This window comes from Melospiza melodia, chromosome 2 (genome assembly GCF_035770615.1).
Source record: "Melospiza melodia melodia isolate bMelMel2 chromosome 2, bMelMel2.pri, whole genome shotgun sequence".
Lineage (NCBI taxonomy): Eukaryota > Metazoa > Chordata > Aves > Passeriformes > Passerellidae > Melospiza > Melospiza melodia.
Window position 1 is genome coordinate 5797695 of NC_086195.1, and position 70895 is coordinate 5868589.

At 44.9% G+C, this 70895-nt stretch overlaps 2 protein-coding genes across 9 annotated transcripts; both read right to left on the reverse strand.

The window, feature by feature from the left end:
• Positions 1–3939: 3939 nt before the first annotated feature.
• Positions 3940–32556, reverse strand: LOC134432584 (cystathionine beta-synthase-like protein). Its single transcript, XM_063181434.1, has 17 exons — positions 32414–32556; positions 24973–25103; positions 23864–24075; positions 22945–23051; positions 21735–21869; positions 19123–19202; positions 18517–18651; positions 17955–18024; positions 15799–15890; positions 14868–14993; positions 13660–13744; positions 13386–13491; positions 12545–12619; positions 11703–11837; positions 10481–10589; positions 7950–8034; positions 3940–6670 (listed from the first exon to the last, which is right to left on the reverse strand). Exons 2-17 carry the CDS (start codon positions 25012–25014, stop codon positions 6561–6563), a joined length of 1704 nt encoding a protein of 567 aa, XP_063037504.1. The 5' UTR covers positions 25015–25103; positions 32414–32556; the 3' UTR covers positions 3940–6560.
• A 10379-nt stretch (positions 32557–42935) lies between these two features.
• On the reverse strand, positions 42936–60216 carry U2AF1 (U2 small nuclear RNA auxiliary factor 1). 8 transcript variants are annotated; one of them, XM_063181449.1, is made up of 9 exons: positions 60126–60216; positions 58753–59278; positions 57647–57734; positions 53906–53972; positions 50569–50618; positions 49892–49990; positions 48646–48779; positions 47551–47643; positions 42936–45883 (listed from the first exon to the last, which is right to left on the reverse strand). In XM_063181449.1, exons 2-9 carry the CDS (start codon positions 58920–58922, stop codon positions 45748–45750), a joined length of 837 nt encoding a protein of 278 aa, XP_063037519.1. In that variant the 5' UTR covers positions 58923–59278; positions 60126–60216; the 3' UTR covers positions 42936–45747. The 8 variants fall into 8 exon arrangements, with proteins under 8 accessions (XP_063037519.1, XP_063037528.1, XP_063037578.1 ...); XM_063181458.1 differs by lacking the exon at positions 53906–53972 and adding an exon at positions 54775–54841; XM_063181508.1 differs by lacking the exons at positions 53906–53972; positions 58753–59278; positions 60126–60216 and adding exons at positions 54775–54841; positions 55422–55452; positions 57379–57435.
• Between the last annotated feature and the right edge of the window lie 10679 nt (positions 60217–70895).

Below are 70895 nucleotides of genomic sequence, written 5' to 3' on the forward strand. Positions count from 1 at the left end.
CCAGACCTGCTCTGGGGCTGATCAGCTCCTTCCTGTGTCCTGCTGCACCCAGCAGGGTCTCACTGTGAATCCCCTGAAGCTCTGCAGCTTCCCCAGGGACGTGCAGGGTCTGGATGAAAGTTCATTATAAACTTCGAAATCCCCATCAGCCTAAAAATAGACTTCTACTCCCTTACCTTCTTCCCCATTGCACTATTTGTATCATGATCTATCCTACAATTTGCAACATGATATAAAGCCTCAGACCCCTACATTACAGGGAGTGCAGGCCCAGCTGGTGCCCTCAGAGCCCTGGCCCTGTTTTTTGGGCACACAAACCCAGCTGGCTGCCCCTGCACCAGGCAGGTACCTCCACAAGCAGCTGTGAAAGAAGCCATGGCACATTTTTAGCTCCTGAGAGGGCAGTGAAAGCTGCAGTGTGAGCAGCACCTGGCTGTTCCTCCAAGCAGAGGTGGATTTTTCCACAGGCCAGGGTGGTGCAGGTGAGCTGGCTGCTCTCCGTGCCCTGGAGCCAGGTCCTGTGGGCTCTGCCCTCACCCCCCATCCTCCAGCACGTGACAAAAGCCAGCAGCACTTCCATCAGCAACACCAGCCTGGCTTGGTGCTTGTGCTTTTTTTTTAAATTTATTTTTTTCTCCTCCCCCAAAGGGAATTTATTGCTTCCATAAGGCGCCTTCCTGGACTGAAGTCCTCCCTTTATCTGCAGAGCCAGCACAGCTGATTGTACCCAGTAATTTTCCTGCTGGTGACCCAGGAGGAGGGGCTAGGGGACAGCTGGGTCCCAGGGCTGTCACCAGGCTGTGACTCAGCTGTCAGCAGCTCTTGTTGCAAAAACGGGGTTTGGGCTGTGCCCTGCTCCCAGCTCTGGCCTGGGAGCTGCTGAGGGGCCCTGAGCCCTCAGGGCTGCAAGCAGAGCCAGCTGTGGCTCCCCAGGGATTTCTGAACCTGCTGCGAGGTGGAACTTGATCCCTCACACTTCCTGCAGCTCTCTGTGTGCCTGTGCAGCCTTTGGCCTTTTGCTGAAATGGGCTCCCCGCACACAGCAGGGATGCTGGCCTGTTGCCCTCAGGCTGGGACTGCAGGATCCCCTTTCCCCCTCTGAGAGAGTCTGTCTGAAATATCCCTCATCTGCCTCACTGTCACAGACATCTTTCATGAAAAATCTTTTCTTTAAGATTTTTCCTCTTGGGAAGCTGAGAAGCTTCAAGAACAAAATAGTTATCTGCTGCTGTGGAATGCAACAGGTAGATCTTTGGTTAGCTTATGTTGGTTGTTTCTAATTAATGGCTAATCACAGTGAGCTGGCTCGGACAGAGTGTCCAAGCCACCAGCCTTTGTTATTCATTCTTTCTTTTTCTGTTCTTAGCTAGCCTTCTGATGAAATCTTTTCTTCTATTCTTTTAGTATAGTTTTAATGTAATATATATCATAAAATAATAAATCAGCCTTCTGAAACATGGAGTCAGATCCTCGTCTCTTCCCTCATCCTAAGACCCCTGTGAACACTGTCACACCTCACAATCGTCATTGGGGGACTACTGAAGAAAAGACCCACTGTGTCTACAATCTCTGGCTCTGAAGGAGAAAGTTACACATGCTAACAAGGCCCTGAGGCCTAAGGGCATTGCTAAGCTATTGTTTTCACCAGTGTATTTACTATATGTTACAATGAGCTCAACAAGAAGAAAGAAGGACATTCCGACCTTTTGCAACAATAGCTCTGGGATTTTTCCCCGCCTCTAGGCCTGGCTGGACTTCTCCTGAATTTTTGGGTGGTCCCCCCACAGAAGACCCCTCTCACTCATTTGCAACCACCATGACAGACAGACTGAGATGTAAGAAGCCTCTCCATCAAGGACGGAGACATGAAACCCCCAAGTGAAAAGGCCCCTCTCCTCCTTCCAAGGACTGCAACTGAAACCCCCAGCCCAGGGGAGGTGTGTGGGGGAGGCAAGCTGACCAAAGCAAGATGTTTGCCTGCAGGTTGTGACCACTGGACCATGAAAACAACGGCTCTCACTGCTGAGAACATGGGCTACCTGTTACATCTATTCTTTATTGTATCTGTTTCCCCCTCCTCACAATTTCCAAGAGTTATTATAATAAAAACCTCTAGAGTTAGCTAGAGATTTTGAGATCTCCCCGGACGTGACCTGGTGAGCTCCATTGGCTGGACATCTGTCACAGACATCTTTTATGAAAAATCTTTTCTTTAGGATTTTTCCTCCTGAGAAGCTGAGAGGCTTCAGGAACAAATTGTAAACATTGATTATCTGCTGCTGTGGAATGCAACAGGTGCATCTGGGATTGGTCTCATGTGGTTGTTTTTAATTAATGGCCAATCACAGTGAGCTGGCTTGGACAAAGTGTCCAAGCCACAAGCCTTTATTATTCATTCTTTCTTTTTCTATTCTCAGCTAGCCTTCTGATGAAATCCTTTCTTCTATTCTTTTAGTATAGTTTTAATGTAATATATATCATAAAATAATAAATCAGCCTTCTGAAACATGGAGTCAGATCCTCATCTCTTCCCTCATCCTAAGACCCCTGTGAATACGGTCACAGACATCGAAGGACTTTGCCACTCTATGTTTGCCACTCTATCCCCTCTTTCTCTCTCCTTCTCTATCTTTTTCTCTCCCTTAATCCCTCTATCACATTTTGCTGTGGTCATTCAATAAAGGTGCATTTGTTTTGATTATTACTGCAAACCCCCTGTGCTGTGTTGGGTTTTGCACCCTCAGATCAATCCACAAACCATCACGAAACCCATTCATGACACCCTCTGAGGGGGCTGCCAAAAGGAAAAGCAGGGATCTGCCAGCAATAGCAGCATTTCAGGTACCACATGAGAAGGATGTGCAGGATGGAATCAGCCCATGCTGCTGGACTGGGGTAAGGAGAGGAAGAGGTGATGAGCACAGAGCACTGTGTGTGTGGGGAGGCACCTGAATACCCAGCATGAGAGCAGGGAGCTCATCCTGGCAGCCTGGAGACATGGAAAGAACTGCAGAGCCTCACACTGACAGCCAGGGGTCTTCTGCACAAATGTCTTACAGCCTAACACACCTACAAGCTTGAACAGGCATTAAAAAAACCCCCAGTCTTACAGTCTAACACACAAGCTTGAACTGGCATTAAGAAAAACAATCTTACAGTCTAACACCTACAAGCTTGAGTTGCTATTAAAAAAACAATCTTACAGCAACCTTACAGTATAAACACAAGTTTGAACTGGGATTAAAAACACAATCTTACAGCCTTAACACACTTACAAGCTTGAACTGGCATTAAAAAACAATCTTTCTTACAGTCTTCACACACAAGCTTGAACTGGCATTAAAAAAACAATCTTACAGCCTTAACATACTTATAAGCTTGAATTGGCATTAAAAAAACCCAATTTTACAGTCTTAATACAATTAGAAGCTTGAACTGGCATTAAAAAATGCAGTCTTACAGTCTTAACACACTTAGAAGCTTGAACTGGCATATAAAAACAATTCTACAGTCTTAACACACTTACAAGCTTGAACTAGCATTAAAAAAAGAAACCTTACAGTCTCAACACACAAGCTTGAATTGGCATTAAAAAACAATCTTTCTTACAGTCTTAACACACTTACAAGCTTGAATTGGTGTTAAAAAAAAGAAACCTTACAGTCTCAACACACTGACAAGCTTGAACTGGCATTAAAACAACAATCTTACAGCCTCCTTAATACACTTACAAGCTTGAACTGGCATTAAAAAAAAAAAAAAAAAAAACTTACAATCTTAACACACAAGCTTGAACTGGCATTAAAAAACAATCTCACAACAACCTTACAGTCTTAACACACTTACAAGCTTGAAATGGCATTAAGAAACAACCTTACAACAACCTTACAGTCTTAAAACACAAGCTTGAACTGGCATAAAAAAAACAACCCAGAGCCATTCTGCAATCAAACAGCCTTTATTGAACTCTTTGTATGGTACATTTGTGAACATCTGTGCAATAAATACAGCTCATAGTGGTGATTTTTCCCAGCTCCTTGAAGCATAAGGAGTCTTCCCTTTCCCTCAGTTGACACTGCACAGTAAGAAAAGCTGTTGGATGACAGGGGCAATGTCAGGAAACTTCTGACAGTGTAGATTTATAGCAAACAAGTTTTCAGAAATGGGCTTGGTGGGCAGATGAGATTGGTCTGGCTGCTCAGAGGAACCCCTGCTAGCCAGAGTTCTGGAGTCAGCCCCAGCTTGTGCAAGAAATGGGAAATAACATTGGACATGACAATGTGAAAATGAACCTTAAGTCATTGCCTGGTAACTGGTTGCAAAATATTGTACAGATTTTACTGAACAGCTGTCTTCAGGTGAGAAAATAAGAAATATTTTTGCAGAGCCAACATTAGCACTGATAATCTCTTACAGTGACAAACAAATACAGCATAAACTGCTGATAAAAATATTCATGTGCAAAATAGTTTTCAGGTTTAGTCAGTGCTTGCAAAAGCAGCAAAGGTAAACAGAAGATGCAGGCACTCACTTCAGGAAAAAAATACAGTTCTGTTCAGGCTCTGGCCTTCAATTTCAGGTAAAAGACTGAACAAACTGCAGTGTCTTTCTTGGTCTTCAGAGCACTTGAAACAAAGATAAGCCCAGTTTTAGTCAGCCCTACCACAACTAACCAGGACCAGGCCAGCAATGAGGTTCTCAGACATGCAAAAAAGCATCACATTCATAAACTTTAGCAGAGAAATTTCAGCCCTGCTGGATTCCCTGTCCCCTTCCCTTTGCTGCCTTCACCCCTGCCATGGGAAAGAGCTCTGGAAAGTTTTTCAGTTGTGCAGCAATTCCATTTATTTACCCAGTTCCTCTGGGAATAAGAAAAGCCTTCTCCTCCCTGTGCCAGTGCAGAGGAGACAGCTCCTGTTCTTAGCAAACCCCAGGGGAGAAGGTGAATTTCTCTGGATCCTTTGGCTTATTTGGGATGGTTTACACTCCCCTCCCCTGTTCTCCACCATTTCTAACCATCCCCTGTGCCTCACTCCACAATACTGCCAGTTTCCATGGCACTACAGGGATTTATGTATAAACAGTGAATCAGAAAAACAGATTCAAATCTTTGTATTTCTTTATAATTGACTATTTTGCTGCCTCACCTTAAACTCCCCTCTTGTGCTGCTCTGAAAAGCAGCTTTGGGAACCTCCTGCTACCACTTTCATATTTCTTGCTGAATTCAGTCAGGTCAGGTTTGACATGGGAAAAGGACAAACCTCAGCTACTCAAGCACCTCCCTCCCTGCTGCTGTCAGCAAAGGTCAGATGGAAAATGGGGGAAAAATCAGATAAAAGCCAGTAAAGTAAATATTCAAAGTAATGCCAAAATCTAGCAGCAGTGATAACTGCAATGGCAGAAAGAAATTCATCACTCTTTAGAAACTTTCAATTACTATTGAATTTCTACATTTTTAGATTTATAGTATTTTTCTTTCCCAGAGCCTTGGGAAAAACTGTTTTAAGTCTTAAAGAAGTGCAGGAATTTAATGGCAAACCACATTTTAAGTTTAGGATGGGTCACTTGCCTTCAGCAATAGCCCTAATCTGAGGGGGTAGCCAATGCAGGGCTTTTCTCCTGGAATGAGGCACTACAGGGTAGGAGCACCTAAACAAGACTTGGAAGAGTTCACAGCTCCTCAGAGATTATCTTTGGCTCTCCTGAAACAGGCACAGAAAAGGCACTCTGAGATAAATGGGGAGGGAGAAGAAGGTAACAGATGAAACAGCATGATTTTAAAAAATTTTCAGGCAAGATGCTTGATCTCACCTTTAAATCTTTCCTTACTTGTGCTTACTTATCAGGAAAAAACAACAGGAAAAAGAAAACAGGTCTGTGGCAGGGAAAGCTGGTGCACTGTGTAAAACAGAGTCACTGGCTGATGTTTGCCACTTCACTGCCATGATTCTACTCAAACCAGCTTTTCCTCAGAGCAGATGCTTGGAGGAAGTCTCAGCTTCAGCCCTGAGGAATTTCTTGTTTTACAATGATGCCACCAAAAGGGAAACCCTCGTTCCTTCTGCCCATGCCCCAGTCCCAGTTTTGTCTCAACACAGGTAATATCTAACTTAACACCCTTAAATGGAGGGGGGGGAATCCAGAACTTTCCAGAGCTCTCTTGGGCCTCTGCTTCAGTAACTCTTTATTTCAACACATTTTATGATTCTGAAACAACATTTTGGAAAGCCAGCCTTTAGACACAACGAGTAAGGAACAAACCACTTAATTTAGGCAATATTTTTTACACATACATATATATATATATAGGTAAAAAAATAAATTGTCTTGATAAGAAATACTGCTTAGCCTGATTAAGAAACAAGATCCCAGAAGCTGGGCAATGCAGCAGGACACACTGGCTGGAGAGCTGACAGCAGGATGGCTAACTACTTATTTTCAGAATTAAAAAAAAAAAAAGAGAAAAAATAAAAGGAAAAAAAAATTCTAGTTAAGACATGACCCTGATTCTTTGTTTGAGGCTGCAGGATGCTGAGCAGGCTCCAGGCTGCTGCTGGCTTTAGTTGGATTTCCTCTCCCGCTCGCGTGCGGTGACGAAGTTCAGGAGGTCGATGGCTGTCACGATGCCAAACACCATCTGCCGCTTGCTGGAGGAGCCATCCGTGTGATCTGCAGGGAGAAAAAAGGGAATTCAGGCTCCAGGAGGCACAAACACATCCCCTCCTGCCTGGTTCTAGTGTTTGTGAAATGGGGAGCTGAGCCATCCCAGCTCCATCATCCTGGAGGTGTTGGGTGGTCCTGGCACACAGAGGGGGAACACAAAAGGCACCTTTGGCCAAGAGTCACAGAGCAGTGACAAGGATTTTCAGCTCAGAAAGGCTCCTCAGCAAAAGGGACACTGGAACTTTATGGAAGGAAGGATAAGGATCCAGTGGATTTATTGTTCTTGACACAAGTGTATTTTCCATAAACATTAATTACTTGAAACAGCTGCAAGTGGCATTACCCCACTGAAACCAGGGGCCGCTTGAATGGCCCAATGGAACCACATTTTGAGGAGGAAATGTGACACAGCCTTCTTCCTGCATCCCTGCCAACCACAGAATCAGTATAAAAACCACAATACCCCATTTATATCCAAAAAATGTACTAACCATTTAATCTTTGCTGCATTGGCAGCACAGGCTCAAGTGACTTTCTCATTATCTTGGGACTTGACTTGGGAACCAAGTGGCCACACGACCTCTGGCCCTTTATCAATTGTCTAAATTCCAGTTCCTAAAGTCTGTCTGTACTGAGATGTTGAATCTACTTCTATTCTCAGTTTTTTCAGTCAGCTGGACTGTCCTGGGCTTTTTTTCACTCAATCTCTGTTTCACTGCAAGCTTCCATTGAGACTCCAGGTTTATAAATAGTCCGCTCAGAGCCAAGAGCACATCCTTATGGAGATTATCAAGAAAAACCCCAAATTTGATGGCTTTTCTTTTTCCAGTTACAATTGAGAAGCTAAAGATAAATTTATCTGGCATGACTTAATATTGTTTTCAGTCTCAGTGTCTCAGTGTTTGTAACTTTGCAAAGCTGTCTGCTATTAGGAAGATTAAACAGGACAAAATATTATTCACATATAAGAGTGATATTCCTGAGATTTGAAGATTTATTTAGTCTTACTAATCCCAGCATGGTTTGGGTTGGAAGGGACCTTAAAATCATCTTGTTCCACCCCTGCCACAGGCAGGGGCACCTTCCACTAGACCAGGTTGCTCCAAGCCCCATCCAGCCTGGCCTTGAACACCTCCAGGGATGGAAATTAGGCTCAGTAGCACAAATTTACATACAAAATTAGCATTTTGCTACATCAGAACTCACTTTATACATTCACACTCTCACTTGCTTCTTGTTGCTACTCAAAGATTTGCTCTCTCAAGGTGCAGCACTTTGTACTCACATTGAATTTGCTCATGAACCACCAGAGCAAAGTGGTCTATTTCCAGGATGTGAGAGAGTTTCCCCAAGTTGTCTTTCAGGTTAATCTGAGGAGAGAGTTACAGAGCTTGAGTAAAACAGTGCTTTCTATGTTTAGCAGTCAATAATCCCCATACACTTTGTACAGAACTAAAATCAACACATCAACATTTGTGCTCTGCTCCCACCTGAAGCACTAGAGAACACCAACAAATCAAGGCCAACTTTAAAGATCACTTTTCTTTGTTTCTGATTTCCAAAAAGCACAAAGCACTACATGAAGTTATTCCTTCTGGTTCTGTAAACATAATGAATAGAATGAAGATCTGAAAAATGCTAGCAATCAAAGAAGGTTAAGTGTTCCATGTGTCTCCACAACAAAAGAAGTGACCACAAAAGTCTTTATATTTGGTGATTTTATTCTAAAAAGATTGAAAAAGTGAATGAATCAGGCTGCCAATCATTGTGGAAGTGAATATGATCTGCAAAGGCAGAAAAGCCCAAACAAGCCAAAACCAAAACCAAGGGTGAAAGATTGCTCAGCTAACACAGGACTCGGGTACAAACCAAGGAACTGAGATTTAATAATTCATTTTCTTTGTGAAGCTCAACTTTGCTAAGACTGAACAAGAAACCATCCTGTGTCAACTCTGAAAAAATGCAGCTATTTCCAAAACACTTCAGCAATCTCCTGCTGCAATAATTTTAAAAAGTGCCTAAAACTGTTCAAACATGAGTTAAGAGTTGAAGCAGCAGCTCCAGGTGACTCTCCCCAGCACCCACCATCTGACATCCTTTTATTAAAGGAACTCACAGCAAGGAAGAGTCTTGCACTGCAGGTTCAAAAAAGCCTCTCTGTGTTAAATAAATGCCACAGCATGAACAGTTGGGCTGCACTGGAGCACAGAGTGGGAGTCAAAGTATTCCCAGCAGCCTGTGTTTAAGAGACCTGCTATAGGAACCAATATTTAAACCTGGGGGCCAGGAAAGGAAGGAGGTGGGAAATCTGCCACATGGAGTCACCCATCAGTCCCAAATCTGTCTTCAGGGACTGGGCAGGCTACAGAGAACCAGGACAAGCAGCCCCTTGGCAGCACTGGGACAGCCATGAAGGCATAAATATGCCTGGAGATGCTCAGTGGAAATTTAACAGAACCCCCACAGAGATTTCACCTGCTTGTTCAAGCTCCTTAAACGTTTTGCCCACGGGTTTTTCCACATTTAGGCTTTGCTTTTAAGCTTACTAGGTCTCTAGGCAGTGAGTACTATACTACACATGACTGAGAAGCCAAACCACTGGAACTAACATCTGACTCCACAAGGATGGCTCCTCCCTCCACTAGCACTTGTTTGGGTTGGCAAATTATCCTGTGACTGGTGTTTCAAATCCCCAGATTTGAAATTATACCAGGGACTTTCAAAAAAGCTCTAACCATTCTGTTTCCATTCTAAGAATTACCATAAAATAACTGTGGTGATCCTACCAAAGCTGGCTGCCCATGTTGTAAAATCACAGAATGGTTTGGGGTGGAAGGGACCTTTGGGATCATCCAGCTCCTCTGCCAGGGGCAGGGACACCTTCCACTATCTCAGGTGCTCAGAGCCCCATCCAGCCTGGTCTGGAACAGGGATGAGAAATCCTCAACCTCTCTGAGCAACCTAAAAAAGCCAAAAAACCCATCTTTCCAAAATGTACTTTTCCCCTGGTTTGCAGGCTAAGCCTCTCATTTGATGCAGCCATGTAGGATACCAGAAGTGATTTTGGTGACACAAAAGATTCATTTTCCCAGTTTCACCCATAAATAAACCAAATAAGCTTGATTAAAGTGGCAAGAGAAGCAATACCCACAATACTTCTGAGGTTATGTGCATTCCACCACGTTTCTCCATTAACCCATCAATTCAAGTGGAAAATAACCATTTTAGTTAACAGTCAGCAGTACCACAGCTTGTGTCACTCCCCTTCCAGCCTCCACCAAGAAAATACCAGAAATAAAGAAACAAGAAATGGTTCAGCTGTTCTTTGCTAAAGAAACCTTCAAGCTGCCCATGGCCAGAGCCACAACCTCAGAAGTGCAGAGAATTGGCTGATGCAGCCAGCACCAGAGCAGCCCCAGACACCACCCCACACCACCAGCCCCAGAAACTCCTGAGGCGTCCAAGGAAGGCAGAACATGAACCAGGCAGTTGTGTTACCCACCACAGGTCCCCATGATGCTGGATTATCTGTCTGGGGAGGAAAAAATAAATTCACATTTGTCCATAAAGAACCAGTAGCCTCGGGTGGCTCACAGGTTGAACAGAAGCATTAAACACACTTCCAGTCCACTTTGGGACAGTGCTGGAACTTAAATCCTGGTGGAAACTAAGTCAAGCATTCCATGGTTTTAAAAGGAAATTCTATGCTCAGTACCAGGTGCTGGCTTGGCCCCAGGTGAACCTCACCCAGCCTGTGCAGTGTTAGCACACCTACTCTAGTATTGCAACCAGGAGCTGCAGAGTACACCTGCCCACCTGCTGAAATTGCTTGTAGATGACTTTTCTGACTTCATCAGAAGGCTTAACTTTTCCAGCCAGCAGTGAGGAAAGCATGTTACCCAGGGTAACCATGCCCAGGATCACCCTGGGGAAGGAGACACAAGACAGGGATAAACAACACAAAAGCTTCAGCTGCTCCTGTAGAAAAAAGCATCCACTCCCAGCCAGCCTGGAGGAGTCAGTTCAGCTATTTCATGGTAATAATGCAGCATTATTGATGGCACACTTGGATTGTGTGTGTCTGCAGGAAACAGGGTGCAGCTCTCAGAGGTGCTGGAGACTCACACACAAGGCAGCAGATGCTGCAGGTCCTTCTGAACACCAGGACCTTTTCATCTCTGCTCCTTGCAGCTGGAGAGAGCTGCCTGCAATCTCAGAGAGCTTTTGGAAAGCACAAACCACTTCATTTTTTCACACTCCCATCTGTGCTTTTGAAAGGTGTGACAGCCAGAGACAAGCTCACCCCAGCTGGGGTCATTTCCCTTCTCCCTGTGAGGATCTACAAGAATTCATCCTTCAGGTCAGCACAATTGAGCAACTCCTCAATACTCAGCCTGTTTGCAGGAGGGCTGAAGGGTGATAAGGAACATTCCAGCTTGCTGGAAAACCCTGGTTTATGGGGGTCACTGCAGCCCTGCACTGTAACACAGTGTGCTGAAGAAAGCTCTGATAGATGTGGACACGTTTGGGGTTGGTTGTTTTTAACAGGAATTTTTGCTTTTTTTTTTAAGTTAAACTGGTATTATTAAAAGAAATTAAATTATCCTGCAGAGACACAATGACTGAGTAAAAACAATTCCTGTGAATTGTTTTTACTTAATGACAAATCACTCTGAGGAGTCAGTCACGAGTTTTTATCATTCATTCTTGTTAAACCTTCTGTCTGTAGCCTTCTCTTTCTTTAGTATACTTTTAGTACAGCATAATATAATATAAGATATGATATGATATGATATGATATGATGATTGATATGATATGATATGATCATTAGAATATTGTGAAGGGCAGGACAATCCTGGCATGAAAACACAAAGCCCAGCACTGGCGTGTTCAAGGCAACATTTCTGAACTGTGTTAATAAATGAAAAAGGATGGGTGAGAAGACATTTTATTTCCAGCAAGCATTTAAAAGACATCCCTGAGGACCTGCTGAGGGGAGTGGTAGAAATGGATGAAGAGTGATAGATGTGCACATACCCAGATTCATCAACAACTGGTACCTGGTCGAATCTCTTCTCCCGGAGGATTTCCACAGTCTTGGCACAGGTAACACTTGGAAGCACAGTCAGGGGGGCAGAGAGGCTCAGCTCCTGAATGCTGATGTTCCACCACCTGGGGATGGAGTGAAAAACAATCCCATGCAAGTTTTATGGAGAACACAGAACCAGCCCTTGGTGCACAGTGGCCTCCAGCAGCACAGGAAAGACAAAGGCTGCAGGGAGAGTCAGGATTCAGCCAGAGTCAATAAAGCTTCAGGGCTCTCAGGTGTTATTCCCTGCATCAGAAAGTCTCTGAAGTGTGAGATGGCTTGAAAATCAAACCCTTTCTCCTCATTTCATCTGCTTTCTACAATTACAGATAGTCAGTGGAGAGCACTGATCTCCCCAATTTCTTTATTTATCTCTCACACAGAAAATTTTGCACTCCTACTCAAAGACCTATCTGTATTTACAGTTATCATAGACAACATTTAGGGAAGAGTCCCTTCTAGCTACGTAGACCTGCAGTGCTTTGCACTCAAGAACTCTGATTTTGGAAGGATTCTTTGCTTATTTCCTTTTTGTTTAAATTCCAGATATAATGCTTTTCATTAAAAAAACCCCAATCATTAAGTACCAAATTTTCTGCTGCTGCAAAACAACTCAAGGAAGGATGTCAACTAATTAAAGCAAATTTGATTAATAGCTGCACAAGACAATAGCATGGAAGATCAGCTAAATCAAAGAAGAAGTGTAAATTGAAATGAGCTTTAAATTAGCAGCTGCCATGAACTCTATTGAATAGACTGATGGAAATCCAGATGGATCTGACTGGCTTACCAGGGTTTGTTGCCAAGGTCTTCTTCTTTCATGAACCCTTTCTGAATCATCCATTTGTCACTCAGGAACTTGGACCTGCAGAGCACCAGGGGGTGAAAAGCTCATTAGCAGGGCTTGAACATCTGACAGCAAACCGAGACAGCTGCTCACAGCTCACTGCCACCAACAGATAAAGTGGAATTGGAAATTCGACATCATTGGCCATCCAAGCTTGGGTGGCAGGGACATGGAGAAGAAATACTCATGGGGACAAAAAGGAATCCCACAGGAAACAAAGCTCCAACTCTATCAGCCCCTTGCAATATCACAGAGACACAGCCTGGAATGGGGATGTGTCTTGTCTGCAACTTCTGTCTGTCTAATATTGAGCTGGATGTAACATGGGTGAGGAAACTCAGCTAAAAATACCATGTTTTGGGGTATGTTTCAATGTGATTGGAGAAAAACTTCTCAGCACAGCTTAAAGCCCTGACATTTCCACCTGCAAACTCACCCTGAGTGTGGCTGCTGCTGCTGCAGGACTGCTGGATCCTGCTCAGGGCAGGAACCCAGCTCAAGGGCAAAGGAACCCTTCCAGGATTGGGATAACCAGTGATCCCCACAAATAACACAGTGAAAGCAAGGCCTTTGCTGTGAGAAATGCTAACCAGTGATGATTATCTACTGAAATCAGAGCTCAGATTTAAAGGGGAAAGGATCCTCCCTGCTCCATGTGCCAGGCCCCTTTTAGACAGCTCAGAACTTGTGCCCCAAGACATTCCTTGCTGGGATAACTGGGTGTTCCAAGGTCTGAGGGACTCCCTCACCCCTCCCCCAGAGAAGAAGAGCAGCAGATCCTCACATGTAGTTCCTGATGGAGTCAGGGCAGATGACAACACAGCGCTGGCCCTCCTTCAGCTCCTTGGCTGCCTTCACAGCCACAGACATGGCACTGCCCGAGCTGCCCCCTGCAGAATACACAGCAGGGGCAAAACCATCAAACCACCCCATGGAAGCCATCACAGGGGAGGAGCAGACAGAACAGAGGAGCCCAGAGCGAGGGGGACAAGATGTGGAGCGGAAGGAGGTCTCTGATGTGCATCAGAGGAGGGCAGGGGGCTCCTGCCTGCTCTTACCACACAGCAGCCCCTCCTCGCGGATCATCATCCGGGCCAGGGCAAAGGACTCCTCATCGTTGCTCTTGTACCACTGGTCCACTGTCTGGGCAGGGGCAGGAGATAGAAACAAGGCTCTGTTTAACTGGGGAGGGCCAGGGGAACTGCACAAGCAGTGTGGGTTCAGCCCTGGCTCTTTGAGGGAACAGCTGAGCCCCGGGTTTCCATCCTCCTCCAAATGCCAGGTGGGGATTTTTGCCAAGGTGAGATGATCACATCAGCACAAAAGGCTCCTTGCTGGAACCCTTCTGTGAGAGCAGCCTCAGACAGCATCAGCTTCCTCCCCCCCTGGAAGGCATCCCAGGGACACAGGCTCTGTTCAGGACAGTCTTAACCCCTTTGTCCAGGAGGGATGCTCTGCTGGAAGGTTTGGTTTGGTTGCTTTGTGGGGATTTTGTGATTGGTAAGTTGGTGTTCTTTGCTGTGTGTCTGTTTTATGTCACTGTCATATTTTCTGACTAATTCCTTTCCCAGGATTTCTTCTCCTGGGAAGTTGAGAAGCCTCAGAGAAAAATATAAATAATAAAAATTATCTCATTCCTTCTCCTGTTTTTTGCTGCTTTGGAATGTAGTTTGAACATTACTTACCAACAGGTGCATGTTTGATTGGTTTCATGTGAATTTTTTTTAATTAATGACCAATCACCATCAAACTCTGAAGAGTCAGTCATGAGTTTTTATTATTCATTCTGTTAAACCTTCTATCTGTATCCTTCTCTTTCTGTAGTATAGTTTTAGTATAGCATTCTTTAATATAATATCATAAAATAGTAAATCAGCCTTCTGAGAACATGGAGTCAGATTCTCAATTCCTCATCTCTCACCTTGTCCTGGGGACCCTCACAAACTCAACAGTTTTATTTTTATTGTCTGTGTTTCATGACTGTTTTTTTCCAGGTGTGTTTTGGGGTTGTTTTAAGCATGAATAAAGTGTGTGTTGTAGGAAAATGTTATCTACTTACAGCACTTTGACTTAGATTTGTAAAACTAATGTGGCCTTAAGCCTTTTAAGGGCTGTTTATGCTGACGGAAAGAACAGGAATAGTTCTGCCTGCTAACCCTTCTATTTCAGCTTGAAGAAATCCTCCCCCAAGTTTTCCCCTGCCTTTAACCTCAATCCTGCATCCCAGCAGAGGGCAAAGGGCAGTAAACCCAGCAATGTGACTTACAGATCTATCCAACACTGTGGGGACAAAATCATATCCAATTCCTTCCACTTCATACATTGTCTTGTCAGTCTTGTTCAGTTCTTCTGGTTCAGCAAGGATGGAGCCTTCAGGATCCACACCTACAATCTGGAGAAGATTTCCCCTCAGGCCACCAGGACACAGAGCTTTGGAGAGCACTGGCCTTGTCACAGCTGCTGGTGGCACACAGCCAGCCTGCTCTCCTGTTCATTTCCTCCTGGCAATATTCAAAGGTTTTGCTGCTTCTGGCCCCCTTGGAAACCCATCCCAGCTCCTCAGGGTGATGGCACCACTTATTCCACACATGGGTTTTGCTTGGTTTAAACAGAAAACAGAAACCAGGCTTTCCCTGAGACAAGGTTGTCCTCATCCACATGCCAGGCATCATCACAGACAACTCATTTTGTGCCAAGTCAAGCAGATCAGTTTTATTTCCTTTACCACTCCCTGCCTGTGTAGGAGAACTCTCAAGATTGAAGCAGTATCCTGAGTTCTGTGAGGAAACCTCACGCATCACACAGGAAAACACACAGGCTGGTGTGTGCAGAGAGAATTCCACTGGGCAAAACCTCAGCAGCTCCAGAGCTGCCGGGGATGGCACAGCCAGGGAGGAAACAAAAGGTTGCAGAGCACAGAAGAAGAAGAAATTTCCAGAGAAGGAAGTTTCCCAGGCACCCCATGGGGGGATCTGAGTGTCAGTGTTCATCTGCTGAGCCAAACCTGAGCTCTGGTCACCAATGGAACCAGAGCATGATGATTTCAGACACTCTGAAACCCTCTCTGCAGCCAGAACAACCTTTTATCTGAGAAGACCCAAGAACCTCCCTTCAGAGAGCCTTACAAGGAGTGGGATGTGCCAAGGGGAGCAGCTTGAGGAGACATTAAAGGCAAAAGCAGTGGGGTTCTCACTTACTTTGCAGCCTGGACATTTCTCCTTCAACTTCCTGGAGATGCCAGTGATGGTCCCTCCTGTGCCAGCCGTGGCCACCACCATGTCCACCTTTCCTGTTTAAGGGTGTGGGAGAGAAGTGTGAAATCTCCAGCAGAAGGATGGATTGAAAGCTCACACCCACCTAAGGATGGACTTTCCTCAACAAAAAATGCACAAAGTGGCTGAAAAGGGCAGGGTAGGACTCTTTGCCTTGAAACTGCATTGCTCAATCATCATTTTCTCCAGCAAGGGTTTTGAAATGCCCAGCCAGAGGCCTGGCAAGGCACCAATCTGTGGCACTTTGGACACAGCTGGATGTGGCCCACAGAGCTGAGAGCTGCAGTTTTCCTGTTCCTGTATCTGCTGATACACACAACTCACTCTCTGAGTCAAACTGAGCAGCCCATTATGTTTGTTAATTAACTGAGTGAGTGCCAAGAGCGTGGGACAGGCAGCTCTGGAGAGAAGTGTTAACACAACTACTCCCTCATTTTCATGTGAGAAAGGCTGGTTTGGTCACTAGCACTCAGAGGGAGTGTGGATATGACAGTTCATCCCTGTGTCACCACCTGCAGCTTCTCTGGTGCACCCACATGACAGCTTTGTTAATTTAAAAGGAAAAAGGGTTTTTAAAAGGTCACCACACACAAAATCAATTGCTTAGCAGCCAAAAGAATAACACCCCACCAAGCAGGGGTAACTGAACAGTGTCTGGGCTGTAAGGGGAAGTAAAGAGAAACAAGAAGCCTAAATCTGGAACTCATCTGGACTCTCAGTTTGTGGGATGGCAGAAGGACAAGGCAAATCCTCTAAACAGCCAGAGGAGAACCTTCCACATGGGCCTCACCTTTATGTGAATGAATTTAATTGCTGATTTTCTTATCAGAAGGTCCAATCAGAAACTGCACTGTCTATTAAGGTAGGTCTGGAGCCTTCTTAGGACTCCCTTCTGTGCCCTATGGAAATGCCCACGTGCTGCAGCATCACAGGGAATGCCTCCAACAGCTCCCAAAGCAGCTCCTGAGCTGAGAACGAGCCCAGCTGAAGCTCTGCTGCCTCAGCTCAGCCCCCTCTGGGGCTGGAGAGAGCCCTGAGAGCCAGAGGGTGCTGCTGGGGACAGCTGTGGCACAGAGCAGCCTGTGCTCCTGAGAGCACACTAAGGAGCACACAGCTGCACTCCTAAGTGAAGATGCTTCCAGTGTATTGGAGTATTTGCTCTGGGAATGTTAAAACCTATTTCTGTATTTGTGATCAAAGAATGACCCTATTCTATACCAGTCTACCTATAGAAGGGTTTTGAAGTAACTTAAACAGCACTGCTTTCTCCACCTGCTCACAGGCAGAAAAGTCTAAAATATAAAGAATTCTTCTTTAATGGGAAAAAAAATTAATTACTATGACCACTTGTCACTGTCATATTTTCTGAAAAATCCCTTGGCCCAGGATTTTTCTCCTGGGAAGCTGAGAAGCCTCTCAAAAAAAATGAAAACAATAATTATCTGATTGCTTCTCCTGTGTTTTGCTGCTTTGGAATGTGTCTAGACATTGTTTCCATGGATTCTGCTGTGAATTGTTTTGACTTAATGGCCAGTTGGGGGCAAGCTGTGTCAGGGCTCTGGAAAGAGAGTCACAGGTTTTCATTATTATCTTTTTAGCCTTCTGTCTGTATCCTTTCTGTATTTTTAGTATAGTTTAGTGTTCTTTAATATAATATACATACATACATACATATATATATATATATATATATATATATATATATATATATATATATAATATTTAATAAAATATAATTAATATAATATAATTAATATAATATAATTAATATAATATAATTAATATAATATAATTAATATAATATAATTAATATAATATAATTAATATAATATAGATAATAAAGTAATAAATTAGCCTTCTAAGAACATGGAGTCAGATTCATCATTCCTTCCTTCCTCGGGGGTCCCAGAAAACACCACAACCACTGAAACAAGGTAACTCTCTAAGGACACACAGCACATGTATGGGGTTTGCTCTATCAAAATCCATGTTTTTCTCATCTGAGGGCTCATTCTCCAGGCACATAAGAGCAGGGCCCTGCCAGGGGCTCTTGGAAGGGTTCAGCAGTAGAGCAGACCTACCATCACACTGCTGCAGGATCTCCTCAGCCGTGGTGTCGTAGTGGGTCAGGGGGTTGCTGGCATTGCGGTACTGAATTCAAAGGCAGATCAGAAGTACAAAAATCACCTTTTGAGCGAGTTCAAAAACATTTCAAACAATCCCCAAACCCCACAACACCTAAACATGCTCTCTGCAGAATGTATCATTGTGTATTATCTGGAACTAGGCCGCCTAAGTGACCTAATTTAAGCGCAGTCCTAAGGTGCCAGCACCCTCCCATGCCAAAATCAGTCCTGTCTGTGGGATAGCACTCCTAGCAATGTGACCCCTGTGTCCATTCTTCCTCACAGGATTGCCAGCTCACTGGAAACAGACACCCTGAGTGCTGTGGTTGTGGCAAACACCAGCTCATTGCTGCTCTCTAGTGACTGCAAAAACTTCCTTTCCTACAACGTGCTCACTGCTCAGCTCCACCTCCAGATTTGGGGCATCTTCTCCTCCAGAGACACATGGAGAGTGTTGAACAGACAACCCAGAGCCTCCTCCATGCTACACCTGCACCTCTGACACCCTGGCTCTCACCTGGTCCAGGATGTGTGCATTGGGGATTTCATTCTTCAACCTCCAGGCCACTCCCACGTGAGATTCAGGAGAATCAAATCTCGCTGTAGTTGGGGTCCTCACAATCTCAGCACCCAGAGCTCTCAGGACATCCACCTGCAGCAAATAAAGGTGGTCACAAAACCCCAAAACACCCTCAACAGGCCCCCTTCACCTCCCAAAGGCCAGAATATCTGCAGGATATTCAAAGCTCCAGCACTGTCTTCCTTCACCCTCTGCTCAGCGAGGAACAGCTCACCTGGGGCACAGGTAACCCCTTCAACGTGCCAGGCAAACCTCAGGCTGTCTGTATTTAAAACAATTATGGGAGTTTTCAAAGTGGCAGTGCTGTGGGGATGGGTCCTAAAGACATTTCCTATCCATGGCCAGCCAGCCTGGATTTCATTTTCTATCCATGGCCAGCCAGCCTGGATTTCTCCAGGCACTGGCAACAGCACCTCAGCAGAGATTTCCCTGGCCAAGATCCTGCACCTTCGTTGCTGAAGCCCCAGCACTGATCTGCAGCAGGAGCTCAGCGAGTGCAGACACGTTTATGTTTAAATTCTTGCAAGCAGAGGCAGCTCTGACCTTCTCCATGCTCATTTTCTCTGGCATGACGATGATGCAGCGATAGCCCTTCACTGCCGCCGCCAGGGCCAGCCCGATCCCTGCAACAGCAAAGGCACACAGAGCACTCAGTGAGCAGCAGCAGCAGGGCACAGAACACACAGGGACAGCTCTGGCACGCCCTGCCTGCCATCATTTCCACCAGAGGGGTGGCAAAGGGGACGTTTCTGCCTGTGGGGTTTACAGGTGCCGATCCTTGTTTGAGGTTCACAGCCCAGAGGAAGTTTATCCAAGGGTGGGGAACTTGGCTTGTGCAAACTGCTGCCTTTGCAACATGCACATCACCTTCCTCCTGTCTCACCCACTTCATTTTGCCAGGTCTAATTTGGGAAAGGAACGTGCTTTAAGCTGGAGGAGATGAGAAGAATGAATCACTTTGATTCTACAAAAGGTCTGCAGAGCCTCTATTGACTCGCTGCTGCACAAATCCCAATTTACAATGTGCTGAGACTACGTCCTGTCTAAAAACACATTATTTAGATGCTGTTGGTGATTGAGGTTCTAAAACACAGTGTCAGCTTGCCACAACAGTGAAGCACCCTGGCTGCTGGAGACAGACATCTCATTTCCACTCTGAACATCTCCACTCCATGTCCAGCCTGATTTCTGCCTGCTCACCTGAGGGCTGAGCTCAACAGAGCTGTCCCTGTGGGAGAGAGGCTCACATCTGCTATCAGATCACATCTCTGCTGAGAGATCACACCTGCTATCAGATCACCTTTCTGTGCTGTCCCTGTGGGAGAGAGGCTCACATCTGCTATCAGATCACCTCCCTGCTCACACCTGCTATCAGATCACCTCCCTGCTGGACAGCCTGAGCTGATCAGGTTGGCTCAGAGGTGTGGAGGTCAGGCTACAGCTCTCCTGCTCCTCTGGGCACCAGCACATGCAGCTCACCCTACACAGAGGCCTGCTTGTTCAAAGCTGCCTCTGGTTTTGTGTGGGAGAAAAAATCCCCACCTTAATCATCTTTAATTGTTCCTGTAAGAGAAGCCTAACCCACACCTCAAACAACTCAAGTGGTGTTTAACATATTGGGAAGGGAATGTTTTCTTAGTATATTATAGATAAATATGGATGACCAAATACACAAAATAGACCAGCAGCAGTTTCATTAAAGCCAAAGGCTGAAGAGAAGTCATCCAGATCTTCCTTATGGTCTGTGATGAAGAAAGGATTTTGAGACCTGAACTCTAATACTTTGTACTTTCTGCTACTGGAAATGCAGCAAAACATCAAAACAGGACTTTGGCTGACGGAGAACTGGGATGCAGAGAGGATAAAAATATAACACATTAGCTCTCACATTCAACACACCCAGTAACTCTGAGCAGTAGAGAGCAAAAACCAATTCTCTCAGGTTACTGTGTGCCCTGCTCTTTGCTCTTATGTGACAAAAAAAAAAAATCAGCTTTCTGAAGTAATTGCCCTGTATCTCCTTCAGTTCTGCCTTTGTGGATTCTATGGCAAGTAGAATCATTTATCAGCTACTGACCCAGAGAGAGGGATGTCATGGCAGGACCTTGGATACTGGAGGAATGCAACACACAAGGATATTTTCCACTCCTGGCCATGGTTCAGGCAGGAGCTACAGCCACACTCACCAAGGCTTCAGCTGCCCTGAATGGCCCCAGAATCCCCTGAGTGGCCCCAAAATCCCCTGAATGGCCCCAGAATCCCTTGAATGCCCCCAGAATGAATCCCCTGAATGCCCCCCAGAGCAGCTCCTGAGCCAACAGATGTGACTTCCCAGTTTCCTGCTGCTGGAAGAACTGAAAGAAGGGGAAGATCCAGATTCACTCAGGTTTTAGCTTTTATATGTTTCAAGTTCTGTTCTGCTTTAGTGTGTGGGTATGAGCCTCATATTATGGGATGGTGAGCTCTGTGCACAGAGCAGGGAGACAAAACAATTCCTGCTCCAGCTGGGCACCAAGGACAAATGACCCAAATCTCAGCCCAGGAGCACAAACCCTGTGGGCTGGAGAGAGAAAAACAAGCAGGGTGGGACTGCAGGGCTAAAGCTGGCATGGGACAATGAACTGCAAGGTGCAAATGGAGCAGAACTGATCCCAGGGACAGACCCCGTGCCCGGCCGTGCATTTTGGGGCCATTTTGGTTCATCTTGGGTGCAGCCCTGGCTGGGCTCTTGTGCTGCCCAAGGTGCATCCATGGAGGCCTTATCATAAATCCCTGCTTTATTATTTAGCTCTGTTTGGCCTCTATTCTAGGTCTGCCTACACAAGGCATCATGCCAGTCTTATGGGTGCTTCTTTACACAATAATTTCAGTCAGAATTGAATTCCTGAGGACTCTTATGAGTCTGGCCTAGCACTTCCTTTCTTTAAATCAAAGAGGCTCTGCAGTTCAGCAGAACTCCTTCCCACCTGCTCTGGTCAGCAGAGGACAGTTCAGAATTGTTCCTGGTGTGAGGTGAAGAGGCACAGCTCCCTGCACCAGGCAGGCAGGAACAGATTCCCTTCCCTCCCTTCACAGGCTGTGATCTCAAACCTGCCTTTTCCAGGAAAACCACCACAGCCTCTCCCCTCACTTTCCCCAGCCTCTCCATGCCCTACCTGTGTTCCCAGAGGTTGGCTCAATGATGGTGTCCCCAGGTTTCAGGATCCCAGCTCTCTCAGCATCCTCCACCATCCTGAGGCTGATGCGGTCCTTCACGCTGCCCCCGGCGTTGAAGTACTCACACTTGGCCACTGCAAACACACAACCAGCAGGGCTGCAGGGCATTCCAGAGCTCATCCAGCTCCTCACCCTGCCCTGGGCACAGATATCTTCCACCAGAACAGGCTGCTCCAAGCCCCATCCAACCTGGCCTCAAACCCTGCTTTTGTCCCTCTCCCCTTTCCGGGTAAGTTCTCCAGCCAAAAATGTTCTGATCAAACTGAACTTTCTCTCTCATCACTCCAGAACTCCCAGCATTAATCCCTTGAGCACCTTTCAGCACTCTGATCGGAGCCTCCTAATATCTACAGTATTAATATACAGTATTGGCTGGGTTAAAAAACCCCAAACAAAAATAATTCACTGTCCATTTCACCCCTTTAATCATTTCCAGTGATCTTTAGTGATACCTGCAGAGCTGCATTTTGCACACACTGATGAATACTCTGATAGGAGAAGCTGTCAAATACTTCACGCAACTGCTTTAAATATAAAAAATTATTTTCTATGAAAAACATTTTTGTGTTTTCTACAGAAATGGAAAAGCTGCAGGAATTGTTCTCATGAGGTACAAACTGAAAGATGTTTTGGATTACAAAATCCTAAAACCCAGAAAATCTGCCAGGGAAAACCAGGATTTTTTCCTCACAGTATTAATATACAGTATTGGCTGGGTTAAAAAACCCCAAACAAAAAAAAATCCACTGTCCATTTCACCCCTTTAATCATTTCCAGTGATCTTTAGTAATAACTGCAGAGCTGCATTTTGCACACACTGATGAATACTCTGAATAGGAGAAGCAGTCAAAAACTTCACACAACTGCTTTAAATTTAAAAAATTATTTTCTATGAAAAACATTTTTGTGTTTTCTACAGAAATGGAAAAGCTGCAGGAATTGTTCTCGTGAGGTACAAACTGAAAGATGTTTTAGATGACAAAATCCTAAAACCCAGAAAATCTACCCAGGGCAAACCAGGAATTTTTCCTCACCATTTCCTGCCAATCACCTGCACTCCTGTGGCCAGGTTATATGACACTACTAACCCAAGCTACCCAAGTTTCTGAACCAGTGTTTGTAATTTATTCTCTGCCTGCAGAAACTCACAGAGTTCACACTTGAGCCCAAAGTGCTTCCCAATCTTGTTGATCCGCACCAAAGGTGTGTTGCCAACTTTATTCAGGATGCTGGGCAGGATCTTCGGAGGCTCTGGCCTGGCACAAACACAAACAAAGTCAATGTAGTCACAGAAGGGTCACACAACAACCACACAGCATTTATTGCTTTTATTTCTCCTTTTGTGGAAACCCAGGGCACTGGGAATATTTCTCTGTCTGCTCTGGGGTGCCCTGACCCCCAGGGCAGCACTGACTCTGACCCTCATCCATGGAGAAAGTTTCCTAAACTAGAATTCTAGTTTTCCTAGAATCCACAAAAAATGTGAAATAGATTATAGAGAGCAGTGTAGGTGTATCACTTGGTGAGAAATTGAGGTTTTGGGATTTTTAGTGTGTTGTGGATGGAAGCAAGATGGAGGGCACAGGGTGTTGTCCTGGGTTTCCTCTTCATGCTGCTTCTTCCTTCTTCTCCATGGGTTTGGGTGGCATTTTGTAATTGGGCAGAGAAGTCCCCATTGCAGCTCTGTGGGATCAGTTATTGGGGTAAAAGGGAAAATAATCCAGGTGTCAGTTCTTAACTGGATAGTTCAGTCTTAAAAGTCCTTGAACAAGAGATTGTTGCCATTTTGTGCCTTCTAATGAAAAGCTGCAGAACTCATAGCAGTGAGACTGTTTCACTGATCAGAAATAATAAACACCTGAGTGTGAACATGAAACACCTTCAATCCAGACCCAGAGAAACCCACAACTGGCACCCCCACATCCTTTATCAGGCTGGTTATTTTAGCTATTTTAGCTCAAAGGAATATCCACTGAATACAAACTCAAAACATCAAGCCCTTGATCGAAAACATCCCTTAATCAGAGCTGGGTTTGTGCTGAAAACCAGCAAATAAGGCAACACTCACAGGGTGGCATGATGATGGGGGGAGGCAGAGAGGGGCTTCCCGAGCTTCCAGGTGCATTTGCTGGGTGTGTCAGGGCGGATCCACTGCCTCTCCTTCTCACTGCCCTTGCAGTTCTCATTGTCCACCCCACCAGAGACAAAACACTTGGCAGGTGCATGAGGGCATGAGTTGGTATCTGGCTTCTTCTGGGAAGGAAGAGTAGGGATTCCATTCTTGGGGGAGGGAGAAGGAAAAGAGAAGGAAAAAAAAAGGAAGGAAAACAAAAAAGGAGTTGATGTTTCCATAGTGCTGTGAGGATGGGAAGTGTTCCAGCATCACCTTGATTTGCCAAATCCTTATCACCAACACCAGAACCTGCACTGCAAGTCTGGGAGCAAAGGCTCACCACAGTGCTCTGCACAAAGATAATTTAAACACTCGTGGCTCACTGTAACCAGCCTGCACAGACACAGAAAACCCAGGGCTGTTCTCATGGGAGACTACCCTCCCACACCAAAAGCTCTCTGAAATAAAACATAAAACCTCCCCACTCCAAGCAGACTGGAACACAGTGAGGCTGCTTGGTGACTCATTAGAAATCTGTGCCAGAGGGCTCTGCATGGCTGAGTGGTCACAGAGAACTCTCACAGAAAGGTTTCAGCAATTCCTTCCTCCAGCTCAGAGCCCCGTCCAACCTGGCCTTGAAACCTCCTGGGCTTGGCCCTTCCCTGGAAAATTCTCCAGCCAAAGAGAAAAATGGAAAAAATGGAAAAAAATGGAAACTTCTCCCCTTGTTCAGCCTGCATTCCCACTCCAGTACCCCCAGCATTAACCCCTTCAGCTTATTTTATTTATTTTTATTTATTAATCCCTTGAATGGGGTGTGTGGGGGAAATCCAGAACTTTCCAGAGCTCTCTTGGGCTCTGCTTCAGTTATTTCAACACATTTTACGATTCTGAAACAACATTTTGGAAAGCCAGCCTTTAGATGTAACAAGTAAGGAACAAACCAGATAACTGAGGCAATATTTTTAACACACACATATATAGGTAAAAAAATTAATTGTCTTGATAAGAAATATTGCTTAGCCTGATTAAGAAACAAGTATTCCCCAAAGAGCTGTGAGTACCTTAGAGACAGGAACAGGCTTTTCTGATACAAACTTCTCCATGGTTTTTGGTGGGGGTGGTGGCACAGAAAACTGGATTTTCTTCAGGAGAAGAACTGCTGTGGGTCACAAGACTGGAGTTCTCTTCAAAGCTGTAGACCATATAAGTTAGAAGAAAAAAAAATAAAAAATAAACTATCAGGAAACTCTCTCACAGGGGCAAAACACACACATCTTTTTCATAGGGGGGAAAAAAAGGAAGCTGCAAAAGAAAGTGAAGATGACTTCTATAAATAGGATTAAAAATAAATCAGGCAGCAGAGAAATTGTGCAGGATTGATGGAGGGTGCCCTGACCCTGTCCCTCCTGCATTATTAATCTTCCCTCTGCTCTGTCCTCCACAGTAAGCACAAAACATCTTTATCAGACCTTCTGCAACTCCAGGAGCTTGAAAGCCACAAAAAGTAATAGGAAATACAGTTTGTTCAGTACAGTCCTTCATGGTGCTGTCCCCAAAAGACCCTGTACACAACTTTGGAAAGGGATTCATCCAGGAACAGAGGCCTCTCCACCCTCAAGGAGAGCAGAATGTCACAAGTTCCTACCCAAAATTAATTAGTGTTCATGCACAGCTTCAGTGGTGCTGCATAAAACACACACAGCAAACACTTCAAGCTTCTAGCAGCTTTTAGCTTCAGAAATGAGTAAATACAAAATAGTAATATAAATACAAAGTTCATTTCTCCTACCAGTTGTTCACAGAGCCTGGCTGCTCCCTATCAATTAAAGACAAAAATCTGGCTGAAATCTTGGAAAGCATGAGGTGTTTTCCCCTAATATTTGTTTTCTTCATCACTGTTCTGCAGCAAGGTTCAGCTCTTTCCATTACTGAATTTTGCTGGAAAGGGTCCCTGGCCTCATCCTCCTGGCAGAGGTACACAAAACACATATTTAAGATCTCACATGGCTGAGAAAACTGGAAAAAAAATCTGGATCACAGCATCAGTGAAATTCAGTATTTGATCCTGCAAGTTAACACAGGCCACTAACCACTGCTGCCTTGAGCACTGCAATGCTTAAAGCATTTAAACTGCTCTCCTCTAGGGGAAAAAAACCCAAAAACCTCTGAAAATATCAACTTTCCAGACTAAGACTTGAAGTAATTTTCCTTCAACAAAAATATTTCCATGCTACCAAAATGATACAATTCTATTTGATCAGTTAATACGTGAGACAAGATGGATTATAACCTGTTATAGATGGATTATAACCTGCCATAGACTGCTGACCAGGATTAGAATGACAGACACCAGTCTAAAAAAGCACAGATCCCATAAATACACAAAATCTACCACCAACCTGTCTTTGCCACCAGAAATCAGCTTACTCCTGTGAAAAATGCATGTATTTTATGATTGGCTTTTTGCAAATATTAAAATGAATATTATATGTGTTGTGTTAGAAAGTAATGCTGTATTAATTCTCTTAAGTAGTGTGTTAAATATAGTTTTAGGTTATAAAAAATGTTAAAATAGAAACTGTGCTATGTAGGATACTTTTTTTAAAGAAAGGACTCGCACTGAGATATCAGTCACAGGACACCTGAATCTTTCAGAGAAAAAGAATTTATTGCTCCATTATCAGAAGAAATGAACTTCTTCCCACCTCAAAGACACCATCAGGATTAAGAGGAAGAAGCTGACACTGACCAGACAGAATCCTGTGTTTGAATGGAGTTTATGCACCATGTATGAGGTGTATGAATATGCAACAGGCTGTTGCTTTTAAGGGTTAATCCTCTGTTAATGGGTGTCCATTTTCAGGCTTATGCTGCCCAGAAAAAGGTACCCTGACGTCCATAAGTCTTTGTATTTATTGTCTCATATTGTCCTAATCCAAATTGTCCAAATTATCATTACTCTAATTGCATTACTATTTTTAAAACCATTTTATTACTGTTAAACTTTTAAAATTTTAAAAACAAGTGATTGTCGTTTTTCACACTCCCAGTTCCAGATTGAAACCCTGCCCTCATTTCTCTTTCTAGGATGCTCAGGTTCACAGTCCAGAGTATCACTGGGGTTTTTTTGGGAAAGGAAAAGTACTGGAGGATTTTCAAGGTTGGCATGAAACACATGGAGTGAGTGCCAGTGCCACAGGGTAACACTGACAATATTGACAAAGTCCAGCTGAAAAGGGGCCTTGCTGCCAAAGGGTCAAATAATTTCAAAATACAGGAGAAAAGCAGCAAGGGTTTAGAAACAGGAGACTGAAAATTTTGTTCTACTTCCAAGTTATAATAAAATAAGAGCACAAAACCTTTAAAAGCTTTAAAGCACCAGCTCTCAGTGTCTTTCAACAGTGTCCAAAAGCTGAGATGAAAGAGGGGGGAATTCACTGCAGTAAAAAATAAAAAATAAGAGGTTTACAGTATTTGTTATTTGTATTGATGGCAGGACAGAAATTAATGTGGCTCTCAAAAAGCTGCCTTTTGGACCGGGCAAAGCAATAGCATCTCATTTCCTTTATTGTAAGGCAAAAAATTAATAATTTACTAACAGCAACTCCCATTACTTCTTGAACAGCAGAAATTGAGAAAAAGCTGTCTTTATTTCCCTCAAATAAGCTGTGAGATTCTCTCACATTTTCATAATGGCAATACTTGATGTTTGATCAAAGCTTCAATAACAAGGCTTCAACTCTGAACAAAAATAAGGAGAGAGACAAAAAGCTTAAAATCCTGTCACGAAATACAAACCTTAAGCAACATAATTAATTTCTTACAGCCCTAGGGGACACAAATTCCGAAAAATGGGGTCAGATGTGGTCTAGGACATCCAAATCCCCATCCTGATCCTCCCTACAGGCCCAAAACAGCATTTTTGGGGGGTAAGCAGGACAGGAGGATGGCAACTCTGCTTCTGTAGGTGAACATTGCTCAGCAGAGGCCAAGGGAAATGATAAGCTGCAGGAAGAGCTGCTCATCTTTAGGAAAAAGAATCTGTCAGCCTGAATTTAATTTTCCTCTAAAGGGGAGCACTGCCATAACCAGTTGGGGGTGTGGGTAGAGTCTAACTAGAACAGCCTGACTAGCTCCTGCCATTACATCTGCAGATCACAGCATCACAGAATAATGAGGTTGGAAGAGACCTCTGAGATCATCGAGTCCAAGCTGTGCCCTGAGACCTCAACCAGACCATAGCACCAAGTGCCATGGCCAGGCTTTTTTTAAACACATCCAGAGATGGTGATGCTACCCCTCCCTGGGAAGAGCATTCCAGTGCTTTAGTATTCTTTCAGTGAAAAAATTTTTCCTAATATCCAACCTATCCCTTCCCTGATGTAGCTGGAGGCTGTGTCCTCTGGTTCTGTCAGAGACCGACCCCACCTGTCTGCAGCCTCCCTTCAGGAAGGTGCAGAGAGCAACAAGGTCACCTCTGAGCCTCCTCTTCTCCAGCCTAAACAGCCCCAGCTCCTTCCATTGCTCCCCACAGAGCTTTGTTCCAAGATCACACAAGGCAAAAAAAAAAAAAAAACAACCAAAAAAAAGAATAATTACTCAGAAAGAGAATTTACAAAGCCACTTAAACCTAAGTCACAAAGGGGAGTGAGTGGGACAGAGGGATGAGATCCAGAGAGCCTCATGGACAAGGCTCACACCCCTGGGTCCATGTCCACAGGGGAGCCAAGACCTAAATTATTTCTGAGGGCCAGTGACTGAAATGAATCCTGAGCTGAACCCAGGTGCGTCAGGAGCTGTGTGAGTTTCCACGGCTGTGCACAGTGTGTGCTCTCAGCGCTGCTCAAACATCCCCTGAGCAGCAGCGAAGGAGCTGAGCCCGGCCTGGAGCAGGGATGGAGCTGCGTGAGGCAGCTGTGAGAGCTGAATCTCAGGGAAATGCTGCTCAGGCTGGGATGGGACACAGAATTCCTGCATCCCATCCCTCTCTCTGCTGCACCTGACAAAGGGAAACTTGGTGGTGTTAAGCAGGTACAAATAAAGCACTGCAGAACATTGTTCTGCTCAGCCTGAGCGCCACAGGGTATCTTTGTAGGTAACCATGCAGCCTTTGGAAACACCACAACTGGAACATGTTTTGCAGAGATAACTAAAAATTCTACAACTTTGTGAAAGTTGTAAAGCTGGTATGTTTATTACAGCGCTGGATGCATGTGGAGATTACTCTCCTTAAAAGACATGCCTACTTCTGGGAATTAACTTTAGGGTTTTTTTATCTTCTTCTCAAATCCATATGCATACAATTTCACAATGGGTTCACACATATTCATTTTTACAAATTTTGCATGACATTTTTTGCTAGTTCTTCTCTACCAGAAAGAATTCTTAGGTCAAGTTGACCTGCTCTCACAGCAGTCTTTCTGTTTCTTTTCATCACTTCTTGTTTCTTTTTTTATTTCTGTCTTTCCCTGAAGCAGTTTCTCTGATTTAGGCTTTTGCAGTCAGGCTAAACAGCTATGTTTTCTAACTACAGACTTAAAGATGTACATTTCACTTAAATCAAAATGGATTTCTACTCTGGAGAATTTTGACTTTGTTTCAAACAGATTAAGGAGAAAGCCAAACATTTGGGTTGTTTTGCTGCTGTGGTTTCTCTGTGCCTGTGTGTGTGTGTCCTTGTCACTTCCCCAGGAGCAGCCATCCCTCCTGTGCCAGGAGATACCAAGTGACCTGAAGCAACCTGAATTAACATCTGGCTCTAGGAAGAGATCCTTCAAGAATCCCAAGCCTTATTTCCATTTTCTCCTGCAGAGCAGGTGAGGACATGCACATCCTCTCCATGATCACTCTTCAAAAGCCAGACTGGCACAACTCAGAACTTTCTGGAAGGAAAGGGGCAGCTCTTTAATGCCCTCACCTCTGTAACACTGCAAAGATCAAACTCTGGCAGCAAAGCAACTCCCACTGCTGTGGCAATTGTTATTTTAGAAACCAGCCTGGGAGAAGAGGGGAGTGTTCAGTTTGCTGTGCCCCAGGGAAGGGAAGCTGAGCCTGCAGCCCTCACACCGGTGTCTGACAGCTCCATTTCCTCAGCTCACCCCACCTGGACTCTGATAACTCTCCTGATGTCTCAGGAGCACAGCAGCATGAAAGAAAAGACTGGAGCATGCTTTATCTGTGTTTTCACCTGCTGCAATCAGAAGCTTTCAGTATTTCCTCCCTTCTAGTTCCCCTTCCTGAGCACAGAGATGGACCAGCACTGCAGCAGGGCTCTTGATGTGCCCAGCCCCAGCTCAGGGACAGGAGGATTCCATGCTCAGGAATTAAATATCTTGCTCAGCATCACAAAAAGAGGGAGCTGCTCTCAGTTTTTGACGAGCTCTGTGAGACAAGCAGAAGCACAGCACTCCTTCCCCAGCACTGTGCTGCCTCCTGCAAAGCTCCACAGGTTTTGCTGGCCCTGAGATCTCTGATAAAGGCTGGCACAGAGCTGGGAGGGAGGCAGCTTTTGGCTGATGAATATTTGGTGGGAAAGACCAGCTGCCATCACTCTGTGGAGCTTTTAGCAGGATCCCCAGGGCACAGCACTGCTGTGTGCCTGGCTCCTGTCTTTTTAGCAGGATTGGCAGAATTAATCAGAAAGAGAATTTGCAAAACCACTTCAACCTAAGTCTCAAAGAGGAGTGGGACAAAGGGATGAGATCCAGAAAGCCTCATGGGCAAGGCTCACACTGCTGTGTGCCCAATTCCTGTGTTTTTAGCAGGATCCCCAGAGCATCCACAAGCACTGCTGTGTGCCCAATTCCTGTGTTTTTAGCAGGATTCTCAGAGCACAGCACTGCTGTGTGCCCAATTCCTGTGTTTTTAGCAGGATTCTCAGAGCACAGCACTGCTGTGTGCCCAATTCCTGTGTTTTTAGCAGCATCTCCAGGCCAGCAGCCGGGGCCAGCCCATGCCAGCCACCCCAGGCTGCCGTGCTGCCAGTGCCACCTCAGTCCCTGAGTCCCTGAGGCTCAGGGACTGAGGTGGCACTGGCAGCACTGACACGGGCAGGACATGGCTCCCTCCTGCCCCTGGCTGCCACCACCTCGTTGGGAGCAGGTTCTGCTTCTAACCTTCTCCTCCTCTTCAGGGCCGCTGGGGACTCACACACAGGGCATGGCAGGGCACCAAGGGGACTCACACAAGGGCACCAAGGGCACTCACACACAGGGCATGGCAGGGCACCAAGGGGACTCACACAAGGGCACCAAGGGCACTCACACACAGGGCATGGCAGGGCACCAAGGGCCACCAGCTGCTCTGGACAAGGATGCTCAGTGCAACTACCCCCAGACCCCACCTCCCCAGTGGTGATCCGAGCAGAAGGGAAGCAGCAGGCTCTGAGCTCTCCAGGAATGCCTTCCCTGTCCCCCACAGGATCCCCACGCTCCCCTGCCCCCACGCTCGGTGTTTTTCCGCCTCTGCACAGCGCAAGCGTTGCGGAACCACCTCGGATCAGCAAACAAACCCCTGGCAAGGGCGAGCAGAGTGAGCAACGCTGCTGGAACGGGCCCAGAGTTCCAAAACCTCCGTGGCCAGAGGCGCTGGGAGCACAGAGATACACGGCAGACTGGATACTCAACCAGGAGCAGGAGAATCACTCGCCTTTCAAGTTACAGCTGCTCCGAGACACCAGGAGGGTTATTAATATATTGGGAAAGTTTTCTCAGTATATTATAGATAAATATATTTTCTCAGTATATTATAAATATATTTTCTCAGTATATTATAGATAAAGAAATATTTTCAGTATATTATAGATAAATATGGATGACCAAATGACTGCTACTGAACAGCTCCCTCAGGACTTAGCTACGTTCAGATCCCTCCCAGCTGGGGAGGGGGAATAGATGAAATCAAATGTAAAAAATAAGCTCCACGGTCCAGTGCATCAGCCTTGCAGAAGAACCTCATGGCACCCACGAGAACAATGGGCAGCGAGCCAAGACCAGGTGCAGGACCCCGAGAGACCCAAAAGGCACAAAGTCATCCCGTGAGGCTGCAGGAAAAGCCGAGAGCCCATCTCTGCTCCGGGCACCGTCCCGGGCCCCGCAGCGGAGCCGGCACCACCCGGCTGCGGCTGCCGCTTCCTCCACTGCAAAACCGAAAGAGAAACGCAGCACAGAACCACTGAGGGGTCAGGATGGGAGGGACCACAGTGCTGCAGCTGGTCCGAGCTCCCCGCTCCAGCACAGCCATCCCGGAGCACATGGCACGGGATGGAATCCAGACGGTTCTGGAATATCCTCACCCAGGGAGCCTCCGCAGCCCCTGCGCGCACTCCGCTGCCGCCCTCCATGCCCCATCCATCCCCTCCGGGATGAGGGGCACGGCCACCCCCCGCTCTCAGCCCCCACATCCCGCTCCCGCGGATGATGCAACCTGCGGCCGCCGGGATGCGCCGGACCCGCCCTGCCCTGCCCTCCGCCCCGGCCGCCACCTCAGCCGCGCGATCCGCACCTTGCCCAGGACACCGCCGCTGTGGGGACGGCGGGGATGGAGCCCGTGAGGAGGATGAGGCTGAGGACGGTGATGATGATGATGGTGATGAGGAGGAAGAGGAAGATGAAGGCGCGGGGGATGCGCGGGGTTTAAGAGGAGCCCGCGAGCCGCGGCCCCGCCCCCCGCGCGCCCCGGCCCCGCCCCCGCCGCTCCCCGGAGGGGCGGGAGAGGCGCGGCGAGCGCTGATTGGTCAGGGCGGGGGCGTTGGCGACTCCGAGCCAGCCAATGGGAGCGCGGTGCGCTGGGCCGGAGCGCCCGGGGATGTCCGGCGGTGTCCGAGGATGTCCGAGAGTGTCCGGGGATGTTCGGCAATGTCCGGGGATGTTCGGCAATGTCCGGCAATGTCCGGCAATGTCCAGCGGTGTCCGGGGATGTTCGGCAATGTCCGGCAATGTCCGAGGATGTCCGGCAATGTCCGGGGATGTTCGGCAATGTCCGGCAATGTCCGGGGATGTCCGGCGGTGTCCCGGGATGTCCGGCGGTGTCCGAGGATGTCCGAGAGTGTCCGGGGGTGTCCGGCAATGTCTGGCGATGTCCGGCAATGTCCGGGGATGTCCGGCGGTGTCCGAGGATGTCCGAGAGTGTCCGGGGATGTCCGGCAATGTCCGGCAATGTCCGGCAATGTCCGGGGATGTTCGGCAATGTCCGGGGATGTCCAGGGGTGTCCGGGGATGTCCGGCGGTGTCCCGGGATGTCCGAGAGTGTCCGGGGATGTCCGGCAATGTCCGGCAATGTCCGGCAATGTCCGGCAATGTCCGGGGATGTCCAGGGGTGTCCGGCAATGTCCGGGGATGTCCAGGGATGTCCGGCGATGTCCGGCGATGTCTGACGATGTCCGGCAATGTCCAGCGATGTCCCAACAGCATCTGACAATGTCCGATGATGGTCTGGCAATGTCTGACAATGCCCAGCAATGTCCGGCCGGATCCCCAAGGGAAACACCCAGGGTTTACCCACAGGGCCTCCAGAGAGTGTGTCCGGTTCTGGTCACCTCAGTTCAGGGGGGACAATCGGGTGATGGGGTGTGTCCAGAGAATGGTGAGGGGTGTGGTGAAGGGTCTGGAGCAGGAGGAGCGGCTGAGGGAGCTGGGGGTGTTTAGCCTGGAGAAAAGGAGACTCAGGGATGGCCTTGTCACTCTCTAGAGCTCCCTGGCAGGTTGTAGCCAGGGGGAATCAGCCTCTTCTCCCAGGCAAACAGCAACAGGACAGGAGAAAATGGCCTGGAGCTGCAGGAAGGGAGGTTCAGGGTGGACATTAGGAAGAAGTTCTTCACAGAACAGGGGATGAGACATTGGAATGGCTGCCAAGGGCATGGTGGTCACTGTCCCTGGAGACATGGGATGTGTCACTCATGCCATGGTCTAGTTGACGTGGTGGACATCACTCAAAGGTTGGACTTGATGACCTCAGAGGTGTTTTCCAACCTCATTCATCCTGTGACCCTGGAGAAAGGGCACTGCCAGGGCACCTTGGAAGATGTTTTATTCATGTCCCCAGGGGCAGTGCCATAGTGGGGACACAGATGTGGCTGCCAGTGGCTCCCGAGCACAGCCTGTGTCACAGACATCTTTTATGAAAAATCCTTTCTTTAGGATTTTTCCTCCTGAGAAGCTGGGAGGCCTCAGGAACAAAATGTAAACAATGATTATCTGCTGCTGTGGAATGCAACAGGTGCATCTGGGATTGGCCCATGTTGGATGTTTCTAATTAATGGCCAATCACAGTCAGCTGGCTCAGACTCTCTGGCCAAGACACAAACCTTTGTTATCGTTCTTTCCTTTTCTATTCTTAGCCAGCCTTCTGATGAAATCCTTTCTTCTATTCTTTTAGCATAGTTTTAATATAATATATACAATAAAATAATAAATCAGCCTTCTGAAACATGGAGTCAGATCCTTATCTCTTCCCTCACCCTGGGACCACTGCAAACACCATCACACAGCCTGTGGCAGTGGCTGCTTGTCTGGTTTGGGAGCAATTCCCACTGCATCTGAGGGGTCTGTGAGGGGCCTCATGCTGGGCAGCAGTGAGCTGCTCCCCTAAAAAGGCCTTGGGTTTGTGCAGGCATTGCCCAGGCCAGCAAGGTGGGAGAGAGGAGCAGGCAGCCCTAGAAATGCCCATCTCAGGGCAGGGAGCCTGCTGAACCATGGAATGGTTTGGGTTGGAAGGGAGGGAATGACCATCCTGTTCCACCCCCTGTCATGGGCAGGGACGCCTTCCCTAGGCCAGGGTGATCAGAGCCACATCCAGCCTGGTCTCACACACTTCCAGGGATCCAGGGGCAGCCACACCTTCAGGAGCCCTGTGCCAGATCCTCACCACCCTCACAGTAAACAATTTCTTCCTAATTTTTATTGAAACCCTGCCTTTCTTCAGCCTAAGGCCACTGTGAGAATGTGGCCATGAGTTATTCAGTGTCACGACAGCTCCATCCTCACTTTTGAGAACAGGGCTTGGGGGTGTGGAACACAGGGTGCAGGTGAATTTAATACACTCCATGCTAATTATCTCACAGTAATTCTTAAAAAAGTTGCTCTAGATTATTCAGAAAGTTTAAAAAAAACAAAACAAGACCAAAAAAAAAAAAAAAAACACAAAGAAAACCACAGAAATATTTGCATGAAAGAAGATACTGAAAGGCCTCACCAAAGAGAAGCTCCTCAAGAATGCAGCCTGTGGCTCTGCAAAGTCCAAGCTGCAATTTTTTCTGTATCTATAAAAAGTACCAATACAGAGAAAAGCAGTTCAAGGTAGTTTATTTTTAGGACAGGAGATTCACCCTGAAGTGTTCCTTGTGTTTCAGGCCATGGTAGGAGTTGAGACAGCTGCATGTCTCCATCTGCACATGATATACATTATATGGAGCTATTTGGGGAATATTGCATGCTGTAGGAATAGGAAAAATAAGAAATAGGATGCTTTAATCAAGTGGTAAAAGTGACAGAAAAGACTTTCCAAATGGATGTGACTGGTCTAAAGCTGAGGGACCAGTTTCAGCATTAAAAAGTCAAGGGTTTGTCTCTCTGGTAAGGAAATGGAGCATGGTTAGAATGTGGGGTGAAATTTATGGAAAAAAATGCAGCAAAAACATTGAGCAATTAAAAACAAATCAAGAGAAGAGCCAGATATTTTATATTTGCCATAAATAGAGACGCTGAAGCAGCTGTCTCATTACATTGTTAAAAATTCACAACTTGTAGAGAAACATCCACATCAATGGCAAATTACAGAATGACAGAGTCACAGAAAATTCTGAGTTTAAGGGACCCACAAGATTCATCAAAATACGATTTCTGATTGAAATGACACAGTTTTTTCCCTACCCTCCGTATTCTAATTTTACTACAGAAGAGTTTACTAGAAAATAGTGTTCTTAAACAGAACAATTATTTACTCTAATCATAGTTTACTTAATTAACTACATCTGAAATATGCTATAAAGTGACATTGGCACAAGTAACCATCAGCCTCACTGGTAAAACATCAGTTGGAAAAACATGTGGAATAAGATTGTGGCTTTCATCTGGTGCAGATAAATTATGGGATGGGCACAGAGTGTAAAATGGTGATGTTAAGGAGGAAGCCTGGCCTTTGATTTGGGTCTCAGAGAATGCCAGGGCACACATGAGGCAAAGCTCTGCAAAACTCCATCAATATTTGGAACAGAAGGAGTGCAAACACTGACAAACTGCAGTTGTAGCTGTAGTGGTTTTGGTTTGTTAATTTAAGATTTTCTGGTTGAGGATGTCCTAACATCCTTTAAGAATGATCTTTCTATTCTTTTAACTACATTAGCAGCATAAGCAGAAACTGTAATCAACTGTAATTGAAAGGCTCCTGAAACAGCTGAAATGCTCTAACTACTGCTGCTAATTTGACAATTTGAGCAGAACATTGGACTGTTTGAATGTCTGATTCCCATGTTTTAGTTGTTTGGTCATGTCATGTTATTACTGATTTGTGTGTTTTCCTGGAGCCATCACTAAATACTGTTGTGGTATTTGAAGGCACTTCACTTAACATGGGATTTTCTCTGAGAGATCCTTCAAGAATCCAAATCTTTTCTCTGAAGCTGTTTTGCTTGCAACAGCAAGAGGTGTTACCTCTTTGCTAGCTGGAAGGGGAAAAAAAGAGAGTTTTTGGGTTTCTTTTGCCTTTAACGTGTTTTTCACACAGTTGTGTACAGCTTTTTAGTTTTAAACAGCTTGTTAATTACACAGAAGTTTTGTACCACTTCTGTGAATGCATCTTATGCAAAACTACTGGAGTAGCCAAGGAGGGATATCCACTCCTGTCACAGACATATTTTATGAAAAATCCTTTCCTTAGGATTTTTCCTCCTGAGAAGCTGGGAGGCCTCAGGAACAAAATGTAAACAATGATTATCTGCTGCTGTGGAATGCAACAGGTGCATCTGTGATTGGTCTCATGTGGTTGTTTCTAATTAATGGCCAATCACAGTCAGCTGGCTCAGACTCTCTGTCCAAGACACAAGCCTTTGTTATCATTGTTTCTTTTCCTATTCTTAGCCAGCCTTCTGATGAAATCTTTTCTTCTATTCTTTTAGTATACTTTAAATGTAATATATATCATAAAACAATAAATCAGCCTTCTGAAACATGGAGTCAGATCCTTGTCCCTTCCTCATCCTCAGACCCCTGTGAACACTGTCACACACACCTTTCATGCCTTTGAGGAGGGACTGGAGTCTCAGCGCCTCTCGCTGCTCAGAGGGACCCCAAGAAAAGTTTGAAAGTCTCTTTTCCCAGCCTGGAGCTTGAAGAAGGAGTGAGAGCTCTTCATTTCTCGGCCTCAAGGTTGTTTATTGTTCCTTATCTATAAAATATTTCCTCCTGTCCAGATGAGGTCCGTTCAGCAGGTCAGTTCCAGGCACTCTGCCTGCCCCCAGGGCAGTGTTATGTCTTTATACTAAAAACTATGTGTACAATATCTACAATTACTTTCCAATACCTATCACCTATGTTAGACAGTGAGCTCCTACTCTAAACCAATCCAAAAGTGCCAACATCACAGCAGAAGAAGGAGGCCAAGAAGAAGGAGAAAGACTGGACATGCCCAAAATCTACTTTTTCACCCCATGATAAATTCACTATCATTCTACTTAAACTGTTGTGGCTTGCTGATCTTCGTCTAAGGTTGGTAACTTGCTCCATGGGTCACAATCAAAACCACAGGGGCATTTTGGGCTCTGTGCCAGGGTCTCTGAGCCCCCTGGCAGGGGTCCTGGCTGCTCAGGACAGCCAGAGGGGTGTCCTGGGTTCTGGCACTGGAGAAGAGGCCCTGAGTCAGCTGCTGTGCCTGGAGGAGCGCCAGCCTTGCAGCAACCACTGCAGCTTCAGCAGATGGGTGTCGAGGTGTGGAACTGCCAGCACAGATGGATGTGCCAGATCCTGAGAGATGTAAGACAGACACCTCAGAGAAACTTGTAAGACCAAGTGACACCTCCAAGTGCGTTGGAAACTATCTGAACACGATGTGTGAGGCAAATTAGAGGGATTTGTAATTGCAGCACAGCTCTGCACTCAAGATTCAATTTCCTTCACCAAGCCAGGTGAAGAATGGTTTGGGTTGGAAGGGACCTTAAAGAAAGTCTTAGTTCCAACTTCCCTTCCACATGCAGGGGCATCTTCCACTGTCCCAGGCTGCTCAGAGCCCCAAACAGCCTGACCTTGAACACTTCCAGGGATGGAGCAGCCACAGATTCTGAGGGCAGCCTGTGCCAGGGCCTCACCACCCTCACAGGGAACAATTTCTTCCTAATACCCAATCTAATCCTGCCCTCTTCCAGCTTAAAGCCATTCCCCATTGTCCTGTCACTACATGCTCTTCTGGAAAGTCTCTCTCCGCTACAAGGGAGTTTTGGTGCACATAATAAACTGATTTAAATGATCTCCACAGCAACATCAACCCACACTGTGCCATTGGCATTAAAGCCATTAAAATCAATCATGGTGTCTGGGAATGAATACACAGCACTAATTTGCTCCATTAGAGCTTAGCCCAATCAGTGGGACACAGATTACTCCTCATCCCAGCCTTGAGAATAATTCCCAAAAATCAGCACCAATTTCATAAGGAGAGCCACTTAATCCATTTCCTGAGATCTGGCAGTGATTGGGTTTTTTTCTCTTGCAAGGGACAAGAGGAGCTGCAGTGAGTGTTGGTATAAAAGCAGAACTATCATCTGATCAGCTTAGCAGTGAAGGGACAGCAGCTGGAATATTAACATGGATATAAACAGCTTTTTTAGGTAAGCAGTGAATGATGTTTTTTTGTATCAGTGATGAGTAGATATGAGAAGATTGAAAGGTCAAGAAGAGGAACCCCTTGGAGAAGCACAGTCAGTGATCAAAGAGAGGGGAGAAAAGGTAAATGCTGTTGTGGCAAGATCACTGAAGGAGGAGATCAAGTGGAGGAGGCTTTTTATGAGCAGCAGATGAAGTCATCAAAAGAGCCAATGGAGCTTTGGTGGTACCCAGAGCCCTTTTGGGAAGGGAGAGCAGAAGCCTATTGCACAAGTTCATGGAAATGTTTTTATGCAAAGAGGGGAAAACACAGCCCAAAAAAGAATTACTCTTTAACTGCATGGGATAAGCCACAATTTGGACAGAAACATATTTCAAAGTGATCTTTGGCAGACTGGAGAAATCAGAAGAGAAAGTAAAAGAGGAAGGTGGCTGATAAGGGCAAGTGCTAAAATTTGCAGCCAGGCAGGAGGAATAATCTGCTTGAGTGGCCATTACCTGGCCAGGAATTGTGTGGAGTGGAGGGGATGACTCCAGTGGCAGGCAGGCTCGATGTGAGTCAACAAGGCCCTGCTGTTGTGCAAAAAGCAAACACCACGCAGGGTTAAGCAAACAGGGATCCAGGCTGCAGGACACATGGCACTCCCAGCAGCCACGTGCTCTGGGGAGGTGCCTGTCCCACCTGGAGTGACATGGGCCGTGTGTGACGTGGCCTGGGGAACACGAGAAGTTGTAGAGACAAATACAGGCCAGGAGTGAAGAGTGAAAGAAGTGAAGTTGTCAAGAGAAGGGAAAACAGACAATCAGAAACCTTACTCAAATCAGCTGCAAGTACTACAAGGGGAAATAATATATTTGCTGCTTGCTCTGCATTGCAGGTCTATTCCCTTTGCTGAAGGTGTGTTTTGGTGAGGTGTAACAGCTGCCACCACGCGTGTGCTTGAGAATCCCAGGGCTGTCCAAAATTCAAAGGCTGGCCTCCTTGGAGACTGAGCAAAGAAGGCAGTGAAATGTCTCTTTATTGTGGTCATGAAAGGGTAAAATATAACAAGTTAAACCATTGCAGAATGAAAAAATGGCCCAGACATTAACAAGACAGTTACTTGGTGAGATTCTGGTGAGACTTTGGACCTTCCCTTGCCCATCTCCAGTCCAGCACTGCAATAATTAATGTTGCATGCAATCCCCAAGGCAGTGAGGGCTGGCTGCTCACTCTCCACTGGTGCTTTGTCCAGAAATCAGTTCTTCATGTCCTGCCTGGAGTCCCTTTATCAACTCCTCTCTCCAGGACTTTTTTCCTCCAACACAAGAGCAAACATTTTTCATGTTCACTGAAGAGGAAGGAAAAAGGATGATGGAAGATGCAGGACTGTTTTGATCTGTGAGGTTCTCTCCCATTTCTCTCTAGGACAGGAGCAGCATTTGCTCTCAAGGAAATGGGTGGCAGAGAAGGGAGGAGCAGTGGTTCCCCTTGGCTCTTCCCCCAGCCCCCGGGCCCAGGAGCCGGCTGGTGCAGAGCCTGCAGTGGGAGCAGCTCCTCCCTCCTTCCCCCTGTGCCTGGCCAGAATCCCAGACAGCTCCAGGAAGACAGTGAGGAGGATCTGAAACACATCCAATATTCAGCTGAATAGGTAGCAAGACTTGAAATGAAGCCAGGTGCTGGCAAAAGCACAGCAGGGCTCAGCCTGGCAGACTAAAGGCTTTTCCCTGAAAAACAAGGAGCCAGGGAGACTCCATTGCTCCCTGCTGCCTTTCTCCCCACTTTGTCTCACTGTTCAATCAGAGCAGAAACTATTTTTTTCCTCCAGACTTGACTACACGTGCAGTCATGGAAGTGCAGAGCTGAAGAGTCCCACACTGCTTGGGAAAACAATGTTTGTTGCAGACATTTCTCCACAGAAATCCTTTCTTTCGGATTTCTGTGTCTTCGGGAGGCCAGAGGCTCCAGAAGACAAGGTAAACAATTATTATCAGCTGCTGTGGAATGCAACAGGGACACCTTGATTGGCTCATTTCCTATGTTTATAATTAAGGGCCAATCACCAGTGCAAGCCAGGGGACTGAGTCCTTGGCCACAACTTTGTTATAGATTCTTGCTATCTATTCTTAGCCTAGCCTAGCTGCTCTGCAAACCTCTCTCTATATTCTATTTAGTATAATAATGTATTATATATAATATCTTAATAAATAAGCCTTCTGATTCAAGAAACAAGATTCACCATCTCTTTATCACCAGCAGCGCCCACTCAGGCGCAGTAATAAATGTTTTGCAGACTTTTGTCATTAACACACGGGTTTGTCCCATAGGAACACCTGGATCACAGTAATTATCTCTTCCTCGGGAAAACAGCTCCAAGAATGCCGTTAAGGCACTTGGATAAAAGGGGCAGGCACACACACAGGCTGCTGTCCACTCCTCACTCACATCCCACCCTTCAGCAGCTGTCCTATGAAAACAATCTTGGAAAGCAAGCACCCAACAACACAAATTATGCAAAAGTACCGGGCTCGATGCTTAGCAGAGCACCAAGAAGTCGGCGCTTGCATCTGAACAGAGATAATCAGAGATAAGCACACCCCGCCCCCTCCAGCCTTTGATACCTCGAACGAGCCGCTGCTACCGGAGCTGGCAGCTGCCCTGGGCTCTCGGCTGCCACTGTTCCACCCGATCCCACACATCCCATTCACAGCTGAAACTTGAGATCAATTGAATTAACTCCGCTCCTGGCAGGAACCATCAGCAGGGAAACAGGGATCTGCTAAAGCAGGACTGGTGCTGAAGAACCACGGGGCTGCAGAGTGGGACTGTGCTGGCCTCTTGCTCGTGGCTCTTCTGGCTAAGGTTATGATTTTGTTAAAAATGAAACATGAAATGTTAATGAGATCAGAAGATTTTGGCTGATGACCTCTCTTGCTCACGGCTCTTCTTGCTAAGGTTATGATTTTGTTAAAAATGAAATATGAAAGGTTAACAGGATCAGAAGTATTTGGCTGATGAGCACATTGCTGACAAGGAGAGACTGTCTACATAGCTGAGGAGACTTGCTGAATTTTTATACGAGTGCATTTAACACGATGAAAATCACAAAATATAAGGACAATTTGGAGACACTCTCACCACTGACAGTGCCACAGGGGTTGCCCAGAAAAGCTGTGCACTCCCTGCCCCTGGAAGTGTTCACAGGACCAGGCTGGAAGGAGCTCTGAGCAACCTGGTCTAGTGGAAAGTGTCCCTGCCCATGGCAGGGGGGGTGGAACATGATGGTCATTGAGGTGCCTTCCAATTCAAATTATTATATCCTTCATAAAAAAAGTTAATTGGATGAATCCTGAAATACTTGTGGATGGCTTTAGAAAGCACCAGGTATCAATTCAACGTGAAGACACATTAATTTTTTCCTACAGACATCTGGATGTAATTTTGGTATTTTTTTTTTTAATTGAAATTCATTTGCTCCAGGGTAAGACTGTACAGTAACACAGCTCAGTCCAGCCTTGCTGTAAGTGATTAATGCAGCAACAAATATTCTCTCCTGTGACAGCCTTGCCACTCAGCCATTACTTCCTTACCAGCTAAAAAGAAAACACCACCCCAGCTCTGCTTTTCAGCTGGAACTTTTCCTGACCAGGACTGTTTTTAGGGAATCTTCAGTACAGCAGTGTCAGGAAAATGAAATTATTTACCCACAGCTGCCATAGAAGTTTCACTTCTAATGTATTAAAGACAACAGATGCAGTTTAAAGTGCTGATGTTAACAATCATTAACACCCAAAATTTTGCAGCCTGGATGGTGCAACACCAGGAAGAATCATTTTTAAATGTCATGACCCTCTTTGATTACCTAATTTTTCAATTGAACACATTCCTTCTGTAAAAATGACCTTTCTTGTCCTCTGCAGAACACAACAGAAATTTGCAGGTTCTTCCTAACCTTAACAGCCTTACCAAAAGCTTTATCAATTGAAAGAACCCAAACCAACCCTCCCCAACTCCTAACCCCAAGCTGCACTCTGAAAATCCAACTTGATCATGTCAATATGGAGAGCCTGTGGTTATTTTAGCTGAAGACATGGTTCACCAGCTCTGAAAAACAGAAGGCAAAGAATTGCTCAAAAAAATAGCTTAAGATATAAGAATTTAAAACTTTAGTCTGTCCTCACAGATATTTAGAGAGCGGCATCCAATTTAAAGGAAAGGGATAATTTTTGTCAGATTCTTATAAAAAAAAGGCTTTATTTTGAACAAGTTTTCTCCATTTGGTTTTACAGTCTCACATACATCATATTCATGGACAAGCAGCATTTTCACAGAATAAGAGCCAAATACAAAGCCACTTGGGATTAACAGTTTCAACCTAATTGACTCAGACCTCAGAAAATCCTGTATGCTGTCACTTATTTGAGGTAAAGGAATTCCATAAATTAAGATCCACTGTTCAACAGAAGAGTCAACAATGAAATATTTGAGAAGTAAGAACCTTGGGGAGGAGGGGGAAAAAAACAAATCTTAAAGACATTGTGGGCAACAAGAGGAGGGGGAGGTAGGATTTCCACTTGGTTTGTATTGGTGAACGAACACTTGGTGTAAATGTTTAACCAAATTGGTGCAGTTTAAATTTCGAATTTGATGGATTTTACTGGCAGCACAGTCTCAAAAGGAGAACCTAAGAAGATATGTCATGAGCTTAGTTCATATGCTGAATGCTGTCACTAGGCACTCATTAGAGTATCCAGTAAAATCCACTGCTTTCAGTGCCCTTCCAACATATCCCAGTTACTTGGGGAATTTTTGGGCAACTGTGCAATCAGATCACAAAATTGTACATTTGGTAGAATTCTAGAATGCTTTCTTCAGCAAAATTGTGTTAGGGGAGACAGAAAAATCCACCTTCCACTATCTGTTCATGCAAAAATATACCTGCAGTGAAAGAGGATTTAGATAAATTGATTAAAGCCATTACAGGGACACATCTGTACTTGTTTTAAACTAACTTTATAGAACAACTAACTTTTAAACTAGCTTTATAGAGCAGATCTTAAACCTTTTAAATACTATCCACATTGTATTAGATACTGTTTAAAAACCAAAAACTATCCTCACCTTTTGTAGCTTGAGATTTAAATTAGCTCACCAATAATCCTGAATCTCATTTACGAGAAATATGAAACTGGATTAATATCCTGTAAACTCTAAGAACTAAATTATCAATGTGAAATTCCTAATGCCCAGCAGAAATACATTTCATCTCAGTCATTTAATGCCAGGCACTGCTCAATTTCTTTCAGTAAAGCATCATTTGATTTATGTACTTACAACAAAACATCATGTGGAGATGGGCTTCACTGCTTGAGTGATATTTCTTCTAAAAGGGTCCTGGCACACCAAGTTCTAAAGTCTGGTTAGCCAAACCATCCAGTGGGAACAAAAAAAATTCAAACTGAACTGATACAAGAATTTAGTCTAAGAAGCAAAGCAGATTAATTTAGAAAAGCTCAATTTTTGATAGTTTTGTTTTCCAATTTCCAGTGAGAAAAATCGTCTATACTTAAGAGGCAGAAAGAAGCTGGTTTGTTAATCATCTGACTATGTGATGCATTCCTATCCTATTTCCATTTTTTTAAAAAAGAATCACCAAGGAGATTTATCACTTAGCAAGTTATCTGGCTCAGAACTAAGGAAGCAGTAGCAAATTCTCTCCCCCACTGGAAAGCTGTGGTTTACTGCGTAGCTTTGTGTACACACAGTTCTATTTTGCAGAAATATGGTCAATGACCAAAACTTCTTGCTACATTACACTTTGAATAAAAGCAGACATGAATGAGGTGAAACTGCAAGTCAACCATTGTACAAACTGTCTCTCAGAATGCCAACATTTCCACTGGAGCCTTAATGCTTTGGGACACAACCTACAATGTTCAGTGATTGAGCAATCTGAGCTCAAAAAAAAAAGAAAAGAAGTATTTGTGAAGGAACTGCCATCTGTCCATTAGCTTTCATCACACTCCAGACCATCAGAAAGGTGGAAATAAGATTTATTTTCCACTAGCATCCAATTAGTTTTCTATGACCTTGAATGCTAACAAAATGCTTTTTATTAAATGACGGGTGAGAGAGCATAGATTAGAAAAAAATGTCTGTTAAGGACTTTGATCCTTGCATTTCCTTCAATAGCACTTCTCTATTATGTTGCATGGAGCATAATTTTGGTGGCTTTTTTTTCACAAAACCCTCACCTGCCTATTATGAATCATTGCAATAAAAATATTATTTTTTTCCACACTGCACTAGGCAACTTTCTTTCCAGCTAAAGAAAGGAGTTTAGTCAAGAATTATAAAAACCTGAACTATGAACTCTGGCACAGCCAGGAGCAGCCACAACTATGCCAGAGTGCTTAGAAAATAGGCAGCTAGGAGTAGCAACTCAACTACTCCAGAGTGCTTAGAAAATAGGCTTTAGATTTTACACCAAGAAATTGGATTTATTGTAAATGCCACAGTCACATTGATAGACAGAGCACAGACTTCTGGTAACAAACAAACATACATTTTTGTAACTAAGCGTTTCTACTCAGTAAATAAATGCATTTCGCACAGCCTTCCTCTTAAATGTGCCTAAACTAACCTAAATAAGCAGACAGCATAGCAGAAAAGGGAAACTTATGTAACTGTTTCTTAAGCAGTATATTATTTTTACTATGTATATAATATTTTATATTATATACACACACATTTTCATCAACAGTTCAAATGATACCCGAATAAAATTAAAAAAAAACCCAAACCAGAACTGGCGCTCCTCCAATACATTTACCACCTTTCCCTCAGGCAGACTTATCCAGGTATTTGTCAAGATAGAGGAATGACAGTTAAAAAGACTCCCCCCACAAGAAACAAGTTACACAAAGAATACTGTATCACTACAAATTTTTTATTCAGAAGCCCATCTTTTAAAAAAAATGTCATTATGAACTTGTTTGGTCAAACTACAACACTTTCTAGCAGACATACAGTAAAAATGGCATGGCTCAGAATCGACCGGATCGTTCGCGATCCCTTGACCGCCTCCTGTCGCGCTCGCGGCCGCCGCCTCCTCCGCCGCCGCCACGGCCGCGATCTCTGGATCGGGACCGGCGCTCACGGGACCTCGACCTGGATCGATGCCTTCAAAGAGAGTTTGGACATTTTATTGTTTCACCCCAGGCAGTGATTTACTTGCAGTACCACACAGTGGAGCATGTAATTAAGGATGGGAGTGATGAGGGAGAAGAAAGCAGTGTGTCATTAGAAGGATTGGTTAATTGGCACTCGGGCTGCAAAGCACAATGGATTTACCAAGTGCCCAAATTTCATGCTGGGGAGTCAGCACAAACAGGTACAAGAACTGGCTGCTCCCTGCAGTCTCCTCTTACAATGGATGTGCAAGCCCTGCGGAGAGGCACGGTTACACTGCTGTTATTTAAAGCAGGAGAAGGGGACACCTGCTTTGGCAGACAGGAATAGCTCTTAGCAGCACACACCAGAAGTCTACAGCTGCTTCTAAGTCCACTTGTATTAAATCAATTGCATTAAGTAGCAATTAAAATCCAGTTCTCTGTTGCTGCTCCCTCTATGTGATTTCTACCCCTCCAGGACACAAGCACTGGCAAATGATCTTCCCTGCCTCTTAGGTTGATAAATTCAGGAAGGGAGCTACAACCACCCAGAACATACTGCTATCACAGCCACTACCAATCAGCATTACTGAACCTGAGAGTTCCAGATTTGTAACAGCGATCAAAAGGTTAATATAAAACACACTTGGTCTTTTTCATAAAGCATTCAAATACATGAAAAATTACTTAGCCACAAATATATGTGGCTAAGCAACACAATCTATGTTTTTTAAAGTTTAATTCATCCTCACAGATTCTGAAACACTGCCAATTAGAGATGTTCACAGGAAAAACACATTCACAATCCCAGCCTCCTTGTGTGATTGAGAGAAAGCTACAAAAATCATACTCTATATAAAAGCAAGATCAAAGATTTTATATGCCTATTCCAAATAGCAAGGTCTTAAATGCAACCAGATTGAATCCAGTTCCAAGTGAACCATCACAGTAACAGCAGTGGTAAAAGCCTTTCTGCAAGGTACCTCACTAAATGAATAATTCAGTACATAATGAAATGTCTTTATAAATTTCTTCTTTACCATTAAGTGAAATTATTTCTCCTTTTTCCCACTGGGAATTCCTATCAAGGGACACACTGTGAAGCTAAGAGTGAGCTCCATACACTAACTGGCTGGTATTAACAGTAAGAAATGAATACAGGCTACCACATTTCACCATTAACAGTTAAGGGCAAATAAGGTTTGGTCCTTAGTATAATCTATAAATGCTTGATTGAACATAATGCTGAAAGCTGCCAAAACGCCCATTGGCCAAGTAGCCTGCATCTAACAAAGGCCATGAGCAAGCACATTTAGAAGAGAATAAAACAGAAGAAGCATAAAGCAACTTCTAGTGATGTCCATCTGTACCTGAACAGGAAGGGCCTATATATCCTCAGTGAGTAACTCAGTGAGTCTTCTTCTCCTTGAACCCTGCCTGCCACACCAACCTTCAGAATCCACAGCATTGCAGAACAAGAAGCACCATGTTTTTAAAGCCCTACTCCTTTGTTGGAAACTGGCCACCTGCCAGCTTGACTTGATGCCCTTTGGCATGTGCCAGAAATGTGTCAGAAAAAACAAGAGGACTTGGCACAAGCTTAACGATTTGCCTTCAGATTTTTCAGCAACTGATCCTTAAATTACTTGTTTTAGCAGTGTTTAAAAACAAACTTACTTTTTACGACGCCGCCCATACAACTCGCGCCTTAACTCTCGAGAAATGGGCTTCAAATGCATAAAGTTGCAGAAACCTCCTCGTGTACACTCTCTGGAACAGAAATCAAGAGGCACAGTTACAATTCCCAGCTCTGCACTATCTGCTAAGACCTCAACGCCTCTGATATTAAGCACAGTAAATTACTAGTGACCTAGACCCTGCCATACTTCTAGGAGAAAATCCTCAAAAGATGGTAGAAATCAAGAGGTTCACACTGCAGGTTCTCTGTCACTGTGATATTTTCTGAAAAATCCCTTTGACAGGGTTTTCTCTCCTGGGAAGATGAGAAGCCTCAGCTTCTCCATGTTTTGCTGCTCTGGAATGTGGTCTGGAGATTATTTATCCCAACATGTGAATTATTTTTAATTAATGGCCAATCACGGCCAGCTATGTCGTGTGACAGTGTTCACAGGGGTCTTAGGACGAGGGAAGCGACGAGGATCTGACTCCATGCTTCAGAAGGCTGATTTATTATTTTATCATATACATTATATTAAAACTGTACTAAAAGAATAGAAGAAAGGATTTCATCAGAAGGCTAGCTAAGAATAGAAAAAGGAATGAATAACAAAGGCTTGTGGCTCAGATAGAGAGTCTGTGATTGGCCATTAATTAGAAACAACCACATGAGACCAATCACAGATGCACCTGTTTCATTCCACAGCAGCAGATAATCATTGTTTACATTTTGTTCCTGAGGCCCCTCAGCTTCTCAGGAGAAAATATCCTAAGGAAAGGATTTTTCATAAAATGTGTCTGTGACAATATTGGACTCCTGAGTCAGTCACGAGTTTTTATTATTCCTTCTTGCTAAGCATTCTGATGTATCCTTTCTCTTTCAGTATAGCTTTAGTATAGCATTCTTTTAATAGATATCATAAAATAATAAATCAGATTCTCATCTCTCACCTCGTCCTGGGTCCCTCACAAACACCACAGCCCCCCACACTACTGGTACCTGCAGTGGTTTATTTCCTGCACTCAGCTCCATGAAATCCATACCCCAGCACCCTCCCTGGTGCCCAAGGCAGGAGGAAGGCCCTGTTTATTTACCCCATCTCATACTGACGGCAGCAGGCCTCTCTGAAGTCAGTCACAGGGGAGAGCTCGGCATGGATGGGCTGCCCGTTGAACCAGCGATTGTTCAGGTCGATCACGGCCTTCTCGGCATCTTCCTCACGGCGGAACTGAAAGCAAAATCAGCAAGAGATAAAAGATTCCTATCACATCAGTTGGGTGATAGCTGAGGCTCAGGGCTCTACTAATGAAATTAGAAGCTACTTCAGATTTCTTGGACAGTCCATCAAAGCTTTTCATTAGCTGGGACTCAAGGGCTAATCAAAATATTGATTTTCCTCTTCATTATGCTCTGTTTGGTGTCTCAAGTGGGAAAGTTAGTCAATACAAGATACTGTGTTTTCTTGGTACAGCTTTAAACCAAGAGAATGCTTGTAAAGAGTTTCTGGAGCACCACAGTCCTGATGTAATTCATTTTTCAAACATTTAAGAGAAATTTATATAAAAACTGGAGATTGCATTCATTTAAATGAGAATTTGCAAAAATTAAGATCCCATTTTACGATGACTGTAAAATTTAAATTTGAAACGTCTTTTCACGGTAATTTTTTAAAACAACTTTTTTTTCTGATTATGACCTATACAGTGAAGAATTTCAGGTGTGAAAATACTTTCCAGCTGAGGGAATGTACAGCCAAAATATTCAAAGCAACTCTCTCACACCTCCCCCTCACTTTGAACACACAGTAAAATTTCTGCAGGTGACAATTTTGTACTCATTATTCAAGAGATACCAATGACTTTTTAAAGTTAAGCCTAAGTGCTCCCGTTTGCACCTTGAACCACACAGCTACTGCCAAATCTAACTTGGTCACAGATACTGTGTTTAACTGGGAAGTTAGAAAATTAATGCACCTGTGGCGTATAAAACCTCTCTCACATTGATGTGCTTCAAGGGCAGCATGATGCTAAGACAGATCCCAAATTAACCCCGCCAAACTAAGCAGTCTACTAGTGGTGACTGTTTATAACTATGTAAAAGAAAAGAAAAGTTTCTATTTCTGAAAATTACATGGATTTTGACTATCAAGAAAGCTTCTCAAAATTCATTAAAATTTCTTTTGGATTCCTTTAACATTTTTACTCTAAATTGTGAGGTTGGAGAGTAGCTTATATACTGAAGAGCTTTCCTGCAGAGCAATCTACAACCACACAGCAGCTTTTAAAATTCCAAATCAATAAACACCACCCCCCCGCCTGCATGAACATCTCTTCACCCTACCTTTACGTATACATTTCCAACTAGGTGATCTCCAAGGTTATCACACACGTTCATCTCCTCGACTTCGCCGTATTTCTCCTCCATTTCTGTGAAGACCTCCTAAGCACAAAGCAACCCAGCACAAGTTTGCAGCACGTTACTTGTAAGTACAGAAATAAATATTGCATCTACCTCTAAGTAAGTATATAAAAACACCTTCCTTGGAAAAAAGCCAGATCACTTGATTTTTATTTTCTTTTTTACATTTGGGGGTTTAAAATGAATACTTTCTTGGCCATCTGTAAGCACAGCACTACCAACATACAAGAAAAATCTATGGAAAACAGACACAGCATTTACAGAATGCACAGGATGCACTGAAAACACAACACAGAAACTGATGCTAGCTTCAGGTGCTTTGTTTTTATACAAATAATTAAGAATGCTTTAAATTTATACAAAAGGAGATTATACAATCAAAATGCTATGTCACTGCTGATGTTACACAAAGACTATTTCAAGCAGTCAAATGAAGGCCAAACTAACCACTGGTTATCCAGGAAATATTTAATACAAAGTTGTATGTTTTATAGGAACACCCACGGAAATAAGTGTTTTTTTTCCCTGAATCTGTCTAATTGTGCTATCCATTACATCCATTTAACAATCCAGGGACACTTCAATGCACCTTTACATACCTCAAAGAACTCATCATAATGTTCCTGCATCTCAACATCGCTCACAGCACCTGCAAAAGTCAAAGAGTCAGACTGATTAGAGCCTGCCAATAAGGAAGGGGAGATTTTGATCAAACTACAAAACAATCTAGAGAGGCCATCTGGAGCATAAGAGACACCGTATAGCATGGAGCTAACTAACAGGAATATTGCAAAATAAGGACGTGTGAAGAGCTTTGAGTCCCCAAAGTATCTGTCAAAATATTACATTGGTATGATCAAATCAAAGCAAGTTTTAATCAGAGCCAAAGTTGTATGCCACAAATTTAAAGGGGAAAAGAATTACTCTGAAATATCACTTAAAATTTAATGTATAGTCCCACTCTCTAACTACCAACAATTTTACCTAAACAGAAGGCAAGTGCTTTGTTACAATTCCATACCTTAAAATATTACTAAAATTTAGTATTACTCTTCCTAAAGGCAGAAATTTATGCCTACTTCTCCAGCATATCCACTTGAATTTGAGAGCCCAGAATGTAAAACAGCCCAGATTTTTTTTTTTAATTTGCTGAAAATAGTCATTGAAATGACACATTTTTCTCAGTGCCCTCAATGCTTTGCAACAGAGAGCCATTTTCTAGTTTAATTTTGAGTGTCACTTCATTTTTCTGTAGTCCTGCAGAACATCTTTCAGTGCAAGACAAGCCAGCCTTATATTCAAGTTAAGATTATTTTCATGCTACAAGCTGGACTTTAAAAACGAGTGCTGCTTGCCTGCTGCTACAAAACCCAACATAAGTGTGGCCTCTTTTTGAAAGCATTAAATGTATAAAAATCAGTTTCATTTATTTCTTCCAGTCTACAGCACTTTAAACAAGCTGTATACATTAAAGCCATTAGATTAGCTCTTCAGCAGTTAAGTGGTTTATTAAGATCAAGCGGAGCAGTTTTACAACAAACTCTGCATTTTATGCTAGGAAAATATGCTAGTGTTTAAAACTACAAACCAGACTGGTTTAGTTAACAGAATGTGAAAGACAAGAAACTGAGCCAATAAGGCTGAGTTTATTCATTTTCAGGCTGGTATGAAAAAAATTTTTGGCTAGTATTAGCACTTGGAGAAACTTTGTGCTTTTCTTCAAAGGCTCTAATATTAACCAGCCACACTCTCTGGAACTGCAGTTCCTGTTCTTCCACCCAGCTCACCCCCACAAGAGGCTAAGGGGCATTTGGTCTATAGTTTAGGCTGACAGTGTTTCTGCATTTGAGACAGGTTTGCTTTTAAGAAATTTCTTCTCTCCCATGGTTGTAGCAAATTAAGGAGTATCAAACATTAAACCAGTAATTCTAGGCAGTTTAATACTTAACTATATTCTCAAGGTTCTGCCAACATCACTGATAACAGTTTACTAACACCTAAGGATTTTTTTGTTTTGTTTCTAAAGGTATCAGACAGGGGCTCTGGGAGCCTCAGTGGGAATAATTACTTTTTACCAGATGGACAAGAGCTAAAAATGTTTTTTTTTGTCAAATTAGGATATCACAGGCAACAGTTAGTTAATGACTACTTCAATGACCTTCTGAAGTGGGAGGTATACATATGACAGGCTATACAAACATCCATATTCCAGGGCTAATGGTATCTGAACCATGAGAAGCCCAATTACTAATTAAAATACTCAGGAAAACTATTGCTGTTCCAAACTAAGGTTAATCCTCTACGACGGCAATAGAAAGGAAGACAGTTAAGCAACAATGACAAGGCATTAAACAGCTACCCAAGTTATCCATTTAAAATACATGCAATACTTATGTAGGGACAAATATCAAAAACCAAGGAGCCAGGAGTTTCAGCAAACCTACTGCTTGCAGAGCTCCAGCTCTACCCCAGGAGGTACAGGCAGGCTCTGGCACACAGCTGCTGGCTTGTCACAACAAACTAGAGTTGGATACCAGCATTTACAACACTGGAGGATCTGTGCAGGACTCTTGCAGCTGTAAATCTAAACAGCTCCACAGACCAAACTGCTGTAACTCTGTGCAAATTAGTTACCAGCTCATTGAGAGTTCAGGGAGAGAGTGGAAACACCCAACTGGAAATGTTTTGGTCTACTGAAACAGCATTAACTACTAAGCATCTGCAAGGAGAGAGCCTACAAACCAATGGGACTGGTCAAGCATCTAGACAAAACAACACAGCTCATTTACATGTCCAGCTTGATTGTGTGACAAAAACACAAATTACATAATAGAGCCATTATTGCTTTTAGAAGCAAGAGAGACAGTGCTGACTTTGAAGTTAGTGGCCAATTCACAAAGCACTTCTAATCAAAATGCTGGTAACTAATCTGAACTGGTCTATAAACCAACAGTCAAAAATAAAAAAAAAAGAATAGCCAAACAAAGCTTTATTACCACACAGTAAATACTCACTTCAACAAGAAAGATTAGTTAGAAAAGAACACCGACCCTTTTTTGGTTCTAAAATGGTTTTTTTTAAATCTTATTTTGATATCGATGATTCAATTACAATGACAAATCAGTTAATCGCCGATCAGCAATCCTGGGCATTAACTGCTGCCAGTCTCACAGGAGGTGTGTTTGCTTATGCCCATTTGTATCTCAGGAGGAGTCATTCAATTACTTCATGACCATACCCAAATGCCTTCCCCTCCTCAAAAGTACTTTAAAAAATATTTGTCTTAGGTAAATATGCCAAACGGCATCAGAATTTGAATTTTCAAAGTATGGAAAGAATTTTAAGCATGCACCCATCCAAAAAGGACAGCTGCCAGGAGGGGTTAGTCAGTCATGGTGTGTTCTTCCAAAGTGCACTCCCTAAATGGAAGCTGCATTAACCTAGGACAAATTTATGCATGCAGTCTGAAAAGTTTCAGTTCAAGTTCTCTTAACATTTACAGAGCAGGACATTTGTTCTGAATGAAGTCAATGTGTCACTGTCCTGCTCTTTCCGACAGTGGAACCTAATGGATAGCACAAAACATACAGAAAACCATTCCTAGGATGCAGGCAACTGGCAGGGAGAGAGGTGACAGGAAGAAAGCAGTGCAACCAACACTGCTTCACAGGGGAAGTATAATTTTAACCCTTTTTGATTTAATAGCTGGTATTCAGATTGCCCCATAGTTCTGGGAGCAGGGAGAAAGGTAGTGGGACAAATAAAATTGGGGCGTTTTATTTTTGCTTTTTGGGTTTTTTTGTGTTTGTTTTGAACACATGTAACGAAACATGGTCAGTTTGATCTGTTAAACTAAAATGGCAGACCAGTTTAAGTCGACACTGAGCTCTGACAATCAAGCCCAGGGAACCAGTGAAGGAACTTGTATGAACTTACAGCGCAAACCGTCAGCAGACTGGGAAGAGTTTTGAGGGTTACGGTAAATGTTCAAGAGGGCAATGGTCTGAAATACAAAACGCAACAACTTTATATTATGGAAAATAATTTTAACAAGAAACTGGTTTCCTTTAGGGTCGCTTTAGTCGAGTCTGTGCTGAAAGAGAGGTGGTTATTCTCTCCCAAGCAGGAGAACTTGCACTTAGCTGGTGACCTTTCTATATCAACCTAACACTGTAAAGTAATAGAGATCTCATGATACTCCATTATTGTATTCTTAATTTCACTCCACTCACCAATATTACTATAGAGGGGTTTTGCATGATTTCAGACAGCTCTGAAAACAGGTGGTATCCAAATGGAGCAGTCGTGTTACAAGCAAAATAATTTTAATTTGGTATTACTGAATGACTTCTTAGTAGCAAAATCCCAGGAAAGGAAGCAATACAATAATTAGAGTATAACATGAAATCTCCATTTTCCTAAAAAAGTTAAGATGAAAGAAAACCCAGGTTTGGGACTTACCGTACATATATACCTATTTTTTTTTTTTTGGGTGTTAAATCAAGAATTTGAGAAATGTCTGCAGTTTAACCCTTTCAAAAGAATGCAGTGTTACCAAGTAACCAAGTTTCACTTTGTAGCACAAAAGGGAATCTGCACCAAGTCCAATTTGTGCAGCCCTTTCTGCACTCACAACTGCAGACATTCCACAAATTCTTGATCTGTGCGCAAGAAGAGTTCCGTCACTTGTCCTGTTTGCAACAGCTTTATGTCAGCAGCTCAGAAGCCAACATTATTTTATCATAATTAGGAGTGGGCTCTTTAACACCATTCTTTAAAAAAATTTCTCCAACTGTGGGACTTACAGTGTGAGCCGTCAGCCGTCTGTGCACTGTTTTGGGGGTTACGATAGATGTTTTGAATCAAGATGGTCTGCGGGGAAAAAAAATAAAAAGGGGAATTCTACTGGCTGCTGTGCATATAATAGACAATTGCAAAGAGACAACTTGTTTGCAAACAGCTAAAAGTCATATTTTATCCTTAAGACTTCCTTTTGTATTTGTAGAGTATCTTCCAAAATTGCATCCAGACCATCATATTATGAAAACAGTTTTAATTAACCACCAAGAAAGAGCTGCGTTTGTCTCAACAGCTAGCCTCAAAATGGGAGGTGTGAGTAACCTAAAATGTCACACGAGGTACTCTGGAGATGCCTAAACTTTTGAGACCAGATTCACTACTGCAAGTCTAGGGGGGAAAAAAAGAAGAGTTACGTGCACAGCATGTAATACATAATGCCACAGTGTCCAAAATGCTACACCAGACCATAAGGCCTTGAGGCAACTGCTACATCTCATTTTGTGCATCAGGGTTTTCTTGGTGGAATTTCTGTTTAAATAATATAATAGCATCATAGGTTCACATGTTTCCGATCCTTCAAATAAGGACAATATCCTTTTAGCCCTTCTGCTTTTTACTTGAAGAATTAGCCCAGGCAGACTTGAAACCTTACATTTGTACCGTTCTTCTTAAAATCAAGTTGTCTGAAAAAACAAACCATGTTTAAGTTAGTAAACTAATATTACAAAAAAATTCCAAACGTCCATATCACTGTAAGCAGCTCAAAAATTGAGATTTGATTACTTAAAATACAAGCTCAATGTTAGTCAGTATGAATGGCAATCCCCAAGTAACTTTAGCTTAGACATTATAATTATTAGTCACAGTAAGAATTCAGAGCTTAAAGAAGTCAGAGGACCAGCAATGTCACACCTACATACACTACCCATTTAACATGTAAAAAAAAAAATACAACTGTACCATCACATTTAAAACCACACACTCGTTTTATTACAGGCCCAGCCATACCAACCAAAGCTTTGTGCTTCCATGGCCCAGGTTTAAACTACCTGTGCTTCAGCCTACAGCTGGAGAGTGCCAGAATCAGGCATCTGGTTAGGGTGTTTCTGCTGATGGGGGTAATTTGATCACCCTGGATTGTGTGACCTTTCCTAACACAGCTCTTCTGTAAAGCAGCTGCACCAGCAAGAGCTGCACAAGGTTAAAACATTGCGCTGGTAACTTCCCATTAGCAGGATGTCTGCTCTATTTTCTATCGCAGCTGATTGTCAACCTGCACACAAATGAAGATTTCTGCAGACCCCACACAGTGCCAGGGACCTGGGAGATGTCACAGCAGAGCTGCCAGCACGAGGCTGTGCAGTGCCAGACAGCCCTGGCTGAATGGGACGTGCCCTGCTGACCCACTGCAGCTGGCACTGCCACCCACAGCCTAAAGCAAAGCTAAAGGCTGCTCTGACAGGAAGCTGCAGTTGCACACAGACTTTTATTGGTAAAAAGAAAAAGAAAAAATTGAGGGGGTTTTTTCTTGGGTTTTTCGTTGTTTTTTTTTTTTTTTTTTTTTAACTTAAAAGAAAACTACTGTACAAACTCTCTGCTTTAGGAGTATTGTTTCATAGTCAATGACCTAAATTTAGGTCTCTAAATTACCAACTGCACTTCAACTTGTGCTCCATGTAGGTCAGCAACATGGCATAGTTTTGAAAATGGACAATACTCATTTGAAATAAAGTATCTGCATTACAAAGTTTTAAAATTCCAGAAGCAAAGAGGTGTTTTTGTTGCTTGAGTACCAGAAGTCCCTATTTACCAGTAACTTTGACATCCTCCCCCAGAAGTTCCCCTGCCCACTCACAGTTTACCTTGATCCCAGCTCTGAACCTGTCACATGGATAGAACTCCCCTCCCTAATTTCTCCCCAAAGCAGCATCAGCTCACATTTCTCATCAACTCTGCTCCTAAGCAGATTCAATGAACTTGCAGAAGGCTCTGCTGTTATGTGAACTTTTTCTCTGTAATTTTAAAACTGCAGCTGAAAAATGCAGTAACTTTCAAAGGCACTATTGCTCATGTACAAAATTCTCAAAGAAATTCATCTGTGTACCTTGACAATCAGCAATGATAGAAAGAGGGAAAAATACATTTCTCCAGGAATATAATTTGTGAATATTGTACAGCTCATAATAATAATAACAACAATAATGAAAACCCTGTCACTCCCTGCACCTTTTCAAATTTATTTTTATTTCTGGCAGACGTGCAGTCACACATCATTGTCTCCTAATAATATTTACTGAGGCAAAGATTAAACAATCTGTCATGAAAATTGACAATTCACCCTCAGCAACCAGGCAAGTTGTTTTCAATAATAATTTCTTCCACATTCAAAGGAAATATGCAAGTCACTCTTGAAATTAAAGAGCCTGGGTCAGAGAGCAAGTGTAATGACAGATGAGTCACTTTTATTCATTAATTAGGTTTCTTTTATTATGTGCATAAAAGATTGAAGTTCCCACCTTTGGGACAGGTGGGATGAGCTACCTTTGTCTGTGATTTAAGAACTCTGGGAGGGTTTAAGTGCCTGAACACCACTGAGAAGGCACACTCACCTGAAAGTTAGCACTGGTTGGTCTCTACTACAGGCAAGCTTACAACAGCATCGCTTCCTGCAGCCATTAAGGGTGACAGGAGATAATTAGAAATGCTGGGAGAAGTAAATGGAACACCCCAAAACAAAAGCAAAGACCCAGATAAACTGGGGCTAAAACTGAACTAATTAATCTGGAGCTTGGTAATTATTGACTTGTATCTGAGACTCTATGTTTTAAAGAAGCCAGAGTATATTTCCACAAGAAAGAGAAAAAAGGGGAAACAAACCTGGCTAAATGTTGGTTTGTTGTGCAACCGAGAACATCTGTCTCCATGGCGACAAGCTCCAATTTTGAAATAAAATGAGCAGTTGACTCTGCAAGAAAAAAGTGAATAAGGTAGTTACACACTGGCACAGAAACCAATCATTTGAAAAAAGCCTATGCCCCAAATGGCTTTATCTTGATGTGGATAAGTAATACAGAGAAAAATCCACATCAGAACTGCACAGGAAAGCATTCCAACCAACCTGTCCATATTCTTTCCTTTTACCCCTAACTTACAGCCAGTGTCTGACCAATTTCCCCCAAAGTGGTTCCATGATTCACCACACACAAGTGCTCTCTGTTTTATCTTCTGCTTCTCCATTCTTGTCTTTGCATCAGTTTCAGTGGGTGATGGGATGGAAAGTAACGAGAAAACCGGTCTGAAATTGACACTGGGAGCTCTGTGGCTGAGCTGAATCTGATTTAAAACTGACACACTTGCACCTCTCTCACCTTTACAAACCACCTGGTTAAATCATACTCTAAGGGTAACTCAGGCTGCTACCAACACAGTATCCAAAATATTTCAGGGAACAGAAAATCATGTTACAGAAAGAATACACATCAGCAAAATAAATCCATTTAGTTAAGCTATTTCCATGAATATAATGAATGATTCTAAGAGTAAGCTGCTTTTTGTTTTAAACCACAAGCTTTTCTTGAATGATCCATCTCAGGACACCTTGATAATGATCTGGGTTTAGAAATGCTACTGAAACTCCCACAAAAAGGTGTAACTCACACAGAATGATGAAAGAAAACCACAAGGAGTTTAGTTACCTTGACAGGGAAATGCAAAATTCTGAAGGGCTAGAAAACTATGATGGGCTATATATGGGTAAATGAAATATTAGAATTCTCCTGGAAGAAAAATTATTATTCCCATAATTAACACCAATTATTTTCCACAATCCTGTGTAACCAACATCAACTCATGGAGGGGAGAATTATTAAAGTACTAAATAAAGCACATCTGATCTCTAGCAAAGCATTCTACTGTAAAATTGCAACATGCTCACTCTTGATTATGTTTTTGAAAACAAACACTTAGCATGATAAAATACTTACTGTCTTTTCTGAACTCTAACCTGAAACAAAAAGAAATACCTAACTACAAAATTTCCAATAGTGCCTCCAACTTCAGCACCTTCTGGAAGGTTCCGTTTGCTTTTTTTAACAGAAAAAAAGAGCTGCACAGGAATTTCATGCCTGATTAAAACTCTGAAACTGTAATGCATTAAATTCCTATGTATCTCCTTTGTGTGAAAGGATGCTACAGTAACAGAGCTCAAAAAAGAGGCTGCCGACACTGCTTTCCTGGAATGGCAGCGCTACAGAGCAGAGCAGAAGCCCCACGGCCAGGGGCTGACAAGAGTAATTTAGTCCAGCAGCACATCGATGCCCCCTTTTCATTTTTACGAGTGGAAAAACACGCCGGTTTGGTCAGGCCGATGGTGACCAAATTTTCGTTAGGAGGGTTTTGTGTGTGTGCTTCCAACAACCAGAGAAACTAGAGGCGTTCCCGGACGCGTGGAAGGCTGCAGGCAGAAGCCTGTAGGATCAGGATGCAGCAGTCGGGGAAATCCTCCGCACCCTGGGGAGGGGGGAGAAATAACCAGTCGCTGTCCTTGCAGCAGAGCGGGAGCTCTCAGGCTGCTGCGAGGCTCAGGGACACGAACAAAAGGGGAACAGGAGGAGGAGGAGGTGGCGCTTTCTGGCAGGAGGCGGCGGGAAGCTCCGGCACCCAGCGGCCCCGGCAGGAAGGCGCAGCCGCGGGGGGAAGGGGGGAGGGCGGAGGGAGGACGGGGGAGGGCGGCAGCGCGCCACGAGGCGCGGCACACCCTCATGGCGGCCAGGGGAGGGGTGGGGAAGGGAGAGGAGGAAGAGGAGGAGGAGGAAGAAGTGGGGGGTGGGGAGGGAGTGCCCGAGAACGGCCCCGGCCCGTGAGGGGGATGGGATGGGGGGGGGGGGGAAGGGGGGAGCGCGTGGGCGGGGCCGCCGGGCGCGCGCGCGGGAACGCGCGAGACCCACGCGCCGCCGGGCGCGCGCGCGCCTGGGATGGGGGGGGGCGGGGGGGGGGGGGGAGGGGAAGGGCCTGAGGGAGGCGATGGCGGCGGGGGGGTGTGGGGGGGGAAGGGAACGGGGAGCGCGGCCGCCTCTCGCTTCCCTCTTCCCGCCGCGTTCCAGCGGGATGGGAAAGGCGGGGGACGTGCCCCCGAGGCGGGAGTGGAAGAAATGGGCGAAACGGGCCGGGGGTCCCCCCCGCAGGGAAGGAGGGGCAGGGAGAAGGGAAGCAGGGCTGACCGCCGCGATCGGAACAGGCCGCGTCCCCGCGCAACGCGCTACGGGCCTCCGGCCTCCCCTCGAGCTTCCCCCCTCCCGCCCGGGGGGTGCCGCAGCCGCGGGAGCGGCGCGGGGAGCGGGGAAATGGGGCCACTCACTTGTCCTTCTCGGTGCCGAAGATGGAGGCCAGGTACTCCGCCATCTCCCACCGCCCGCCCGCCCGCCGGACCGCCCCGGCGCCGCCGCCGCGTCACAGCGACCGCGCCGGAAACGCTGCGCTGGGAGAAGGAGGGGGGAGAGGAGGCGGGGTCCGCGCCACACGCGGGGTCGCTACGGCAGGCGCGCAGGGGCGGCGGGGCGGGACCAGGGGCGGAACCTCCAGGCCGCGGGTTCGAGTCCCGCCCCCGGCAGCGGCTGAGGGGAAGCAGCTGAACGGGGGTCGCGGTTTCCAAAAATGCTGGAATAAAGGGATTCCCTCCAAAACCGTGTTTGTGTGAGTGTCTGTGTGCACGTTCTGAAGGGGCTTAAATTAAAAAAAAACCCCAAAACCTTGCTTTTGAATTGAAAGCAGAGCGCAGAGTAGAACCAAATTCTTTCTGATTGTTGTTTTGGGAGTGTGAAAACCGCCAATCACTTGTTTAAAATTTTAAAAGTTTAATGATAATAAAATGGTTATTAAAATAGCAATGTAATTAGAGTAATAAAAAATTGGGACAATTTGGATTAGGACAATATGAGACAATAAGAACAAAGAGTTACAGATAGTCTGGGTGCCCCTTTCTGAGCAAAATAAGCCCAAAAAAGGACCCACGTTAACAGAGGATTAACCCTTAAAAGCAATAGCCTGTTGTATATTCACACACCTCATACATGATGCATAAATTCCATTCAAACTCAAGATTCTGTCTGGTCATGGTCAATTTCTTCCTCTTAATCCTACTGGCATCTTCAGGGCTGAGCGAGGTGGGAAGAAGTTCATTTCTTCTGATAATTGGGCAAAATGTTCTCTTTCTCTGAAAGATTTAGGTGTCCTGTGGCTGCTGTCTGGTGTGAGTACCTCATTCCTTTCTTAAAAAAATATATACATAGTTTCTATTTTAACATTATAAGTTATAACCTAAACTATATTTAACTCACTACTTAAGAGAATTAATACAGCATTACTTTCTAACATAACACATATAATATTCATTTTAACATTTGTGGAAAGCCAAACATAAAATAAGCATTTTTCACGGGGAGGTTTCATGGAATTACAGGCCAAAAGCTGCAGAGCTGGACCCAGTGAACTGAAACTTTTGTGATGGAGCAGCAATGTGTGTGGAAGAGTCCAATGCTGTACATCACTGAAAACCACATCAGGAAATAAACTTAATGGTTGTGGTGATTCAGCAAACGAGACTGAGTGCTTAGCATGAGATGAGTAAAATTCATCTCAGATGTTTTGCAGTAACAAATACCGTCCGTAGAGCTCACAGCTCCAGTTGGATTGTTCACAGACTCATGGAATGGTCTGGGGTAGAAGGGACCTTAAAGATCATCTCGTTCCAAGCCCCTGCCCTGGTCAGGGACACCTTCCGCTATCCCAGGTTCCACTCCAAGCCCCATCCAACCTGGTATCTCCTGCAATTCCTGATCTGGTTTGAGCTGTGCCCTGTCTCAGGACAGGGACAGACACTGCTCCATGTCCTTTGTGTTCTTTCTGTGCTCTTTGGGGATGTAAACCTCACCTGCTCCCTGCCGCTCCTTCCTGCAAACTTGCACTGATCTTTGCTCCAATGTTGTTGTTTAAGCCTTCAGCTGAAATATGTCAAAATAATTTTTTCCTGGGGAATCAAGACACGTTTTCAATATTTTAAACACGCTGGATTGTGTGCTAGTGTCAGTCAGGGGAAGGGAGCTCTGCCTGGCATGGTAACAGCAGCCAGTCTTTTCCCATATTTCCATTTTTTTGTACCTATCTGAAAAATCTCAGGTTAGTGATTTACTGTGGGTTACTCCCTGCCCCAAGTTGCTCAGCTCTGTTGGGTTAAATGCTGCCACAACCCCTCCTCTGTTTTGCTCTGCCTCCTTAATGCCCACTGTCATCCACCCAGGACAAAATGGTGACACCCACATCTGGTTTGGAGATAAAAGGGCCGAGAGGAAAAATGAGGAAGGAAGCAGCTGGTTTTAGGAGAGGAGGAAAGGCAGAAAAAAAATTGTGAAGCAAAAGAAAGCGGTACTTGGATACAGAAAAAAGATTAAAACAAACACAGAAACTCATCCAGGGGGGTCAGTACATGAAGTACTTAAAGCATTCACTAGAAAATAGCAGTTTTTTGTTGCCAGAGCCCAGAACTATGTGCTAAGGAGCTACCTGGAGTTCCAGGCCAGTGCACAGGGCTTGGTTTCTCAGGTTAAAGGGATTTTTCTAACAGTGCCTATGCAGGGATAATTACTGACCCACACCCACCAAACCCTTTGAACAATTTTGCCAATGCTCTGCTTGACACCCCTTGGAACAAGGCACAGCTGGGAGCAAAGAGAACCAATTTAAGTTGTTGTAATGTCAAAAAAAAAAAAAAAAAAAAATCATTTGAGAAGGCAGCCAGTGTAGATTAGAGCAGAGCTGTAGCTGGGAGCCTCATCTAATCTCCTTGCATGCCTGTACTTCACTAATCACCATGGTTATATAAGCAGATCTTTGACAATATCCTCAGTTTTAGCAGCCCCAGGAGAGGCTGCACAGCCCAGCAGAGAAGGGTGAGGGGTTTTGGAGCTGTACCTTCCACAGGGGTCTGGGGGAGGAGTGGATGTGGCTTTGTTTCATCTCTTGCGGCAGCGCTGGTGGAGTAAGGAGAGGAGGGGAAACGAGGGGAAAGGAAATGAAATTTCAAGGAAATTTCAAGGAAAGGAAGTGAAAAGGAAATGGAAAGGAAATTTCAAGGAAATGGAAAGGAAATTTCTAGGAAATGAAATTTCAAGGAAATTCCAAGGATGAGAAATTTCCAGGAAAGGAAATTTCGAGGAAATGAAATTTCAAGGAAATGAAATTTCAAGGAAAGGAAATTTCAAGGAAAGGAAATTTCAAGGAAATTTCAAGGAAAGGAAAGGGAACAGGCTTCTCCCATTCAGTAGCAGCAAGCACAGGGGGACAGAGCCTGTCTGAGGCCCCCAGGGAGCCCTGGCCCTGTCTTTGCTGTGAGGATGTGGGGACTCTGCTCTGGTGCTGTGGCTGGGCTGCCCTGGAGCAGCCTGGCACCAGGAGCTGTCCCTGGGCTGGGATGAGTGGCAGGGAAGAGGAGAGAGATGCTGAGTCAGAGCCTTGGGGAGTGCAGACACTGCAGAGGGATCTGTGTGTCTTAGGGAAGCTTTTCCTTGGACAGGCTTTGAGATCCAGCCCCTGATTAGGAGCACTGCTGATTTATTATCTGATTTGTTATCTCTTAGGGACAGCTTTACAGTTGTAAACCAGGAAAATTAATAGAGTTTCAGGGCTTTTGAGTTCAACACAATATTTGCTGTGATTAGAACTCTCATCCAGCAAGCTGCTGTGTAGTCTGGGGTCAAGGCCATCGTTGGGGCAGTTGCTGTTTGTAAAACGCTCTTTCTCCTTCCAAGCCACACGAAAATGCCACCCTCCCTCCTTTACGGAGGAGACAGAGAGAGCAGGTGATTTTCCTAGCATCAAGGTGGGCAGGAGATGAGCAGAATGAGGGTAAGAATTTAGGGATAGCCCTGTTGGCCCAGATGGAGGGTTCAGCAGGCTGCACATGCTGTCTCCTTGCTCACACACGAGGCAGCAGGAGCTGGCTGTGAGGGTGGGGGGACAGAAAGAGGAATATTCTGCACTCAGTGGTGAGCACTGGTGTGTTTGTGGCCTCCTCTGCTTCATTATTCAGTGCACAAGTAACATCTGGTGCCCACAGCTGCAGCTTCACTTCTGGCTCCTCCAGAACCACTTCTTCATTTTTTAATATTTTTTTTTAACCCATTGTTAACAGTCTCCTTCTCTGGGTGCATGTCACTTGTTTTTTCCCTGTTCTGCCCTCCCATGCCCCCCTTGCTAGGCAGGAATTCCAGGTTTTGATCAGGATATGTGCTAGCCTGGCCAGGAGAGAAGGTGTCACTAGAGACTGTAGCAATTCCAGCCTGGCAGGAGGGCTCTAAACCCATGTAGGTGTGTTTTTCAAGGTGAACCCCATCCCTTGGCCTCCATCTGAGCTCATCCCTGTGCTTTCCCCCAGTGTGGGCAGTTGGGCAGCATCACTGTGCTGTGACCATGGGGGATGGCATCCCTATTCATCACAAAAAGAAGAAAAACCCCATTTCTTCTCCTTTCAGTGTGAGTGTAATCCTGGCTCTCCTGTCTCACACTTCCCCTCCCAGCCTTCTGAGGTGCTGCCCAGGGCTGTCCCTGATCCACCTCCTCACTCCAAGGGCCAAAAGGATTCACTGTAAATAAGCAAAGTCCATCTCATAAGCAAAGCCAGCTGCTCCCTTGAGGGAAATCCCTCTCTGGGCTGTCCTGGGCAGTTTGGATGAAGCATTTTGTGGGAGCAGTTGATGTCTTTTGATCTTTCTCAGTACTCTTTGAAGAATTCTCCAGGTATTGCTTGCTTGCTGCCCTCAGGTACTTTGAGGGCCAAGAGGACACCAAGGCAGTGAAAGGAGAGAATTTGGTGGGAATCTCTCATTACATCTCTCCTCCAATGACTTGTCCAGTGTCCCTGAGCCCATACAAGCTCTTTGCACAGTGTGGCAGTTTGAAATAGCTTGGTTTTTTGGTGAGGAGGAAAAGGGATCAGAGTGGATGGATTTCCTGAGTGCTCTGGCATTTGGGCAGCAGTCTGCCCACTGCACACAGGAAGGCAGCTTGCAGATCTGCTGTGCCCATCCCATAGTTTTGTTTGCTTTCAGGCTGTCTTCATTTGGTTGTGGTTTCCTGGTACAGCAGGACCTCAGCCCAGGGTCGAGGGGCAGGCTTCCCTCCACCCCTCCCAGATTTTATTTTGTTCCATCTCCCATTGTGGCCACATTGTGAGTGCCTTGAACTGGATCAAATGGCCAAATCAATAAGCTGGATTGTTTTATCTTGATTTTCTCAGGATGGGGAAATGAAGCTGTACTGCACAGATGGGAGCAGCACACTGCAGGAGGGGAGAGGGAAATCAGAAAGGATGGGGGAGAAGGAGAAGAGAAAGAGGGAGGGAAAGGAAAGGAAAGGAAAGGAAAGGAAAGGAAAGGAAAGGAAAGGAAAGGAAAGGAAAGGAAAGGAAAGGAAAGGAAAGGAAAGGAAAGGAAAGGAAAGGAAAGGAAAGGAAAGGAAAGGAAAGGAAAGGGAAAAGGAAAAGGAAAAGGAAAAGGAAAGGAGGTTCTCCTTTTCTGTAGCAGCCAAGGTGTTCAGCTCAAGCCTGTCATGGGACTGTACCCTCACAGTGCAGCTTTTTTATCAGCAAATATTGAATCTAAAAATAGCAGCTGTTTCTGCCAGAGAACCAGAGCAGAGGTATCAAAGAATGTTGTTGTAGGAGGGGCAAAAAACTCCTGCACATTCCCTTTGCTATCTGCAGCTGAACTCTGCTTATAGCTCCACATTCACAAAAAAGGAGATTGTGCCAGACTTACCCTGAAATATATTTACAGAAAATTCTTTGTTTAGGGAAAGAACTGTGATAGATGAGTAATGCAATGATTGACTCTCACACTTAACAGACACATATCATGTATATAGGTTAAGAAAAGTTTTATAGATTTACAGTTATGTTGTACCCCCTCACATGGATATCAAGGACAGCTGGGGTTGGGACACCTGGGAGGGTCAGCTTGTCACTATGGACACATCTGATCTCCAATCAGGATTTGAGGAGGAGATCTCCACCACTGGACAGTGAAGAAGGGGTTGATGGACAGAACTTTGGGAGGGGTTAAAGGGTTAAAAAGGAAAAAACCTCCATTATATGGATGAGCACATGGTGGGGAAAATCCTTTGCTCCCAGTGCGGTAACCTTTTCTCTCTTCAGTCTTCTGTTGTATTTTTGACAAGGGTGAAAAATGCCTATAATTTGTTTTTTAAAATTTTAAAAGTTTAATAGTAATAAAAGGGTTCTAAAAATAGTAATATAATTAGAGTAATAAAAATTTGGACAATTTGGATTAAGACAATATGAGACAATAGAAACAAAGAGTTTTGGAAGTCTGGGTACCTCTTTCTGGGCAAAATAAGCCAGAAAGAGAATCCAAGTTAACAGAGAATTAACTCTTAAAAGCAATAACCTGTTGCACCTCATACATGATGCATAAATTCCATTCAAACACAGGATTCTGTCTGGTCAGTGTCAGCTTCTTCCTCTTAATCCTGATGGCATCATCAGGGCTGTGCATGGTGGGAAGAAGTTAGTTTTTTTCTGATAAGAGAATTAATCTAATAAATTCCTTTTCTCTGAAATATTTAGGTGTCCTGTGTCTGCTATCTCGGTGTGAGCACATAATTCCTCACATTTATTTACAGAAAATTCTTTCTTTAGGGAAAGATCCCAGTCATAACAGAAAACTGCAGAAAGACAAGGCACCTTACACCCACAACAGGTTCACTGCTGCTTGCCCTGCTCAGACGAAAAATCAAAATAAATCCTTCCCCAAATCCCCTGGGAGCTGTGCTGGCCAGTGAGGGGAGGCAGTGCAGGTGCAGAGGCTGTGGCTCAGGCACTCCATGGGGGCCCTAAAGCTTTTCTGCCTGTGCTTTAGCCAAGGAGCAGCCTCAGGTGTGTGCTGGACCCTGCTGGAGGCAGAGGTGCTGCTTTCCTGACCTGCACACGGAATAATCGCTCCGGAGATGCTGGGGGATGCTCGGGGGATGCTGCACTTCCAGGGGGATGCAGGAGTTTTCCATTGCCTTTGCTGGGGCTCCCTCCGCTGGCTGGAAGGGCTCGGAGCCCGCAGTGCTGCCCGTCCTTGGCAGGAGCTGAGCTGGGCATCATCCAGGGCAGGATTCCCTCTGAGAGGAATGGCAGATTTGTCTTTACAAACCAGCTGTAGGTCTGCTGGGAGATAAAACTAGCACTGGGAGGTAAAAGAAACAATGGGACGGATTCCACTGATTGATTAATGGGAAAAGATCTTTGCTTTTACAAATAAACTTTAGGTTGGCTGATAAATGAAATTAGATGTTGAGAGATGATAGAAACAATGGGGAAGAAAAACCCCTAAATTCCATAAGAATTGAAAATTAAAAAGGAGGGTTTTACATTAGAGGGCAATCTCTGGTATCAGGCATTCTGGGCAGTTTGTACCTCTCAAGTACCTCAGCCAATGGGGAAAGACAGAAGGGAAAAGTGGCTGGGAAATTGGGATAAAAAGGAGTCTGTGTGCTCCAAAAGTTTGAGAGACCCCAGGGGAATTCCCCATGGCCTCTCCCTTTATTGAATAAAGCCAGAAAGGACTCCTCTGTCTCCTCTTTGGACATAAACCTCTGATGTTTGTGGATTAATTTTCCTAACACCACCAGGACCCTGCTGAGGGCACTCGGGATGGGCACCAGGGGACAGCAGAGCCCAGAGCAGGGCTGCGAGTGATCCTGAGCTCCAGGAACAGGAGATTTGCTTCAACTGGATGGTTTCTGCAGTGTGGGCTCACCCCAGTGCAGCTACTGCTGCCCTGTCCCCACCAGGAGCCCTCTGAGCAGCAGGGATGCCCTGCTGATGTATGATAATGTAGATCCCACAAGGAATTTTATGCCTCCATCCCTCTTGCTGGCATGTGAAACAAGGTGCCAAGGGTTGTGCTGCCTGGATTCCCCTCAGTTCAGAGGTTCTGGGTGGTGCCAGGGGGGTTTGCTGTGTCCTCTTGGAGCTGTGGAGGTCCTGGGGGAACAGAAGATGCTTGTGAGGGGACCCAGGTGTGGGATTCACTTAGGGGGAGAGAGGGAGGGATAACCTGGGAAAAGCTGCTGGCATGGCAGCTCTTAGGAAAGCATTACCAGACCAGCCTGAGTTCACAGAATTCACAGAATCCCTGTGTTGGAAGAGACATTCAAGATCATTGAGTCCAACCCAGCCCCAGCAGCTCAACTGAACCCTGGCACCCAGTGCCACATCCAGGCTTTGTTAAAGACACCCAGGGATGGGGACTCCACCACCTCCCCGGGCAGCCATTCCAGAACTTTCTCACCCTTTCCATAAAAAACTTTTTTCCGGCTCTCCAACCTGTATTTCTCTTGGTGCAGCTCGAGGCTGTGTGCTCTGGGTGTGTCAGCTGTGAGGTGACATCTCCTGGTGCAGAGAGAGAAGCAGGATGGCCACTGCCAGGCCCTGAGAGGGGATGGGAATCCCCTCAGGAGCTCTCAGGGTGAAAACAGCATCCCCTTGCTGTGTGTGGAGTGCCTCAGAAAGGCTGTGGTGTGTGAGCTCTGCTCTCCTGGCTCCCAGCAGCCCCTCTGGAGGGCAGAGAGCTCCATGGAGACTGCTTGGAACCCCTCCTGCTTCCCCAGGCAGCCAGAGCTGGCCAAGGAGAATGCAGTTTTGCTGTGGGGTTTTGTTCAGGGGCTTTTTGTCCCCAGGGCTTCCCTGTGCCCTGCGCAGCTGCACTGCATGGGTGTCTGTAGGAGTGTAGGGGGGTAGGATGGTCAGGACGGATGGAGGGCAGAGATCTGTGAAGCTAGGACTGGAACTTGTGGTTTATTGCAAAGGGCCTGGGTGCAGGGCCCTGCTGGGAGCGGCCAGCCACAGCTCAGAGCAGGCCCGAGGGAAGAGAGGGGCAGAGAGGATGAGGGGGTGAGAGGATAAGAGCATAAGGGAGTAAAAAAGGTGAGAGGGTAAAAGGGTAAGAGAGTAAAAGGGTAAGAGAGTGAGGTTCCCGTTACAATTCCATAAATCTTCTTCTGTGCTGAATATTCTGATTCTCACTAACCAATCTAGTATAATATACAAATCCTATAGCATTTCCATACAGCCTGTAAGAATCATTACATTACCATACTGTGTTACATTTTAAACCCTAAAAACTCCTCTTTGGGCCCCTTCTGCCAAGCTGGTAGGGTCTGCTCTGACCCTTGGACCTGCCTGCAAGCAGAGGGTATTGTTTCATCAAAAGGGGATTACCTTCAGCCAACCACACCATTGTTTTCCAGTTGTTCAGTAACTGAGGTATCTCAAAGCTTGCTTTCATTTCACTCTCACTTATAGTTTCTATAGTCTCAAAATCTTTTGCCAGACAACCATATTTATAAGGCTTTCCTGTTTCATCTTCCCCAACAGGTGTCTCTGTTGTGCTCTGCTCATCCTGCCCTCACACAAATCACTCCCAAAGTGAGCAGGAGCTGGGGACCACTCCTGTTCAGGTTGTCCCTCATGTGAGCACACAGGTGTACAACAGGCAAATCTGCACGTGGGGCTGTGTTTGTGGCCTTGGTTACCACAGGTGAGGAGTTACACCTGCAAAAGTGATGGCAGTGGAAACCAGGCTCTGAGGGGCAGCCTGGGGTGAAGCCTGAGCCCAGACTCTCATTTCTCCCCTGCCAGCATCACCCCTCACAGCCAGGTTGTGATGAGCTGAGCTGAAGCCAGGCTCTGCTCCCTGCATCTTGGAAAATTTTACCAGAAGTCAAGCTGCTAATTTTCAAAGCAAAGAGCTCTAATCCTGTGAAATTATTATTTCCAATTATGCCTTGCAGGATGCCTGGTGCAGATCTTTTGGTCAGCCCTGTGAAAGCACCAGCATCAGAGCTGCTGCCTCTGACGCAGCTCCTGAGCTGTGGCGCCTCCTGTGAATTCTTCCCATTGTTGTTTTAGCTCTTAATTTCAGGGCAGTCACTGCAGCAACAAACTTTGCTGCCACCTGACTAAGGAAGCAATGAAGTCCAGGAAGAAGAAAAAAAATTTAAAAATAAAAAATTAATAATAAAAAAAATAAAGGTCAGTGTTGTTGCTAAGCTGTATGCTCTTAAAGCATTTCCCAGCAGCTTAGCAAGAAGTAAATGTTCACAACACCCAGCAGAACTGTGTTTTTGCAGAGCAGAGCCCAAGATCAATAGTATTTACAGCACTGGTTTTAGCACTGAGAAGCAGCTCTAGCTGAAGAAACACCAGCTCAGGAAGTAACACTTGGGGTGTGAATGTGTTACAGGAAACCCACGCAGCTCTGCACGGCTGGTGAAATGTCCTTTGGGTGTTGAAATGTCCTTTGGGTCCTGGGGAGGAGCTGCTCTACTCTGGATTAGCAGAAGACAAAGGGAGCTTCCCAGGAGCCCACATGTGAGGTTAAATTTCAGAGCAGAGCAATACTGAATGCTGCAGTAATACTAGACAGCAGTTTCCCCACAAGATTAAAATCTGTTTGAAACAACCACAAGCACTGGTTCCTGTTAACTTTGCTGGTATGAGGGAGCTGGAAGGTGGCAGTGTCACAAAGAAGGAGCCTGAACTGTGCTAGAAGGCAGCTGAAGGCTCAGCTGGCATGAGGCTACTCAGCCATTTAGCCCAAATTAAAGTCTCCCTGTGCATTCATTGATGCTGCTGCTGCTGCAAGGTTTTTCCCACTGCACCTGGAGCAGCTTTCCTGCAGCCCTGGGCTCAGGTGTGCACTGCTGATTTCAGTTCCCTGGCCCTGTTTTGCCTCTGGTTGTGCTGAACGGCCAAAAGCCTCCCCATGGACCCTGTGCAGGAGCCCAGGGATGCTGGCTCTGGGCTGGCAGCTGCCAAGGGCCCTGGGGTGCCTCCCCTCAGCTCCCCCCAGCTCCCAGACTGCAGACACCCTCCAGGCTGATCCCACAGAGATTCCAGAGGGAGGCCAGCATCATTCAGGAGACTTCAGAACCGTGCTGCTGCAATCTCAGTGAGCTGATTTCACAGGTCCTAGTGAATTTTCCAGGTCTCATCTACCCCAAAAAGGGCCTGAATTTTATTTCATTACTGTCCTTAACAAAAGAAGAGATGAAAGTGCTGAAGATG

Bases quoted from the DNA above. Each gene is read 5' to 3' on its own strand.
- U2AF1 (XM_063181449.1), bottom strand. From the start codon at position 58,922: ATGCATTACAGTTTCAGAGTTTTAATCAGGCATGAAATTCCTGTGCAG. The intron at 57,735-58,752 runs GTAAGTATTTTA...TTTTTCTTGCAG, and splicing joins GTTAGAGTTCAGAAAAGACA to AGTCAACTGCTCATTTTATT. The intron at 48,780-49,891 runs GTAGGGTGAAGA...TTTTGCTTTCAG, and splicing joins TTGGAAATGTATACGTAAAG to TTCCGCCGTGAGGAAGATGC.
- LOC134432584 (XM_063181434.1), bottom strand. From the start codon at position 25,014: ATGGAGAAGTTTGTATCAGAAAAGCCTGTTCCTGTCTCTAAG. The intron at 10,590-11,702 runs GTATGTGCACAT...CTCCTTCCCCAG, and splicing joins CCAGTTGTTGATGAATCTGG to GGTGATCCTGGGCATGGTTA. The intron at 8,035-10,480 runs GTGGGCAGGTGT...CTCTCTCCTCAG, and splicing joins TCTACAAGCAATTTCAGCAG to ATTAACCTGAAAGACAACTT.